At 35.6% G+C, this 72,089-nt stretch overlaps 3 protein-coding genes across 6 annotated transcripts; all 3 read right to left on the bottom strand.

The window, feature by feature from the left end:
* Nucleotides 1-18,153: 18,153 nt before the first annotated feature.
* On the bottom strand, nt 18,154-42,379 carry LOC114285941 (uncharacterized). 3 transcript variants are annotated; one of them, XR_014336374.1, is made up of 10 exons: nt 41,853-42,379; nt 41,298-41,772; nt 41,131-41,206; nt 40,930-41,022; nt 27,069-27,155; nt 25,643-26,946; nt 24,785-24,916; nt 21,139-21,272; nt 20,806-20,990; nt 18,154-18,847 (listed from the first exon to the last, which is right to left on the bottom strand). XR_014336374.1 is itself a non-coding variant. In XM_028229028.2 (9 exons), the coding sequence occupies exons 1-8, from the start codon at nt 42,031-42,033 to the stop codon at nt 21,152-21,154; spliced, it is 2,469 nt and encodes an 822-aa protein (XP_028084829.2). In that variant the 5' UTR covers nt 42,034-42,379; the 3' UTR covers nt 20,530-20,990; nt 21,139-21,151. The 3 variants fall into 3 exon arrangements, 2 of the variants coding, with proteins under 2 accessions (XP_028084829.2, XP_028084826.2); XM_028229028.2 differs by lacking the exon at nt 18,154-18,847 and having other exon boundaries at nt 20,530-20,990; XM_028229025.2 differs by lacking the exon at nt 18,154-18,847 and having other exon boundaries at nt 20,530-20,990; nt 21,176-21,272.
* On the bottom strand, nt 18,500-20,709 carry LOC145796269 (putative glutathione S-transferase parC). The gene is made up of 2 exons (XM_082881338.1): nt 20,674-20,709; nt 18,500-18,847 (listed from the first exon to the last, which is right to left on the bottom strand). Exons 1-2 carry the CDS (start codon nt 20,707-20,709, stop codon nt 18,500-18,502), a joined length of 384 nt encoding a protein of 127 aa, XP_082737464.1.
* A 5,937-nt stretch (nt 42,380-48,316) lies between the features above and the next one.
* LOC114285940 (Nucleotide/sugar transporter family protein) lies at nt 48,317-55,074 on the bottom strand. Of its 2 annotated transcripts, none has more exons than XR_014336368.1 (8): nt 54,762-55,074; nt 51,334-51,441; nt 51,211-51,245; nt 50,799-50,911; nt 50,405-50,666; nt 50,025-50,293; nt 48,765-49,010; nt 48,317-48,683 (listed from the first exon to the last, which is right to left on the bottom strand). XR_014336368.1 is itself a non-coding variant. In XM_028229024.2 (8 exons), exons 1-7 carry the CDS (start codon nt 54,861-54,863, stop codon nt 48,883-48,885), a joined length of 1,017 nt encoding a protein of 338 aa, XP_028084825.2. In that variant the 5' UTR covers nt 54,864-55,074; the 3' UTR covers nt 48,317-48,695; nt 48,853-48,882. The 2 variants fall into 2 exon arrangements, 1 of the variants encoding a protein (XP_028084825.2); XM_028229024.2 differs by having other exon boundaries at nt 48,317-48,695; nt 48,853-49,010.
* Between the last annotated feature and the right edge of the window lie 17,015 nt (nt 55,075-72,089).

The following is a 72,089-nucleotide window of genomic DNA, read 5'->3' as shown; positions in this document are numbered from 1 at the left end:
ACCCAAGGGTATTGGTGGCCCTACATGCAGAAAGATGCAGAAGCCTATGTCAAGAAGTGTGAAAAGTGCCAAAGGTTTGCACCACTGATACACCAACCAACAGCAGACCTGAACCCAATATCCAGTCCTTGGCTATTCGCCCAATGGGGTATGGATCTTGTTGGAAAACTGCCCCAAGCAACTGGGCAAAAGAAGTACCTGCTGGTAGCAACAGATTACTTCACCAAGTGGATAGAAGTTAAACCCCTTGCCAAGATCCGAGACGTAGATGTGAAGAACTTTATATGGAAAAATATCATCACCAGGTTTGGGATCCTAAGAGCACTAGTTGCAGACAATGGAACACAGTTTGACAGTAAGCTAATCAAGAGCTTCTGTGCAAAGTTCAAAATCAAGAATTACTTTTCCATCTCAAGTTTTCCTCAAAGCAATGGACAAGCAGAAACATCCAACAAAGTCATCTTGGATGGGATTAGGAAGAGACTGCAAGCAGCAAAAGGAAAATGGGTGGATGAACTGCCAAGTGCACTCTGGGCATATCGGACTACGCCAAGAAGATCAACTGGGGAATCCCCATTTACCATGGCTTATGGCACAGAAGCAGTCATTCCTCTGGAAGTCGGTATCCTAGGGATCAGAATCTAGGGAGTAGAGAACGAGACTAATGATGTATTTTTAGCCCGAGATCTGGATCTGCTAGAAGAAAGAAGGGAGAGAGTTGCAATTTAGCTAGCAGCATACCAGCAACAGCTTGCCAGGGATTATGATAAGAAGGTCAACCCAAGGGAGTTTCAAATCGGTGACCTCGTCTTGAGAAAAGTCGTCGACAACAAAGAGGATCCTAGAGAAGGCAAGCTTGGTCCAAATTGGGAGGGACCCTATAGAATCATCTTGGTATTGGGCAATGGGGCATATCGACTTGAAGATAATGAGGGCAAAGAGTTGCCAAGGCCCTAGAATACTTCCAATCTTAAATTTTTTTATCATTAAATTTTCTTGCTCTTTGTTATTAGCCAAAGTAATAAATAAAGTTTTGGCTTGATTTTTTACACTTGTGATTGATAAGATAGTTCAAAAACGAAGAACCCAAGTGGAACATGCATAATTAGAACCCAAGTGGAACTTAAGTTCACATTAGGGGGCAGAAAGTTGGAAAATGGTTCATGGCAAGGTAGAATATACAAGCTAAAATCAGTCTAACACTTGTTGAAATTTGTGAAAAATTTATAAGTTGAAGTTAAATCGAGATTATGTTTAACATTTGCTAAAATTTGTGAAAAATTTACAAGTTGAAGTTAGACCGAGATTATGTTTAACACTTGCTGAAATTTGTGAAAAATTTACAAGTTGAAGTTAGACCGAGATCATGTTTAACACTTGTTGAAATTTGTGAAAAATTTACAAGTTGAAGTTAGACCGAAATCATGTTTAACATTTGTTGAAATTTGTAAAAAATTTACAAGTTGAAGTTAAACCGAGATTATATTTAACACTTGTTGAAATTTGTGAAAAATTTACAAGTTAAACCGAGGTTGTAAAATGAAGGAAGTACTTATGTACTTGCCGAGATAAAAGTCTTTATTTTTTACCGAGGTACATCACCCCGAGAAGATTGCACAGACTAAGATGAATGTTGAAGACATGCAAATGATTCTAAGTATAGAGTCATGCAATAAAGACAAACATACAAGCATTCAAAAGTAGAAGTTATATCTACATTCGAAAGAAGGCACATTGGCCAGACAGAAAGCTTACATTGTTTTAAAGAAAGAAAAAAGTACAAGCTACAAAAAGAAGGAGAAAAACATCAAATTAAGACTCTTCGGCACTTCTGGCTGGTTGGGTTTGGAGTTTAGAAGACTGCTGTGAAGACATCTCGGCAGCCTTCTCAGCTGCGAGCTCGGCATCTATTTCTTGGAGGGTTTGGTCAAGGCTCTTGTCGGCAACAAGCGCGTCTGAGATTACCTTCTCAAGAGTAGCATCTTTTGGAACCTCCTCACCCTCCTCATCCTGAGTCAAGTCCAGGAGTTGCTCATTTGCAGAAAGGGACTTGGCCCCAGCAGCTTCCTTTGACTTCCTCCCCAAAGCTTCCTTCTCAGACTCAGAATCGTCGTCGAATTGGCTTGGAGTTAGGGGGGAATGGCAGGGCGAAGATGTTGATATTCCTGAGGGGGGAATCCTCGGGGACGTCAAGCTTTTTTAGAGCAGACATCCAACCAAGGGTAAAACCCTTATTGCATGCCTGCTTCACCTGACGCTTGTATCTGCCGTGACATTGGCCACCCCCTCAGCATATGCATTTTCATCTGCGGCCTTAATCTCAGCTTCCTTAGTGGCCAAGGCATCTTGCAGTTCCTTTTGGGCCTCGGTCATCTTTGTCTCGGCCTCTTTCTTTTCTATCGTGAAGACCTTGGCAATGGCCTCGACAACATCAGCTTTCTCCTCAGCTGTGTCCTGAGCTTTTACAGCCGCCTCGACTTGATCTGCCAAGGTCTTCATCTTGTCCTTAGCCCTGTTGAGAGACTTTTGTAAAGCAGCGACCTCCCTGATTTTGTCAGCCAACTCCTTCCTCATCTCAAAAGCTTGCATTGAGAAGGAGTGGGTGTGCTGGATCGCCTGAAAGAAAATCAACAAAACAAAAGTTAGCAAAATCCTCTGAGTATAAAAGAATGGAAAAAGAGAAATACCAAGTGTGGAAAACTTACTTGAACAGAGTGCTGAAGCATCATAGCGAAGTTTTCATATTCGCTCATCTCGGCATTTCGGTTTAGATCGTTTAAAAGGAGCTAAGCCGTTGAGAGGGCGACACCAACTTCAAGATCAGTCACACTATCGCCGGATTTGAGCGGCTTGTCCTCAACGGTGATCTGGGGGGCCTAGGGGGCATTTGCTTTCATGGTCCCCGAGGTCGTGGCAAATTCTGACCTCGACCTCTTTGACCGAGTTGACTGGGATGGCTCGGCCTCGGCAGGCCTCTTCTCGGGGACAGAGGGGGTCTTTTCACTCGAAGCTAACTTTGAAATTGGCAAGGTGTCCTCAGTATCAATCTGAGTCACCGTTGCCTTTGGCTGAGCCTTCTTTATTCTTTTTGGCTTTGACTTTGGTGGAGGATGGGACTACGCTGGTTGGGCGTCTACGGTGGATGGAATGTTAGCCAAGAGGTCTTTAGCGAATGCTTTCTGACGGCCCATCTCAGCAGCAAAAGCAGTTCGTCGTCGTCGTCGGTGTTGAGATGGTGGGATCAGTTGTGGAGCTGAGATGGACGGCTGCTCTACTGGATCTGAGGTTGACCCTTGATCTGGCTGAGATGAGGAAGCTGTTGGAGGAGTTGTGGCAAAATGGAGAGAATGGCTTTTCTTCCTCTTTGGGACATCGGGGAGTACTAACTTGTAGGTCCGGATAAAGTTGAGTACCAAAGGGGCTCTACGCTTGTGGATTGGCAAATCCAATAGCTTCTTCAAACCCTTGCTAGGGAAAAAAGACTTGCGGAAGCCTTTTTCTGGTTGGGGAAGAGCTACAAGAAAAACAGAGATTAGAAACAAACGAAGTATTGAAGACTTTAAAAACAAGTAAGTATAAACACTGGGCTCTTACCATTACCCTCTACAAAAATAGTTCAAGGAAAAGGGTAGAGGTAGAGGCTCTCATCTGGAGCGAACTTCCAGTTCCCCGAGATAATGAAGTAATCATCTTCGGCTCCCTTGTTGGAGTCTAGGAGGTCGGCAACAATTTTGTACTCTATGGACCTCAGTTTGAGGTAATAAATATAGCCTTTCTCGTTTTTGAGGCCACACATGGTATAGCAGTACTGGATGTCGACTAAGGTAACCCTAGTATTTTCTTGTTTGGCTAAGGATATTATACCATTTATGACTCGGTAGGAGTTGATGGCAAGCTGCATTGGGTTCAATTTATAATAATGGCTTATCTCACGGAAGAGGATGTCGAGTGGGAGCCTAAGTTCGCACTTAACGAAAGCTACAACGGGAAAGGGCATAGAATTAGTTGTGGGCATGATGGAGTCATCCTCCCCAGCCAACCTCAAATGAACGTCGGCCGGGATGTCAAACTCCCACCTAAAGTGCTCTAACTTGGTCAGGGTGTCTGCCCTATGCTTTCACATACCCATAATGTCGGCTTAACTCAGAGGAGTTGGATTTCAGAAAGAAGTTGTTTTGTAGGGGTTATAGTGACCTCGGCAAAAACCTAAAAGTGAGTTGGGGTAAGAATTTTTTGGGGATCATTTCAATTCTTCTTAAAATTTGTGGGTTCTATAGACAAATCCCAAACCTAGATCTATAAAAACGAAGATTAGAGGCAATAATCTGGAAAAAAAACACGGCAAACAGAAACAAGAACAATGATTCAGAATCAAGAATAGGGGTGAATCATCAAGGACACTGTGACAGAGTGTGTGCCAGGGTGCAAGACCAAGAACAGTGGCAGAATGAACAAGTATGTGGGTATTATGAATATATTAAAGAACGGTTTGGGCAAAAAGCAAAATCATGAGGAAAATATGCTTAGAATACATGGTTGGATTCAAAAAGACAAAAATGAACAACATTGCAATTACTGTATGCAGATATAACAGCTTGAGGAAGAATAAAAATCGAAAAGAAGGAACAGTGACTTACAAAGGAAAATTAGAGTCGCCGAGATCAGACGATAGCAGCGACCGGAAAGTGCAGCAAAAATCCTCGCTGGAGGGGAGTGAACGGAAGTAATTGTAGAAAGCTTCACGGGAGCGACAATGGCAGACTTAAGAGAAAAAGTTAGAGAGAGGAAAAGCTTCAGAAACGGTGGTGTAAAGTGAAGAGACGGAAAGAGGAAAGGAAGTTTTGTCTAAACACAAAAACGGCGGCAAAAGGCAATTAATGTGCCTAAAATGACGTATGCGTCAGACGGCGCACGCGAGAAAAATTTGACTTACAGGCGCGTATTGAGTACGATCCAGTGAGGGGAAGACGCGTGGTAGAAACGGTTAGTTTATTTTGCATAACAGCTCATACGCATGATAAAACTCTTGAAGTTCTTGGTTTAATGAAGCAAATGACATCGGCTGGACTTGGTCATGTGATGCCAACGTATTATAACATCGGTAAAATACAGCAAGATAGCCGACATGCTATACGATATAACGATATAGGTTCCATCACCTCAGGATGCCGAGGTAATAGAACCTAGGGGGTAGTTGTGGGGATATATTTTCTAAGTACCAACACGTGGCCAAGGTGACGCCGACGTGTCAGCCGGGGTGCCACGTGTCCTGGTCGTGACGCCGAGGTTATCTCGGCTAGGCCGAAGTTATCTCCGAAGATATCGGAATCCGAGATAAGCGGATAAGGGATAAGAGTCCTAGAATAAGGAAGGACTTCAGCGTGGATAAGGACAAAGCTCTCAAGGAGTTTATCTTTATCTATTGGAGAGTCTAAGCTAAGCACTAAACAGAAGTCCATTGAAGCTAGGCTTCTATTTGGACTAGGATTGTGTTGACTATAAAAGAAAAGCACCCCTATGGGTCAAAGGTACGCAATTTATATTCTGAACAGTGAGTTTAGCACTTGATCTATATTTGAGAGATAACTGACTTGATCATTGGAGTGCCCCCGGGTGGACAAACCACCGCCGGAATCTCTTCTTTCTGTTGCAGATCAATCAGGCGTTATCTATTTTGCCAGTGCTCTCCAGCTGAATACTGAGTTGGCAATGTGGTCAGAAATTCACTCACACAGTTTCAATAGTCATGAATTCTAAATTATAAAACAAAATTATAATTAGAATTTATACTATAAAGAAAATTAATCCAAATTCACAGAATTAAATTCGATAAAAATAAAAGAAACAAGAATGTAACTTTTATTTTTTAATTAATTTGGAAATAAAATAAAATTTTATTTAACTAAATTAATTCCACACAGAAAATTAAATTTTCTGTAACACTTCAATAATTAAAAAAAAAATGAATATATTTTTAATTAATGAACACTCAGAAATTATTTTAAAAAAAACCAAAATTAATTTCTAGCAAACTTCACAAATAAATATTCTGAATTGTTAATGATACTAGTATATTACTACTAGTTGTCAAAGAAAATAGACAGTATATTACTATTATCTGTCAAACAGTATATTACTACAATTTGTTTTCCAACCAGAATATTATTTTGTAAAATCACAGAAAATAATTTCTGTAAGAAGAAGAAAGAAGAAAGGAAATAAACGAAAAATTCTGTAAACAGAATAATTCGAATTTGTCTTAAGATTGTTGGAACAATCTTCTGTGTAAAACAAATAAATTGAAACAAATAAAACAAATAAAATAAATTACATACCGAATTTATTTTTACTGAACCGAATGTATAATTAAAGACCAAGTCGAGTATGTGACACTCTGTCCTTAAGATAGATTCGCCCCGCTACGGTGCTTACGGACTAATGGCATCTATCTCCGAAGATACAATGATCTTCACAAATTTGTAGTAGCACTCCAAACAAATTTGTCCGGCGAACTAAAACCTTGTGTTCTATACTCTCTATAAAAATTCCTAAAAACTAATATGAAGAATATATGCAATAGTGCAGAAAATAGGACAGCAAAAGATGAATTTTTTCAATCAATTTTCAGATCCAAATGATTGCTGGAAATGGCAGTATTTATAGGCAAACAAACAGTCCCGAACAGGTATGAAATAGAAGTGAACAAATGCACTTTCAAACTGTACAGGTATAGTTTGAATTTCAAACAGATCCAGCACTGTTTCGACAGATAACTGCTAGGCTGTTAAATCTGTTGAAACTGCAACAGTTTGAAATACCTGTCTGGCATATTTGAATCTGTCCGGGTTTAAACAGATTTGAAAACTATTTGGACAGTTTAATCTGTTAGGAATAAATGGACTGGAGAAGGTTTGTTTGGAAATAAATTTTGAATTCAAATTTGAATTAATTTCTCACAATAATTTTTGGAAAAATTCAAATGAATTTTGTCCAAAAAATTAATATAATATTTGACACCCACACCCGATCAGACGGTGGTGTGCGTGTGGAGGTTTGGGCTAAGGCTCATTTTGTCCATAACTCCTCCCTTCTACAAACTTGGGGTGCCCCTTGGGGCCCAACCCAAGTATTGTACCCTAGAGATTATATACCTACAAAAGCTATCTTAAAGTTTCAATGTGGGACAACCCATTTCAAGCAATCCATATTTACTTCTTTAAATTTCTCATTCCACAAACCCGAAAACGACGTCAACTTCCCATTCACTCATAAATAGTTTTGACGAACCGTCTTCACCGTGTAACTTGCCATGCAGTAAGGAACACGTCACCTTTTCGGACTCACCCCAAACGACGTTTGGGGCCCACTAAATTATGGGCTCAAAGTTGGCCCAAAATAAGCCTTTAAAACCAAATTTTCCAACACATACATGTCATAGAATAAGTGTCCACAACAAACACTTTCAATAACAAATCATGACTTTGCAAAACATCTCAATCAAGACAATAAATGTACTTTTTTCCTCACAAAAAATAACATTATTAAGAGAAAATAAATTTTGAAATTCATAACAATGCGATATCAACTCAAATTCTTACTCAACAAAATATTTTTATGATGATAAGTTATAATGGTAAGTAAGGAACAAAATAAGAAAATGGTGAAACAAAAATTACAAAAGATCTATTGTAACATTTTCTTCAAACAAAATTAGATGAGTTAAAACAGGAGTTGTCCTATCTATTATGAAGTTCAAGAAAAATTATGTACATTATGTACACATTTTAGTCAAATTATAAGGAAAAAAAATGAAATGATGCTTAAATATTATCGCAGCAACTCAATGGTTCAAAAAGTAAGTACATCAAATAAAAAGCTTTAATCAATTTTTGTCATATGCTGATTACTTATAGATGACATAATAAATTATGTAACTTAACAATTTCATAAAAGTGACCTTGCAAACACTTATAAGTATGTATGTATAAACATCGTAAAAACAATTATGAAATTTCTATATCGATTGAAATATTAAGCTACAATATCATTTTTTTTATTAAAAAAAAAAAAAAAACTATTCCACATTTTCTATATAAATAAAAGGGCAAATTACATATACACCCCTCCAGGTTTGGCAAAATTACAGATACCCCCCTGAGGTTTGAGAAATTACGAATTCCCCCCTGAATACTATATTTGCATAAGAAATTAGGGGGTAATTTGTTATGAAATTGTTATGAAAATACAAACCTCAGGGGGCGGGATGTAATTTCTGAAACCTCAGGGGGGTATCTGTAATTTAACCATACCTGGAGGGGTGTATATGTAATTTGCCCTAAATAAAACTATACTAATGACCAATGCTATATTTTTCATAATGCAAGATACTAGTGGCACAGGAAACGAGACTCAACAACTTTTGATGTACAAAACGTATAGATATTAATGCATTCTTACCCTAACAGTATACAAATAATATGAAACAGTGAGTTTAATGAATTTATATTATGATATGAATTATTAAACAAAATTGTATAATTATGCAATTAATTTCATACCTTCAGTTGTATTACAAGTACGGATTATAACAAATTGAAGTGAAAAGTTGATAGAAAAATATTTGTATAATACTATATATTTAAAGGATATGTTTATTATTTATTATTTAAGAAAACATGGTGAATTTAACAATCTTATTATAAATTAATATTTATATTTATAAAACTTCTCATTTATCATTTAAATTCTTCAGCCGAGTTTGTATTCATTTCTTACTTAGTTGTATTTTAGATACAAATCAATTTATCTATACAAGTCTCTATACTTTGTATACATATCACATACCAATTTAAGAGACACGTATAATTACAATATTAACCGTTGATGAAAAATCGCATATCACGTGTAACGCACATGTCCAATCGCTTGTAATAGAATATATATATATATATATATACATATGTGTGTGTGTGTGTGTGTGAATGTTGAATTTTTGTAGCCTTTGTGCTCTTTTGATTTCTTGATTTTTTTTTTTAAATAATAAGATTACATTATTTACACATTAAATTCGTTAAATTTAGTAATGAATCATGATGATTGGATTGAATATGGGTATAGATAGTGACGAGAGTATTACATTTTTATTTTTTTGTTAGCAGAATTAATTGTGCATTTTAATCCAAAAGCATGTGAAATTTTTTAACAATTTTAATATGAAAAATAAAAGCGATTAAAAGCATACCTCAAAGAATAAACTGAACCTTACACTACCTTAGATATATAGAAAGGCAATAAGATTTTTTCACCATCTTGTTTTTTAAAATTCTAAAATCTTTTACCATAAAAAATTGCATCCGACACACATCCAAGTATCCCCTTCATTACATAAGAGATATGTATGTAGAAAAAAAATTTGGAATTTTATTGTATAATTTAGATTAAACTAATGTATTGTGACATTCACACGTAAATTAAATTTGAAACACACAATAATTTTTTTAAGTATAATTCTGTAAATGAAATTTGTGTACCTAACTGGTTGCGTTCATTGTTAAACATAAAATAAAAAACAATATACCAACTCTGTCACCAACCAAGAACTACGAACACTTCAAAGAGACAAACACGACACAACCACCTCTCAAGCAATGGAAATTCCTATCCAACCCCCCTCCCCTTGTTATATAGATATGCATTCAAGAAACACATTAGTATCCTTAAATATATATATATATATATATTAGTGAAAACTAGTGAAAAAATTAATAAAATATGTTTATATAAAATAATCTAAATAATTAAATTTTTGTATGTAAATTATAAAAATAAAAAAATATGGAAACTTATAATTTAATTTTCGCAATTTACGTATTAATTTTTAATTTGTCACAATTTCAATCATGTAAGTTGCAACCCCTTTGTTAAAATTGTAAATTTGGGTGAGTTAAACCCAAACAACTCAAGTCAAGTCTATATATTTTTAAAAATTGGGCAACATAATTTTTAATTTGGTAAGAACCTATGTAAAATTCAAAAATTCGAATAAATTTGAATGGACTTAGGTAAATACACCAAATAACCTGAGCAATTGAAACAAATTATATATATATATATATATAATTATTTGTGAATTGATTTTTTTAATAATAAATAAGATTAATTAAAAATTTAATATTAATGAACAAAAGCAAATACACTTTTTAAAAAGAGATCATCGAATAAGTTGATATTAAAAAAAAATTACACTTTATAATGGCATAAAATAAGTTAAATATGATTTTTCAAAATTTATTTTTAATTTAAAAATTATAATAAAATTAAATTTCTTACAAAATAAAAGTATCTGAATAAAATAAAAAATAAAAAGGTAAGAAGAAAATTTAAAATGATATTCTCATTTGACCTGAAAATAATTCTAGATAACCAATAGACTATCACCTATAACCCTCATTTTTTTAAATAAAAAAAATATTTCACAAGCCATTACTTTTATTAGAAAAATACTAACATTTATTTCTATTTTTTTTTTATAGCAAAAGTCACATTTTAGCAATTTAAGCCAAAATATTTTCATTTTTTTTTTTTTAGTTTGTTTATTTAACAATTGAGATTAAAAACAAAATAACAGAATCTACCTTATTTCATAAGTGCTAAAAAAGTCTAGATAAACAATAAGAAAAATATTTGAAACCCACAAAAAAATCCCCCAATTATATCCACAATGATGTAGTATCATATTGATTTACTATACACTCAATGACATGGGGTCTAACTCCCTTGCCACATCATTGTGGGTGAAAGTATGAGTCTGTAACATTGCTAGAGTAATAAATTATCATGTGTAACTCCTATTTTCTTTTTCTTTTTATATAAAAAAAATATATAGCGATTCTGGTTTTAGACCCAACCCATTTGATATTCTGGACTAGGGTTTCATGGTTCTGTATTGTTGTTTTTGTCTTATTTCTCTTTTTCCCCCTTGAGTTTGGCATTTGAGTTATATTAGTTACGTTTGGAACAGGTTGGTAGCTTGGTTTTCAAACTTTTGTTGCCCAGAATTTTACTCATCCGCTCGAGTACAACTTCTTGCGCTCAAGCAAACTTTGTGAATTCTCAATACTTTTGCAGGTCTGCAAAAGTACTAGGAGAGTATATTCTATGCTCGAGCGATGCTTCCTGCGCTCGAACGGTCTCAGCTTAAGCGGCCTTTTTTGAGCTTGAGTGTTGGTCTTATGTCTGCAAAACTACTAGAAGTATGTATTCTACGCTCGAGCGTTGCTTATTGCGCTCGAGTGGAACAACTTATTGGGTCTTGATGCTTGAGTGAATTGTGTGTGTATCAGTCTATAAAAATCACTTTTTACATTTCTTTTTCATATATCTCTCTCTCCAAACTTTCAAAAAACCTAAATCGAGACACTCTCTCTGTACAAATACACTAAGATCTACCCATTTCTCCACCCTACTCCCTTTGTTAAAAAAGTAGAGCTCACTTAGAGTTTCATTTTCATCCGAATGGAGTTGGGTTTCAGCTTCATTCGAGTTTCATCCGTGCTTGTCTCATCTTCTAACTTTCAGGTATGGATTCTTTACACTCTTTTCCGATTTTTAACTTAACTATTTGTTTTTCATAAACAATATTATGATTTTGGAAGATTTTGAACAAACCTAGGGTTTTGATTTAAAATCAAAAGAGGGGTTTTCAAACGGTTGTATGAAAAATGGTTGTGGAAATGGAAATGAGGTTGACTTGTGAATAAATCATTGATTTTGACCCTTGGATTGGATTTTGGAAGAAATAAGATTTTGCCCTAAATGTCTCAAATATTTATTTTGTATAAATAAATGGAATTGATGATGAAAATGTGAAATTGGATGGATATTAATATGGATGGTGGAGTTAAATATGTATAATCTCTCACATCTTGAATTTTGGAAAGTTTATCTGTATTAGAGATTTTATATCTGTTTAGAAATATCTATTTTAGGCCATCGGTAGAGGATAACTATGATTATTGTAGAAATTGCATGAAAATTAGGTGAATTGAAACTAATTTCTCATTCACGTACATTGAACTTTTGTTGCTCATTTAATACATTGTAAATGTATATAATTTTGAGAAAAATGGATAAATGTTGGAAAGATGTGTGTATCACCAAATTCAGTTGGCCTGTGTGTCTAAAGTGAAAGTCTCAAAAAACGTACGTATACATGGGTGTCGATTCCCGTTGACGAAATATTTGTAAAATGGTAATAGTAGTGCTTGTATAGACTACATTTACATGGGTGTCGTTTGACGGTTTCCCTCGGATGAAATATCCGTGAAAGGTTGTACCGGTTTGAGAATTCCCCCTTGTTTCAAATGGTAAAGGATATGATCTGAGAATTTTGATATAAATTAAGCATGGCATGATTTTAAGAAAGAAATGTAAACTGTTTTGACATGAGCACTGCATATGCATTTCACCCTTATATCTTTGTTAAGATTCATATATTGTGTTAGATTATTTCTACTGGGTTTTGACTCACACTATATGGGAAAACCATTTTCAAGTGTTGGTAAGATGCCTCCACCAAAGACTTAGTTTGGGAGGATTGTGGAGTTAAAGGCTCAGTTTTTTTATCTTGTATTTAATGTTTGTACAAACCTAAGGCTTTATATGTGTTGAGCGTAAGACTCACTTTATATGTAACCAAGCATTGTCTTGAAAAGTTGTAGCCTTCATGGCATTTCCATTGTCTGTTTAACTTCTACTTCTTATTTTGTTATTGACACATGTTATAAATTCAGGGATAAGACTTATGAATGTATATTTGCATGTGCCACCTCTTTTATACAACTGAATTTATTGAAATAAAAGGATATCGTACTCTAATTTATGTTGTTATTTAATTAACGTTACAGTTGGTTTATTATAATTATTTCAGGGCGTTACAAAGTAAATTTCACCAACTATCACTTTTAATAGATAAAAAAATGTTTTTTTTATTTGATTTTAGTAAAAGTCACTTCTTAACTATCTAAGCCAAAAAAATTTATTTTTTTATTTTAATTTGTTTAGTTGACAATTGAGATAAAAAATAAAAAAATAAAAAAAAGTAGGGTAAATTACAAATACGCCTCTTGAGGTTTGATTAAAATATGAATCGCCCCATGTGGTTTTGAAAATTATATTTCACCCCCTGAGGTTTTTAATTTTATATCAAATCGCCGCTTTTATTAATAAATCATCAAGTCAATTAACAGTTTTTAATAATGTTAAAAATATATTTCAATTAATAATTTAGATAATTTTATTATTGTATATGAGAGCAATTATGAATTTCATTTTTTTAGTTAATTTTCTTAAATAAAAAATTCTAATAAGGGGGTATTTGCAATTTTTCATATTACAAGGGACAATCTTTATTTTAAACAAACCTCAGGGGTGTATTTATAATTTATCCAAAAAATTAATAAAATCCATTATGTTTGGCAATTGTAAAAAAAGTCAATTATTTTCTTAATGTTTTTATCTTCTGTTAAAAAAATATTTGTATTAAAAAAATTTATTATTTAAGTCCTTATAGTTTAGAAGGATATAAAAAAAAATTATAAAATTAAAACAAAAAAATGACAAAAAATAAAAATATGAACTTTTAATAGCTATTAATAATTTGAATGCGTCCATTTAATAATATAGTATGTTTAAACCAATAATATTATGACATATTATTATGATGCATGTAAACATTGATCACATTCTAATTGTAGGAATATAATTTTAAAAAGAATTTAAATTTAAAATTTTATTTTATAATTTAATAAAAGATGCATAAATTAAAGAATGAATATTGATCTTATTCTGATCACATAATTTAAGGAAGAACCTAAATTTAAAATTTTATTTTAAGAATATAAAATTAATTTATAGATCAATCCTATTGTGACACATATTAATAAAAATTAAACAATATACAAAAAAAAAAAGAATTATAACTTTCAGCTTTAATAAGATGACAATGTTTTACAATTATAATAGTATATAGATTTTGTATAAGTTTTAAAACTCTCATAATATCTCTTCTTAATAACATTCTTTTGTAAAATATATAAATAATCTCAACGTTACTCTTATTGCTTCTTAATACAAAAATTATGAGCTAATTATGATAATTTTAAATTTGTATTTAAAACTTTTAAATCATGGGACAGATCATTATAATTTTAAATTTATATTGCGTCAATTTTAAATTTAAATTAATAGATTACTTTCTATATTTACTGACCCTCAAATTTGAATTTTGAAATGAATTAATATATTTTTTATTTTTTTAATTTGATTTACTTTCCATTTGAAAGTCATAAATCAAGAAATATTAATTTTTATTTATTTATTTATTTATTTTTGCTTAAATAAGAGCTAGCCAATAGGGAAAAAAAAATTAATTTTTAAAAATAAAAAATTATGAAATTTACATTGAGAATTTGAAGCTCTTAGAGACCTATGGGTTAGAAATCCTCTTTTATTTATATAATATGTAGATAGATAAATAGATAGATAATAGAGTACATATTACAAATTAACTTTATTAGTTCGAATTCATTTTGAAAAATCTTATTCATCTATACATATTTTATATATAATTCTGTAACTAATTTTTACGTTTTTAAACTTTTTCTTATAAGAAGATAATTCACATAGGACTTAGGCTTATTTTGGGAAGATGGTAAAAAGTAATTTTTTGGCTTTTAACCAAGCTTTTGACTTTTTTAGACAAATGATTTGGGAAGTTGGTAAAAAGTGACTTTTGACTTTTTTGATTAATGTTTGTTTATGATGTCAAATCATAATAAAATGACCAAACTACCCCCATTTATTTAAAATATTTACGACTTCACCTATGTTACACATTTTGACCCATGAAGGTAAAATTGTAATTTCACCGTTGGCTAAAAACCAACTTCCCAAATGAAAAAAAAGACAAAAAAGCCAACTTTTGGCTTTTGCTACAAGCCAAAAAAAGTGGCTTTTAGCCAACTTCCCAAAATAGCCCTTAGACTGCCTCCAGTTGCCTAGTGTAACTGAACGATCTAGTCCAACTCATTGTGGACTCATTTTGGGTGTGTCTCGATAATTTAAATTATTCAATGTATAAAATTTGTTGAGTATTTTATCACATTAATCGAATATTAATAACCACCTAATCAGATCACATTTAAGTGACCAATTTATTTTTAAAATTATAATTACCGTTGACACAAATTGAAACTAATCAAGTGACTATTGATATCCAATTAACGTGATTTTTTACAATGATAAAGTACTCGACGAGTTCTATACATTCAACGGTTTAGATCATCGATATAAGCCCCGTAATGGATCCATAGAAATCAGTGGCGTAGCTAGGAATTTGATGGAGAGGGGGCACAAATTAATGATAACATTGTGTTTGGTTGGAGTTTTTTGAATTAAGTTTTTTAAAAATTGAGTTTTTTTATTTTCGTGTTTTTTTTTTTGTTTTTGGTGAATATTTTTAAAATTTTAAAAATATTTTTTTTACTTTTTTAGATGAATTTTACTTAGATGTATTTAAAAAATTTGTGAAAAAATATTTTAAAAAGTTAATAAATACATAAAAATACAAATCATGTACAGAATTTTCATATTTTTTATTTTTATTTTTGGTATTTAGTGAATTTTTAAAAGGTTTTTTTCACAAATTTTTTATTTTTTAAGTATATTTATGTTAGATATGTCTAAAAATTAAAAAAATTCACTAAAAAAAAAAAACCCCCCGAAAAACAAGAAAGTAGAATTTTCTGAAAAGTATTTTTGGAAAACTCTAACCAAGCAAATTTTTATTTTTTATTTTTATAAAAAACAACAATAAGATATTACTAAACTTAAATATTAAGAGTCCATTTGGATAAATGTGAATTTTAAATTATAGGATTTGAGATTAAATTTTATATAAATATTGGGGAGTAACTATTTATAGGTAGATTGAAAAATAAAAAAAGAAGATAAGTTGAGATAGAAATAATATATTTTAGTAGAGAAATTCTATAAAACACACCATAAAAAAAAGTGTCTATCATATGTCGTAATTATGATTTTCGTGGGCTTTAGTTATGACACATTATAGTGTTAGATATAATTTAGTTATAACCTCTTGTGGTTGTTATTTTGGCTATTACTATATATCAAGTAATAGTTAGTTATTTTGATATTAGTTATGACCTATTGTAATTTTTTTCTTTTTTTTATAATTGAAAATGTGTTACTTGATTATAATTTATATAGTGGTTATTTTAGTTATGAATGGAAAAAAACATATGGAGGACAAACTCTACATGTCAAATGTACGTAACAATTCAATAAATTTCATATATTTTTATTGAGGTTAATTATATTTACATATCAATAATTATAGACATTACCATTATATTGAAATTTTTATAAATAATAATATAACTTATCATAGTCTCTTTACTTTCAATCAAAATAATCATTAGTGTTCTCATAATTTTAAAAATATCATTGATATTTCACTTTAAATAATATTTTTATAATTTTTTTTATTTAAAATATTTTTTTTATGTTAAAAAAAAAAAAATCCAAAATCCAGGGGCACGTGACCCCCCGGCCCAGAGTGCCTCCGCCAATATCCTCTAATTAAATTTTAAACTGGAGAAAAGATACTTTGGTTTTTATGATCAGAAAACTCTCACCACCCAAGAACAAGAAAAACTTCACAAACACAACCTCAATCAAAATGGCAAGAGTCTAGCAATTCCTTCCTACCCACACCAACATCTTTTGCCAAGCGCTCTCTCTGTCTCTCTCTCTCTCTCTCTCTCTGCCCCTCCCTCTCTCCCCCTCTCTCTCTCTCTCTATATATATATATATATTAGTTTTAAAAAGCCCATGCAAAACACATTATTATTACAATGTGTTTAAATTTTGTATTTTGATAATTTTTAAAAAAATAGAATATTATTCTATGAAATTATATAGAATAAATCATTAAATATATGATAAAATTATATGATATGATATGTATCTTTTTTTTTTAATTTGTTATATACCTAATGATGTAGACTCCAATTATATTATCATATCATTTTGGGTGAATTTAGGAATTTTTAACATTTCTTCCGAATTTAAAATATATATATATATATATATGGTGTGTAATTTTTCTCAACAGATAAATATAAAACAAATATTAAGATAATTCTCCAATTTAAAAAAAATTACTAAGATAATTTACTAAACTAATAAATAAGTGGAAGAAAATACATATATATACAAATGACTAATTTTATTAATACATATGTCATACTCGTATAACAAATAATCAATTTTATTAATAAGTAAATCATTAAGTAAATTAACAATTTTTAATGATATGAAAAATATTTTTTAGTCAATCATTTTATTAATAAATAAATCATTAAATCAATTAAATTTTTTTAATAATATGAAAAATATTTTTCAATAAATAATTTTGATAATTTATTATTGCATAAGAGAATAATTTTTTTCTAAGTACTGTGTTAAATTAAAATTTATTCTAATATTATAGAACCAATTCATATTTTAAACAAATGTTATGGGTGTATTTATAATTTTTTAAAAAATAAAAAAATTTATATTTCATTATTGACCTAGAATATTTGTGTAATTACGAAAAATTTAATTTCATAATTGACTTTGCGTAATTAAAAAAAATCTATTACATAATTGACTAAGAAAGTTTACATAATTATAAAAAAACCTTTATTTTGTTATTAAATAAATTATCAAGTCAATTAACAGATTTTAAAGATATGAAAAATATTTTTAAATAAATATTTTTGATAATTTATTATTGCATAAGAGAATAGTTTTTTTCCCTGAGTAATGTGTTAAATTAAAATTTATAACAAACGATAATTGTAATTTTTAATATTATAAGATTCATTCATATTTTTAAACAAATATTATGAATGTATGTATAATTTTAAAAAAAAATTAAAGATTTATGTTTCATAATTAATCATTTGCGTAATTTCGAAAAAAATCTATTTCATAATTGATCAAGAATATTTGTATAATTACAAAAAAAAAAAAAAAAAACCTATTGCTTAATTGACCAATAAAAGTTGCATAGTTACGAAAAAAACATTCACTCAACATATAGGCCACCTTTATTAAATTATTCAAAATAAAAAAACAAAATCAAAAAGAAAAGATGAATCAGATATATCTCCAAGAGACACATCCAAGTAGTCCCTTTATTACACACAGTTTTACTATGAATATAGAAACCAAATTTTGATTCACAGAATACCCATGAATGGATTAAGATTATAAAAAAAATTGTTGACAAAACTCTCTTTTGAAAAATCTTATCCACCCATACACATTCTGCGACCAGTTTATGCATTTCTATTCTTTTTCTTTATTCACAAACACCCTCCTCTCAACAGTACCACTTGCTATCTATCCACATCCACTACTTCTTCTTCTTCTACTCCACTCCATGCCTCTTCTTGGGCTCCAAAACAAAGCCATGAACCCTATGAGGGTCAGGAAGAGTCTTGGCCACACTCTCTCTCTCCATGCACCTCTTGGCCCATGAAATCAGCTTGGGACACTCTGCCTCTATGCTGAAGTTTCCACATGCCTCATAGGCATAAAACCAGCTGTAAAAAGGGATGAGTACCACGTCGACAAACCCGAACTTGTCTCCCCCAAAGTATGGCTTGTCTCCAAGACCTCTTTCTTCCAACACCTTGAGGGTATCTATGAATTCTTTCTTAGCTGCTTCCTGTTCTTCTCCTTTTGTAGACCATATCTTCCTCCCAGCATCATAAACCTGCAATTCAAATCCTCAAAAGGTTTAATAATGTGATGAATGAAATGCTTGACAAATTATGTGACAATTTCAAGTAAAAACTTGGTTACATAGGGTTAGTGTACATGCACACCTAATTAAATTACCAAATATCAGCGTGATTCTGAATTTATATTCAATTTTTGAAATATGTAAATTTATTATTAATTAATAATATTACGTCATTGATATATAATATTATCGTGACATTAAATTTATACCCAATTCTTGAAAGTTTTGAATGATTCTAGAATGAATTTATGTAGATTACAATACTATGTCATCAATATCAGGTATCGCTACTAACGTTATTTTTGGTTGAGAGATTTGGCAGAGATTTAGAAATAAAAAATGAAAAAATATGTGAAATTAAATGAAATGTAAGTATATTTTATTTATAGTTCACTTACTTTTTTCATTTCTCTTTTCAAATTCATCCTCAAATTTCTCAACCAAACACAGTATGAATGTGTACTCGATTCTTGAAAGTTTGGGATGATTATGGAAAGACCCTATTCAAAATTCCCAAGTGTTCCAGGTGCTTCTTTAGAGACTATTATTAAATCAACTTAAATTTTAAATTCATTTAGACTATCAAAATGAGAGTACATCGGTCTCATGAACCTGCACAATTCTTTCAAATTCAAATCTCACTTCTGCTTGACAATAATAGAGAAATATAAGTGCACACAAAGGAAGACAATGGATACTAAGGGTTGGTTTGGAATGTTTTAAAAAAATATACTTTTTGACTTATTAACTTATATGGATTGGGTTTAATGTGATTTGTTAGAGAGGTAATGTGATTTAAATAAAATGATGTAATTTAACTAAGATATTAACTTTTTAACTTTTTGTATTATTTAGTATATCCCAAACCAAGCCTAAGGTATGGATATTAAATCTATATATATATATATATATATTTTGCGTGTTCTCAAAAGAGATATGTAAATATGTACTATATTGTATATATATTTAAATGATAAAAGTAGCAATAATATGTTTTAAAATTTTGAAAATAATAGTAAAGTTGCTTCCACACGTTGACAGTTCAAAAACCCGAAAAATGTTTTCCGCAGCTAAAATGACCTATAAATATCCAGAGAATAAGGCTCAATTGCAAGTAGATAAATTTGAACAATTGACTATACAAAAATTTTAGCTAAATGTAACCCGGTCAGTTGACACATGAATGGATAATAATAATAATAATAATAATAATAATTTAAAATGGCAATATCTAGACACATTTTATGTCCAGTTAATTTTTGCGGCGTCTACACCTCAATGAGCTAACATGCATCACAATTGTTAATTTTAACATCCAACTTGAACAAAAACATTAAATTAAAACTAAATTTAAAGTGCAAGGACTAAATGTTCAATTTGAAATAATAGGAATCAAAATAAAATTTAGATCAAACAACAATGGTTAAAACTGTAATTTACCCAACAACCCACCAATCCTACCTAAATGAAAAAGGGGCTTTTGAGTATAGTAATTGCAGATGATCAAAGGAGTACTTTGTTTCTTCAATACATTACCAAACAAACACTATCAGCAAATCTTAAGGCATTACCCTATCAACAATCACAGTTCCAATGCAGAGGAATCTGACAAAGTGTTTGGCAAGAGAGAAATATTGTGCACATTAAAAAAATATAAATAAGTAGCAATGCTGTATTTAATAGAAAAACTCAGGATAGCATAGGTTAAAATAGTACAAATCCGACGGTATTTTTATTGGAAAATTGTGAAAATGAGGATTGAATGCTAACAAAAATGCCGAGAACGGATATCATACAAAATTAATAGAATTCTGAGCTTTGTTAACTGTCATAACCCAACCGCACATGTGCAAAATTAGTAGACAAAATTTTTGGCAATTACTGAAACTCAGCCCTTCAATCTCAAGATTGATCAGTGACGCACGCACCTATATTCCGCCGACTAATAAAGGTATTAAATGCCGTGACCATGGAACCTCCTCTCAACGTCATCATGTGTAAAATACAAAAATATGACATGCCCCCAGATATTGCTCATGGACGATGTCACCGCTAAATGAAACAAATCAGTATTACAGATTGTACAACAAGCTCTACCACCTACATCAGGATACTGCAAAAATTACCAACAAAATCAATCAACCGCATTTTTTTTTTCTTCTTTTAAATGTAAGGAAACTAATACTAAAAGCTACATTCTACTTTATTGAGTTCTGAGTTTAAAATTTTTGGAAAAATGTTGCTTCGACACATTGACATACCATGCTAAGTTGCTCAAGGACTTGAAAAATGTTTTACCCAGGTAAATGATCTGAGATGATTAATAAGGTTCTCTTTCAATGACTCGGGAATTTGTGAGATATAAATTTGTTTGGCTTCTGTCATCAACATCTTCCTGCATTACAAAAATAGCGAAAGATGAATTAGAGTTTCCACTAAACATAACCATCAAAATTTTAAATATAAATAAAAATATGCACATAAATTCAGGGAATTATTTTTGGTAGCTTTGGGAGAATAATGAATACAGTTACATTTAATTAATCTACAGAGAATTCTTTTTCTGGATCATTTTACTTCATTGGTGATCCGAGGACAGATAACTGGCACATAATTGTACCTTTCTGGATGAGAATCCAGATAAACCCCCAAAACAACTGTTTTCTAAAGACAAAAGGAAAATAGCATGGTGAATTACACCGTTGGTCCTCTAGTTTGAGCAAAGTTTCATTTTGGTTCTCATAGTTTCAATTTGAACAATTTGAACCTTACACTTCTAGTTTTGTTGCAATATGGTCCCTCCATCACTTGCAGTTAGAATTTTGAACAAAAAAAGACCACGTGCAAAACTAAAGGGACAAAAGTGGACTTCAAAAGAAATTATAGGGACCACCGGTGTAATAAATAAATTATATTGATGGTCATTATAGTTTCTTTTGAGTTTCACTTTAGTCCTAATTTTGCACGTGTTCTTTCTTCATTTAAAATGTTAACAGCGCATAACGGAGAAACCACATTGCGACAAAACTGAAAAGTATAATGTTCAAATTGAAACTACAAAAACTAAAGTAACGCTTCTCTTAAACTACAAGGACTAATGGAGTAATTTACCCAAAATAGTGCATAACATTTTTTGATAGGCGAATGTCACACAACCCTTAAAGGACAAAGGTAATGGCAAAAAATTCAAGAACCATCTAATTGTTCATCATGAAGTTGTGCATGCTACACATTCTTGCCTTCAGAGCTTGACACAGTTTGGGATTCTCCATCTGAGATTCCTACAATCCAAATCAAGGTTTGTGCATTCGGACTTCTGTCCAGAATTTTTTCAATGCATGAATACTCCAATGTTGCATGAGCTCAAGTACATGCATCATGTGCAATATTTATCTATTCTCCCTTTTTCATTTTTTTAATAAATAAAGAAGATTATATTAAAGAGGCAACAAGATGGAGCATCCCATATACAAAAGGAAACATATCAACTATACATCAAAAACATATTCAAAGCCCTCTACAAAGTCCAATAATTGGTTCAAGGATGAATTGACCACACTGAAAGGCAACACTATACATAAAACACAAAAGTCACGCTACCCATGACTCGACTCAACATACTAACAGGTTATCAAATATGATCAGCTAAGATTATGCATAACCAACCAACATGTCTGAATTCTATGGGTTTAAACTTAAGAATGGTCGTGTAGAAAAAAACCAAGAACCAATTAGAGACAGCCAAGCGTCAAGACTAGATGATATCACAATGTCCACTATCATGGCTTCGCTTTAGTTGGGGAAACCAATAAACACCTTAGGGATTCCTTCAACTAATCTCCACCATCTCCTTCTAAGAATCTCTTTTTTCATGACTTATATTTTTTATTGTTTGTGTATTGAAACAATATGAAGCTTTGAATCATGACAACTCCACAAAAATTCAACAGGGCTTTTATAAATTCCAAGTTCAATTCATATGCTATTTTTGTCTTTAATAGATACATCAAGGTAAGTTCTCTCTCCTCTATATATCACACTTAATACTATTACATCCCTCCCTCTATCAAAGCCCACATTACTTCGTTTGAATCAAAAGGAATCCTTTCATTAATTGTTGGTGACCTACGTTACACGGACTCGGGTGCGGGAATCGGGTGCGGGTGCGTATCTAAGGGTCAGACACCTCAAAACTAAAAATGAAGGATACGTGGATACGGATCCAAATTTGGATACGGATATGGGAGTACGTCAAATAATTATTTCTTAAATATATATTTTTTTATAAACATGAGTTAAAAAGTTGACTCAATAATTTTTTTATATATAATTTATAGACCAAACATATAAATTTGCTACATAACAGCCCATGAAATTAAAAGATTTGTTGACCAAAATTTTAATAGGCCCAAAGTTTAGTAGGCCCAAAATTTCATTTATCTGGTTCAGCCCAAATTTTTTTTAAAAATTTTTTTTATAAAAAGAGTGAATAGAGAGATGAAATATAATAAGCAAAGAATAAAAGAGAGAGAGAGAGAGGCAGATCAAAAGCAGATCTGGAATAGAAGAGAAAGAGAGCGAGAAAAGGGCTTACAGTCGTGCTCGTCGAAGACGAAGTCGAAGATGAAGACGAAGTCGAAGATGAAGACGAAGTCGAAGATGAATACAAAGACGAAGTCGAAGTCGAAGGGTGCTAGACGAAGTTGAAGTCCACAAAGGCAAGGTCGAAGGACGCAAGCAAGGGGATCAAAGTCGGCGAAAGAGGGATCGATGTCTTGCCTTTTCGAAGTCAACGACAGGTTCTCTCCTTACTCTCTTCTCTTTCGTTTCTTCTCCCGTATCCATTTGTACAAAGCCGTATCCCGGCCGTATCCCGCACCCGTACCCATGTCGTGTCATGTCGTGTCGACATGGGTACCTCCCAAAAAACGAAGAGTCCGTGTAACGTAGTTGGTGACAACCGCAAATACTAAGGGATTGAAGCGTAACCAAGCCGAGATGAGGTTGAACTAGTTTGAAACCTGACTAGTTCAGCTCAAATAAGGTTGATCAAACTCAAACATCCCTAAATGGACCAAGCCAAGCTCAAACAGAGGACTACTTGGCTCAGATCAGTTTGTTTACAGCCCAACAAACACCTATTTAAAAGGTGAGCAACTCCACCACACAAGTTCCTAAAGCCCTGTAGCTTAGAATGACGTCACAAGGTCCAAGTTGGATCAGTTTCTGGACTGGACAACACTAGAACTGAACTAATCCAATTTAGTTCCCAGTTTTCCAAATGAGAACCAGGCCTAGGCATTAAAAGAACAAACTAAACCAAAACCAAGAAAGCCCAGTGTAAATTGGTCCTGTATTGGTTTTCTGCATTACTTGGTTGTGTTTTCGTTTCTTTTTCATTTAACATGGTTTCAGAAAAAAAAAAAAAAAATTATCTGTTCATTATTTACATCAAACTATCACAACTTCAAGGTTCAAGGTTCAAAAATACATTGGTCCTGTCTTGGTTTTCTTTTTCACTTTCAAATTCAAGGTTCAAAAGATTCAATATGTTCTACAACTTATCATGAGGTTCAGTAGTTTTAAAGAGTTCAATAAATTTCAATCCAATGTATGAAGTTCCAAAATTACTGTATTTTGTTTCTGAATAACAAAAAATACAAATTAAAAGTATTTCAACTAACAATTCCTAGTGAATCCTCAAGCACACAAATTCAACATTAGAAAAAGACAAAAAAAAAAAAAAGTATTTTCTACGTTTAGAAACTCTTTCAAGGGTTATACACAAATTTGAACTTCAAAAACATATTAAAAATAAGATTATTAGTCTTTTTTTCTTTTCTTTTTTTCCAACAGACATACCCAAATGGCTCTTGCATAAAAATTAGAAAGTTTATGAATGCTTACTTTAATTCAGCGCCATTTGTTGCCATATCGCTTGCTTCTCGAGAACACACCTTCTTCCTAGACCACATCCAACGATGAACTTCTTCCGTCCAACCACATGATCGCAGACCTGAAGAAGCTTCTTTCAATAGACTGAGACATACCAAAAGAGACTCATGTTAAAACCTACGAGGGAAGTAATCATGTCAACAGAACAAATATAAGTAACCCCTCTTAAAAAATTATTAAACCAAGAAGAAGAAGAGATAAAGGAACATCAAAGAAGTGCATTGATCACTAACAAATACAAATCACCAAAGAAAAAGAATCCAGGAACCCAATTGAGAGAAAGATAAGGGCACATGGAGAGTTTAAATTAAAACCAGTTAAAAGAAAGAAGAAAGAGTTCAGGAAAAAACACTAGATGATATGGCTGACATTTTCCAGACATATTAGGACTGCATAATCATTTTTAACAGATAAAACAATGTTAACATTCAATCACATATTACATTTTGTCACGATTAAACTAAAAAGATAAAAAAACCAAAACCAAAACCCAAACCAATACTTGGGATTACAACCAAACACAAAAGCTTAAGTTCAAGAGTAAAATATCCAAGAATAACACACATTAAAACAAAAAATAAAATGATGTAGCATTTCCAAGAGGTCATATTTGATGTCTCTCAGCCAGGTTTAACAAAACAGGAGTATTGGATACACATATACAACAGAATCGATATTAGCAAGTATAAACATATACCATCTAAATTAAATTCAAGAACATAGCAAGGATAAATTCATGTCCAATCCTTAACCAGATCTCATTATGCAGAAAAGAAAATTTTAAAACATTAGAGATAACGTGTAACATACACTTCTTTGAAATCTTCAAGTTTTGCCTGCGAATGAGCATCTTTAGTCAACAAAGTGCATGAATCCTCATCCTGAAATTTTCTCTTCAACCCTGAGATATCAGAGGGGCAGTTAACACCACCATTCTTCAATTCTTGCTTGTTGGCCACTGTACCTGTGGTTACCCCATTTCTTCCATGATTATCCTCAGGTATACCTGCTTCTACAGAATCAGCAGGCAGACTCTTGGTTTTCCCATTCCCATTCCCATTCCCATTTTCTAAAGCAAATGATTGGATGTTCCCGTTATCAATTGCTTCAACTGTTTTACTTTTGGTAACACCATTTCCATTAGATGATGACATATTCTTCTCACCCGTCTCCGCTGAAATTGACGCTTTCACATCCCCATTATTTCCATTGAAATTGACTTTTGATGATGACATATTCTTCTCCCCCTTCTCCCCATTATTTCCATTATTTCCACTTGCAGGAAACCTTTTGGCACCAGATTTTCCAAAGCTACTTAAGTTGGCCTCTCCACTAAAAGGCACCTTATTGTCCTCAGATCTGGTCAAATTATCGTTTTCAAAAAAATGATTGACAGATTGTTTTGTATGCACTTCCTTCCCTGAATGAGATACCTTTTGACCTTTAGAAGCATCACTGCCATTGCACTCGGACTTCACTCCATCGGAAGGCAATGCAGTGTTGGCAGGCCCGGGGCATCTGGTCAAATTATTGTTTTCAAAAGAATGATCGACAGATTGTTTTGCATACACTGCTTTCTCTGAATGAGCAACCTTTTGGCCTTTAGAAACATCACTGCCATTGCACTCTTGAAACTTCACTCTGTTGGAAGCCAATGCAGTGTTGGCAGGCCCTGGGCATCTGCTTAACTTATCGTTTTCAAAAGAATGATCGACAGATTGCTTTGCACACACTGCTTTCCCTGAATGAGCTATCTTTTGGCCTTTTGCAGCATCACTGCCATTGCACTCTTGAGACTTCACTCCATTGGAAATCAATGCAGTGTTGCCAGGCCCTCGGCATCTGGTCAAATTATCGCTTTCAAAAGAATGATCAACAGATTGTTTTGTATACACTGCTTTCCCTGAATGACCTACCTTTTGGCTTTTAGAAGTATCACTGCCATTGCACTCTTGAGACTTCACTCCATTGCAAGCCAATGCAGTGTTGGCAGGCCCTGTCCTTTGTTTAGTACAAGAAAAGAAAAGGATATAAACCTTCTCTGACAAAACTTCCTGCAGATTTGAAAGTTTAACATACGAATCATTGCAGCAATACCAACGGCCCATTGCATCCTGTAGATGTGGAAAATCAAAATCAGCAACCAAACAACATAGCTGCCTTTCAAATTTTATATAAAGAACACCTAATATTAAACATAGTAGGATATTTCCAAAGGCAAAACATTGAAAGGGACCTTGATGTATGCATAATAGTGCCCAGAATCTGGTGAGAAGCCTGAATGAACAATGGTACCAAAAAGTTTATACTCTACATGTGTATCCTGCAGTTCAGCCAATAAATAAAACAAATTATGTTAAATAACAATGCCAAAGAGACACAGTGAATCACATATAACAGGGCATAGTAGTAAACCAATATAGATTTAGAACAAATTAAAAGCAACAGCATCAAATGAGATGTTTTCCATTGTAAAAATACAGGATTGCCCCACATGAAACATGAAAGTACATATAATCTTTGGATACACATGAAAAAAAAAAAAAAAAAAAAGAAGTAACCCACGTCATTAAAATATTTGCGAGCAAGAAACCATTCCCGGAAACAGTCATGTCCATATACAAACTTGCCTAACCTGATATAGAATGTTGACAACACCAAGATCATGCTGGAAGAAGGTGGTAGACATATTGTATGGCCCTGGAGCCTTATCCTCATTCAGGGTTTTCACAGCAACAATAACCTCCTCCCCTAACAACACACACCAGCCAAATTTGGCTAAGCTCCAAGTCACCAAATTTGGGTCCCCAAATGGATTTAAAATAAAGATTCTCATGGAACCCCACAATGCCAATCGTGACCTCATTCTCTGAAAATAACAAGCTGTCCCCAATCTGAATTTTGCCAATGAAATTACACTGTTAATAAGTGTTAGCCATCCAATGGAAGAAAAGAGTCCTCCAGTCACCCCACTTAAGACACAACTGCCTTGATGTTTTTCTCCAGCTAATTTCCTCCATCTCAGCTATTCTCCCAAAATCATCATTCAAGTAGTAAGTTTTTCCCCCTCCATCAAGCCCCATATCCCTCTATTTTAATTTTTTTTTTTTTTTGATACATAAATAAATAAAATTTTATTGAAAAAGTATAAAGATGATGCAAAGAATACAAAAACCCCAAAAAATGGGAAGCTAAAACCCCCTAACGAATAACCTTATCCAAAAAATCTATGAAAACAAATAAATCCGGATCCACCCTTTTCTCCAACCACTACACAAAGTAACCAACAAATGATTCTCAAGCCATGACACCAAGTGGTTAATCTCTTGAAACGTGTGCCGATTCCTCTCCAACCAAACCAACCACATCAAACAAAAAGGCACAACCAACCAAATTCGCCTTCGCCGACACCCAACCCAAGCACCCCGCCAACTCCACAACAACTCCAACACCCCCCTTGGTTGCACCCAAACAGAGACCAAACCAGCCCCCAAAGCCGTGACACTACAGTACAATGAATAAACAAATGATCCACCAACTCTACATCAGCACAACACATACAACATCGATTCACTAAGGCCTCATTTAGGAACAGACTATTTCAGTAACTTTTTGACTTTTTCTAAAATTTGAGGTAAAAAAAACTTGTATGTTTGGAATGACTTTTAAGTTTTTTACGAAAAAATGTACAAAAAGTAGAAAGAAGAAAATCTTTGACTTTTTGGTATAGGTTATAGGTTTTTTGATTTTTTTAGTAACTTCTTGGCTTTTAGGCTAAAACTATTATTTTCCAAACGAGACCTAAGACATGTCCTTGACGAGCCAAGTTGTCCATGGTCAGATTCTGTCCCAAGGCAGCCCATCCACGAAAAAAATACCACCTTAGACGGAACACCCGGCACCCAAATACTCCTCCAAGAAAATACTCCTGTCACCTCCTCCACCAAGCTCCGATAAAATGATGAAAATAAAATTGTCCTTTAGTACCCGAAACATCCCACACAACCACATCCTCCGACTACAGTACAATGAATAAACAAATGATCCACCGACTCTATATCAGCACAACACATACAACATCGATTCACTAAGGCCTCATTTAGGAACAGACTATTTCAGTAACTTTTTGACTTTTTCTAAAATTTGAGGTAAAAAAAACTTGTATGTTTGGAATGACTTTTAAGTTTTTTACGAAAAGATGTACAAAAAGTAGAAAGAAGAAAATCTTTGACTTTTTGGTATAGGTTATAGGTTTTTTGATTTTTTTAGTAACTTTTTGGCTTTTAGGTTAAAACTATTATTTTCCAAACGAGACCTAAGACATGTCCTTGACGAGCCAAGTTGTCCATGGTCAGATTCTGTCCCAAGGCAGCCCATCCACGAAAAAAATACCACCTTAGACGGAACACCCGGCACCCAAATACTCCTCCAAGAAAATACTCCTGTCACCTCTTCCACCAAGCTCCGATAAAATGATGAAAATAAAATTGTCCTTTAGTACCCAAAACATCCCACACAACCACATCCTTCCCCCACCCACTGGGCCCAACCCATATAAGAACCCCAACATATCCTCCAATTGACCAACCTCCTAATCCTAAACTAGCCACCGTAACTGAATATCCCAAACCACCACCTCTCCATTCCCCAAACAATCCGCAACAGTCACCTCCTGATCCACAGCAATCCTGAAAAGCAATTGATTAAGGCCAAATTGTGCAACACTGAGGCCGTTAATTAGGATCTCTTAACTTTACTTGCTTGTCAAACTATATATTTTATGTTTATTTAATGTCAATCAGGTTGTACATAGTCGGAGCATAAAATGAGCAAAAATGCAAGACTTGTGGAGAAAAGTGCTTCCCGCACGTGCGTTGACTTTTCCCGCACGTGCGGCAGAACCTCGAAAATTGTGCCGCTGTTTTAAACCTATTTGAAAGACAGCAGAGATATAAAAAGGCAAAAAAGAGGCTGGAATAGGGTTTGGAAATTTTGAAGGAGAAAGAGGAGGCTAGGGTTCGAAAAAAGGTGATTCTCAATCTTCAAAGCAAATTCCCATGGAGGGTTCCATCTCTTCCACGTCTTCCCACTCCTCCATGAGTGGCTAGGCTCTTCTTTTCTAGGATTTTGATAAAACCCTAGCTATGTAATTAGGCTTTCTTTTTGGTTTTTGATTATGTAAATGTTTGAACAATTATATGGTGTTTTAGAAGTTTCATATACATATTTTTCACTATTTCTTCAAGTATTCGGCTTTCTATGATTGTTGAATACTTGTCATACAATAGTTTTCTATTCTTTTATATTTAAGGTATGAGACGAACCATACTACGAGGAACGAGTCGTGTCGCTACCCTAGTTTAGAGCGAACAATTCGTACTACTTGAGATGGTTCGTGCCCGTACATTGAACGTGATGATTTTCTTGATAATGCTTCGAACTTGTAGTTGCAAAATATTATTCCGTTCGAACCATAGCATAATTAATTTCAAATTGAAACTTTATTTACGTAACTAGTGGTGAACTCATTGCCCTAGGTAGAGATGGCAATTTAAACCCGGCCCGACGGGGACCCGATCCCCCGACCCCGATTAGAACGGGTTTTCCCCGAAAATTATCCCCATAGGGTCGGGGATGGTATTAAAAATTTAATCCCCGGTAATTTTCGGGCCGGGGACGGTAATAGCCTCCCAGACCCCGCCTCGGCCCGGCCCGGCCCGGCCCCGAACAATCCCATATATTTATGTTAGGCTGCTTTATATTATATATTATATATATATACATCTTTAGGCTTTATAATATATTATATATATATATATATTAGGCTACAGATTCTCAAGACTTGGTCAAAAAGCATTTTGATTTCATTTCTCAACTCTCTCTCTCTCTCTCTCTCTCTCTCTCTCTTCTCCTTTTACTCTCTGTGACTTTGTGAGAGACATGAACGAACTGCTTCCAGATTCAAGCCACGGAGAAGTCTAGAGATAGATCGGCGACGGAGATAACGGCCTACTCGCCGTCGCGGACAACACAGAACGATAAGAGACCTCTCTCTTTCTCTCTCTCTCTCTCTCTCTCTCTCTCTCTCTCTTTGGTTTTCGATTTTGTTCTTCAAATCTGGATGTTTTGGTCACCACCGATGCCAAGATCTTAGTTGAGCTCAGATCTGTTGTGGATGAAGATAAAGAAAATGATGATTTGTTGAGCTCAGATCTGTTTTTGATTTTTGATTTTTTATGTTTTACATTTGAGCTCAGATCTGTTATTGAATGTATATGTTAAATCTGGTGTATGGTTGTGCTGTTGATGATGATGATATTGAATCTGATTGTTGATGAATTCTTGTAGATCTGGAGCTCAGATTTGAAATTTTTTTTTTTTTTGGCCGGGAAATTTCGGGGTCGGGGCGGCTATAGGTTCCCCGTCGGGGATCGGGGCAGGGGATGGGGAAATTTTCACCATCGGGGATCGGGGACGGGGAGTGTGATCCCCGGCCCCGCCCCGCCCCGTTGCCATTCCTAGCCCTAGGTTTTTCCCTAAATCAGTAAATTCATCTTTATTTATAATTACTAATTTATTCGCTTATTTAGGCCCCGTTTGGGAACAGGCTAATTTAGTAACTTTTTGGCTATTTGGCTAAAAAGGTAGGTAAAAAAAACTTATATGTTTGGGATGATTTTTTGGCTAATTACGAAAAGATGTGCAGAAAGTAGAGAGAAAAGAGAATCTTTGACTTTTTGGTATGAGTTGTTGGCTTTTTGGCTAAAAAGGTAACTTTTTGGCTTTTTGGCTAAAACAGTAAGTCCCCAAACGGGGCCTTAATTTAATTATTATTAGGTTATGAATAATCATTCTTTTTATCAAAATTAATTTAGGAATTTAAAAATTAAATTGGTTTAATTTTCCAATTGTCCCTGTGGAATGACCGTTTTATTATTTTTTTTATTTTCGTTTGTGAAAAAAATCAAAAAATCAGATTTCTTTGTTCACTTTTTATTTATATATTTATTTTTTTATTTTATCTTATTTTCGTATTTGAAAAAAATAATAATAATTTTGATTTCAACAAAAACCTAACTCACTCCCATCACTCTCACAGATACACTCTCTCTCTACCTCTCATATTCTCTCTCTCTCTCTCTCTCTCTCTACCTTATCATCTTCTCCCTCTCCTTTCTCTTTCACTCAAACCCCACCACCACCAACTTTCTTCATTTTTTTTTCCCACCCTCACCAACCTTTACTCAAACTCTTCTCCCACCACTATACCACTAGAGCCTCACCGCCGGTGCCCTATTTCCTCTCCGTCCATCGAATCTCCGGCAACCACCATTTTTTCTGGTAAATCTCCCATATCTCTCTTTCTTCACTATTTAGAGGTAAATCCTTCCTTTTTGTTTAAACTTTATATTTCTTCTTTCAATCTTCCCTTGTAGTAAGATTTAGGGATAGTTTTATAATGATCTATAATTCATCCTTAAAAAATAAAAAATAAAATAAAATAAAAAAAATTTCTGGGCAACCAAGAAGACGACCACCGCACGTGCGGCCCAAATCATATAAATAAATAAATAAATAAAAATTCTCATGCTTAGCTTTTCTAATTCATTTTATTTCCTAGGTTATCTATTTATTTATTTAGTTGTTTAGTTGTTTATTTTTTATTTTTATTCTTTGTTAATTTAATTCATTACTTGTTAATGTAGTTCATTTTTATTTGTTTAATCATTCCATATTTACATAAAATGTTACTGTGTTTAATTTATTTTATTTTATTTTAGGTTTCATTTATTACATACACACAAAAAAAAAAAAAAGTTAGAAAAATTAAAAAATATATATATATTATTATTATTTATTTAGTTGTTTATTATTATTTTTTTATTATTTTATTTTGATTATTATTTATTCTATTTATTTCATTATCTCATTATTACTTGTTAGTTTAATTCATTTTTATTTGTTTAGTCATTAATTTTTAAATAACATTTTAATGTATCTAGTTTATTTTATCTAATTTTATTTTAAGTTTCATTTATTATAAAAAAAAAAATGATGAGAATTGCATGTGTACATCAATGGGCAGACTTGTACTTTAATATCTTATTCTTATTCTCATGTTGGTTCCACGAATATGTGTATTTGCTTTTAGTGTGTGCAGGATATGAGTAAATGGCTATCCACCCGGACCTCCAAAAAGGCCAGAAGTTCATTCTCCTCGGCACCACCGCCACCGTCACCACCATCCTCACCACCACCACTGGTTGAGTTGCCACGACTGGAGTGGGCTTCACGCCCGCATAACAAGCTCACACAGTTCAAGCTCAACTATTTTCAAAATGACCCAGTCACCTCTTGGGCCGTTGAGCAGCTCCGCCTCCGACAACAGTTGGGCCTGTGCACTGTTACAGCGCCCACTTATCCTCGTCTGGTACGACTCTTCTATCAGAACATGTACGAGTCACTTACTGAGGTAGGACTGCCCTCCACTAATGATGGCCACCTTGTCAGCATCACAGAATCTATGATTGCCCAAGTGTAAGGGTTCTTTTCCAAGACAGACCACCAACCCTTCCCGGAAGTTGAAGGCCGACAACCCATACACAGCCTTATCCAAGAGTACTTCTCGGGGGCCCACGGTGACGCAAGTTACACATGCTTGTGCCGGAGCAAGCTGCCTGGCCGCTTGTTATTCATTGACTCCGTGATACATAAAAATGCCCTTCCACTTGGGCATAAAGCTGAGCTCCGCTTAGAGTTTGTTCGGGTCTTACATGGTTATCAGCATGGCTATCAAGTCCCGCTTGCGCACGTCATCTGGATACATATGCGCAAATTTCTACAGGAGGTCGTTCAGCCTCAACCTATATAGAACTTGACTTGGTCCCTGCCATTTGCCAACTTGCTCACACTTGTCTTCGAGCTGAACAGCCTCCCAATTGATCCGACTGAGGAGATTGACACAGCTTATCCGACTTTTGGGCAGCGAGAATGGCAGCATAGCATATCCCGCATCCCGCAACAAGTTGGTGCCCCAGTAGATGAGGCCCAAGACCTTGTCCACGACCAACCACCTCCTCTTGCCTCCCCTGTACCACCCCAAGGGGACCCACTAAATGACTCGCGAGTACTTACAACTTCAGCACTGTGTGGATCAGGTCCACAGTACTTTTCACGATCACCACCAGATCCTCATAGGGTTGCGCACGGATTTTCAGGCGCATCTGAACTATTCTCAAGCGGCTTTCGACCAGCTCAACGCTCGCTAGCTCGACATTCAGCAGCCAGTTACATCATTGCAAACTGACTTTTATACATATCGAGAGTCGAGCCAGCAGCGTTTTGACCAGCTCGGCGCCTGGGTTCAAGACGAAGCATTCGAGACGCGGTCATTGATGAACGCCTTGTTTGCCTAGCATTTCCCCCCACCGTCACCATCGGTTTCTCCATAGTACCCGATTATCTTTTTCTTTGTATCTTTTATTCTGTATTTTCCTTTCAGTTGTTTCTCTTTTTTAAAAAATAAATAAAAAATAAATAAATAAAAAGGTGTGTGTGTGTGTCCGTGTTACTATTTGCCTACCTGAATGTGCACCTACAATCTCTGATAATATTCTCTTTCCTATTTACTTAGCATTTGCTTCCATTGATGACAATGTCATATTCAAGTTAGGGGATGAGGGTATTTTCTTTCGTGCATTTCTATTTGGCTCATAATTCATGCTTATACCTGTTTCACTTGATTGTACTACTTCACTTGATGTCGACTTGTTACTAATAGAGTGATGATATTTCATATATTAATTGAGGAGTATAGTAGACTTGTATGAAAAAGGTTTATTGGGTAAACACTCGAATGTGATATTTGCACTAAAATAGTTGTTTGTGGATGTGATATTAGTACACTTATCATGAGTATGCCTTGACTCACATGAACACACTATCATAGCGGTGACCTCTCTATTATAATCCCTGGTGTATATCATTAATAATTGCTAGTGTTGCAGGAAAGAATAAATGACTAGCCTTGATTATCAAAATAAATAAATAAATAAATAACGTTTGACTCATTTGGATTCGTAGCCTCTTTAACTTGAGTTATTAAGCCCGTAGGGGTGTCTTCACACCTAGTGCCCTAAAACCATCTGGTTTGGGAATCATTAGCCCAATACTTGCTACATGGGTTAATTAGAAAGCTTAAGGGACCTACACATTGCACAGTTAAGGAAAATAAATAAAAAAACTTGTTCGGATTCGTAACCTTTTCAACTCGAGTTATTAAGCCCGTAAGGGTGTCTTCACACCTAATGCCCTAAAACCGTCTGGTTTAGGAGTTATTGGCCCAATGCTTGCTACAAGGGTTAATTAGAAAGCTTAATGGATCAGGACATTGCACAGTTTTTTAAAAAAATAAATAAATATTTTGAGAATCCTGGTTACAAAAGTTTAATCTTGTCTGTATATATTGGGGGTTATTATAAGTTACATTGGGCTATTATAATGGTCAGTTAACTAGTTATGGAGATTGTACGTTACACCGAGGTTACTGATGATATGTTCTACTAACATTCACAAGTACATAGAACTTAATTTGTGTAATACTGAATTGCGGTCTTTACTTAATAGATTCCTTCATACTTGTCTACTGTGTCTTCAATGACTCATCATGTCTTAATATTGCATTGTAGTGGCACGAGTTAATTCTTGAGTGGTGTAGTGTGATTGATGTTGCTGGATAGATGTGAATATGATAACATTTGTGGGTATCATTTCTGGAAACCCTCACAAGACATTACTCGTCCACTTGGGGTAACTTTGTGGTTTAACGGCTTGTTGCATATTTTAAATGCAACCGTTCTTCTCACAACAGAAGAGATAGTTAAATTTTGTTTAATTTTTTTTTCTTTTCTTCTTTATTCCTTACTTGAGGACTGGCAAGTTGTAAATTGGGGGATGTTATTAAAGCCGAATTGTGCAACACTGAGGCCGTTAATTAGAATCTCTTAACTTTACATGCTTGTCAAACTATATATTTTATTTCTGTTTAATGTCAATTAGGTTGTACATAGTGGGAGCATAAAATAAGCAAAAATGCAAGACTTGTGGAGAGAAGTTCTTTCCGCACGTGTTGACTTTTTTCTGCACGTGCAGTAGAACCTCAGAAATCGTGCTACTGTTTTAAACCTGTTTGAAAGACAACAAAGGTATGAAAAGGCAAAAAAGAGGCTGGAATAGGGTTCGGAAATTTTGAAGGAGAAAGAGGAGGCTAGGGTTTGGAAAAAGGTGATTCTCAATCTTCAAAGCAAATTCCCATAGAGGGTTCCATCTCTTCCACGCCTTCCCACTCCTCCATGAGTGGTTAGGCTCTTCTTTTCTAGGGTTTTGATGAAACCCTAGCTACGTAATTGGGTTTTCTTTTTGGTTTTTGATTATGTAAAGGTTTGAACAATTATATGATATTTTAGAAGTTTCATATACATATTTTTCACTATTTCTTCAAGTATTCGACTTTCTGTGATTGTTGAATGCTTTTTATACAATAGTTTTCTATTATTTCATATTCCTGGTATGAGACGAACCATACTAGGAAGGACGAGTCGTGTCGCTACCCTAGTTTAGAGCGAACAATTCGTACTACTTGAAATGGTTCGTGCCCGTACATTGAACATGATGATCTTCTTGATAATGCTTCGAACTTGTAGTTGCGAAGTATTATTCCGTTCGAACCGTAGCATAATTGATTTCAAATTGAAACCTTATTTACGTAACTATTGGTGAAATCATTGCCCTAAGTTTTTTCCTAAATCAGTAAATTCATCTTTATTTATAATTGCTAGTTTATTCGCTTATTTAATTTAATTATTATTAGGTTATGAACAATCAATCTTTTTATCAAAATTAATTTAGGAATTTAACAATTAAATTAGTTTAATTTTCAAATTATCCCTGTAGATCGATACCTAGACTTACCATTATTCTAAGGAATTCGATATAGTTTAGTGTTTAATTTTGGTGTGTGAAACGACCCATCAGCAATGGGAAACGCACCTCCAGCACAACATCCCCTCACCACCTATCCTTCCAAAACCGAATTCTCTTCCCATTCCCCACCCAAAAATCCACCCTCTTCCAAAACTGACCCCTCCATAACCAAATCCCTTTCCACAAACCCCTCCCATGAGATCCCATCACATTAACCGTCCGCCAATACCCTCATTCACACCAAACTTAGTAGCAATCACCTTCCGCCAAAGTCGGTTTTGTTTCCACACGAACAGCCAAAACCACTTGCCTAATAAAGCCCTATTGAAAGTCACCAAACTCCGCACCCCAAAATCACCCCCCTCCTTTGAACAACCAATCCAATCCCATGCAACCAAATGATAGCGAAATTCCTACCCTCCACTCCCTCACAAGAAATCCCTCTGAAGCTTACTTGAAGTGATTCTTTCGAGCATTCATCGAAAAGAGGTACTTGTTTCGAATTTAACCAATTGAGATATCTGGAAATAATATATTTTTATTGTTATTTCTTCATTCGAATTCGAAGTGGATTTTCATTCTATTTATGTATTCTTTCTAGATTCAAGTACTAACCACAAAATCACAAATAAAAAACAATAAATATATTTGATGCCTTGTAATAGAACTTATGCTTGATAGAAATATTAAATTGCATAGAGTCGGAGAATGAGATGGGTTCATTAACAATTCATAAATAAAAAATGGCAAAAAAGAAATATTTCACTCCTCTTCTCTATCTTGCATCTCTAGTATTTTTGCCCTGGTGGATTTCTCTCTCATTAAATAAAAGTGTGGAATCTTGGGTTATTAATTGGTGGAATACTAAGCAATCAAAACTTATTTGAATGATATTCAAGAAAAGAATATTCTAGAAAAATTCATAGAATTAGAGGAAATCCTCCTCTTGGACCAAAATAACATGCACCGACATGAAGTAGGTCGAAATACTACTCAACACACTCTTAATCAAGGTCAACCTCCCACCCTTTGACAAATATTGCCTCTTCCAACCTGCACCTGCTCAACAACACCATCCCACACCCTTGTAGCCTTGAACGTAGCACCCAACAACAAACCCAAATAAGATACCAGCAAAGCCAACACCTTGCAACCGAAAATAGCTGCCAGCATCGGTACTCTGTCAACCTCACCTGCTGGGGTCAACTCAAACTTACTCAAATTCACCCACAAGCTCGAGACCACGTCAAAGCACAGCAAAACACAATGCAAATAACCCAGTTGCTCCACTTTGGCCTCACAAAAGACTAAAGCATCATCTGTATACAATAAATGTGACACACCAACCATGCCCCTAGCCAAGAAGCCCATCGAAAATCCGTCCAACGTTCGTTAACCGCCCTCCACAATAATCTACTAAAGGTCTCCATAACCAAAATGAACAACAAGGTGACATTAGATCTTCCTGTCTAAGGCCATGAAACATGGGAAAGAAACCCGCCGGAGTACCATTAATCAACACAAACATCCACACTGTATAGATACAAAACTTCATCCACTGGCACCACTTCTCCCCGAAACCTATCCGACCCATAACATAAAAAAGAAACTTTCAGTTTACATTGTCATAGGCCTTCTCAATATCCAATTTACAAATCACACCAGGACACCCTTGTCGAATCCGAGAATCAACATATTCATTAGCTACCAATACTGCATCCAAAATTTGTCAACCCCTTACAAATGCATTCTAAGATTCAGAATGCATATCCCTCTTTCCCATCCAGCATTTGAATTTCTCGCACAACCTCCCTGTTCCACTTCTTCAAATCCTTTTTCAGTATTTTAAGTTTCTTAGCTAACACCATCTGAGAGTACCATCCACTATGTATCCATACCACTAACTCTGCACTCTGTTACGAAATCTGTAAGTTTGGTTCCACATGTTTTCAAATTTGAAAGGCCTCCTCCCCTCCCCTTACTAATACCCTGCAAACCAACATGATGGGACAAAGATCTGACACTAGTTGTAGAAAAACTAATTGCACTACCTCATAAAAGTGCTCCTGCCAATCAGCTGACGCCAAAAATTTGTCAATACAAGACATGAAAATCTCCTAGTTAGTAGACCAAGTGAAGGACCACTAAAAGTGGGAAGTCCATAAAGCCCAATTCATCAATAACATCAAAGAACTCACGCATGAGTCTAGTGATGCGCATGCAACCCAACCATTCATAACAAAAACGTACAATGTTAAAATCATCCCAATTTCCACACACACCAAGGACTATGCCATCTCAAGGCAATATCAGCAAACTCTGTCCACATATCCCTCCTCTTTGCACCATCCACCAGTCCATAAAATGCCATGTGAAGTATCCTCCAGAAACCTTAAAAAACTAGAGATAGAGAATCCACACTTTTCACAATCTTCCTGATCCAAGAACCAGTCCCACAACAAAAGAAAATACCATTGGCATTGCCTACTGCACCTAAAAAATCCCATTTCACGAATCTGCCATCCCAAATACTTCTTACAACCTTTAACCCTACTTCTTCCATCTTTGTCTACTTCTCACAACCTCTAACCCTACTTCTTCCATCTTTGTCTCTTGAATACAAATCAAATCCACTTTCCTATCCTTCAATAAAGCTTTCACTGCCAATTGTTTCTCCAATGCATTTAGCCTCCTCACATTCCAACTAATAATTTTAAGCTCCACGAAAACATGAATCTTAGCACCTCATATATTGCATAACCAAAATAGTGATTTCCATGTAATTTATTCTGCCTTCTTCGATTCCACTATTAACTTGCTGTCCTAAGCCACTAGAAAGCCTCCTAAAAAGGGCCATCAGAAGTTGGGCATGCCAAAACCCATCACTTCTTAAGTTGGAGCCTTCGAACAAGCACCCTCCTAGCACCAGCCCCCTTTGAAAGAGGCCATTCATTTAGCCACCCATTACTTGCTACCACCTTGACTATAATTTTGACACTAGCCTTGCTTGCTAGCTTCGGGCACCTATCCACTCCATCTCACACCTGTGCCTTCATTTGTCAACAGGTTTTCTTTTATTATAATAACTCACGAACAGGAATTTAGTCAGTTCTTGTACAAGAAGAAGAGAGAAAGAATCTTAAAATCCCACCAAGTGTTCCTAAAGAATCAATTCCTAAGGTAAGAACACTTCAAGCATCATTATAAACTTCAATAGCTTCTAATAAGTTCTCATAATTCAATTCGATTGAATAAAAGGAGTACATGCACATTTTGTAGGTTGACAACATCTTGTAGGTAGATAGGTTTCCCAACACTATAAGCTTCTCCCGGTACAAGAAACACAACTTTGGGAGAAAAATAAAGTTTTTATGCAGAGCATTTAAATACAAAGGAGGAAATCAAAGACTTAATACTGCAGTGGACACTAAAAAGGACCAATAAAAATGCTGAGGTTTAACAGAATCACTAGAGAGAAATTTAAAACATACAACAAATGTTCTATATATATTCTAGAACTTGGCAAAAGCAAGAGAATGTTACGAGTCTAGAAAAAGGTTTAAAAAATCAGAATTTAGCAAACAACATTTCCAAAATCATGATTACACATTGTTCAGGAATTCTGAAAACATCCCTAAAATGAAAGAAAACAGAATAGGGAAAAAATTTCCAGCATACTTCCTACAGAAAATACTATGGGTAGTTTTTTAAAGGAGCAATGCTTTTTGAACTTATTGAATCCATCGTTTGGGCTTATAATAAATTAGAAGTTGCTCCCATGGGCCAAAACCAATTTACACGGTCAGCCATAATTGATCCCTCGTGTAGAGCTTGCATTATTGAGAGACTAACCATATTCAACCACATATGCCAACTTCAATATATATTTCAGCTTGCACATCATTTTAGTGTTTCAAGTGTTACACTGCCCGTCATCATCCACATGATCTTCTTACTTATCTCAGTCTCAAATATGATTCTTATTAGGCACTACCCATTTTCAACATTTTTTGGAAGCTGATAATGAGGTTAGTTACGAAATAACCATGTAATGTTCAAGAAGAAATTAAGCTGAACAAAGTTCAACCCACAATTGCATGAACAACTCTACACACCTGGCTTGCTTTGCACATGTAGCTTGAAAGCACCAGAACTTCCTCAAATGCAATTGCTTTGTCAATCTTCCCGCCAAATACGCCCTCAAATCTCTATGCAACGAAAACAAAGGAATGCCATAACCATTATTATCCTCCACAAATTATGATACTATTAACAACAATCATGAGAATACACAACAAAAAGAAATAGTAACCCACCTTTAGTTGGATTACAAGGACATTAGGTGCTTGAAGTAAAGACATCTGCTTTCTTGCTGTCACCAATTTCTTACAACTAAACAAACATAAAATCCATAATTATAGAAACCTCCGCTTCAAAAAATTTCAAGACTGTTACAGAGAGAGAGAGAGAGAGAGAGAGTTACTTCTCACACTTGTATTTATTGTTCCCATCCAAAACCTCAGCTTGAAAAAACTTCTGCATAGACTCTTTCAAAGAAGTGCTATGCAACACATCAAGGCTTATATCCATGATCTCATCAACCTTATTCGACTCCGCACCGCAATTTAAACACTTGACCTGACTCTGCAAAGCACCCCCAAAAATCTCCTTAACCACAGTACCACCGCCGAAACCCTCATCCTCGCCGCCGCCGCCCTTCCGCCGCTGCTGCAACTTCTTGAGGCGGAGACAGGTGTTGTGGCAAGCATCAATAACATATCTGAGGAATTCATGAGCGTCCTCTTGTCTTCCGAATCGAAAATGCTCAGCGAAAATTCTCAAACAACTGTTCATCTTGGCAGGGGTGTCTAGGGTTAGATCAACACTCAAAGATCTGGCAATTCGCTTCTCTAGTATACAAAACGGACACTCCCGTATCTCGGCCAAAGCCGAATCACCTGCAGAGAGATGGAATGGAAACCATTAAAAAAAAATTTAAAAACAAAATTGAATTTAGAGAAAGGAAATTGGAACATACAGGAGGAGGAGTGGAGGGAATTGAGGCAGAAAGAGGCGAGGGGAGGGGTGTAGGTGAGGCACTGGAGGACGGAGTTGAGGTAGCAGGAGTTGCCCAGGTTTTTTAAACCTAGGGGAGGACCAGACTTGCGCTTGTGATGGAGGAGGTTCGGTTGCCACTGCCAACTCATTTGAAAGGCCATTAACGACCTTCTTCCCAAGATAAAGATGAAGATGGTGATGATTCCGACGAGGCATCAGCAACATTGGATCGCATCCTCTCTCTCTCTCTCTCTCTATCTCTCTTTGTTCTTCCTCTTTTCTCTCTCAAGAATGAAGAATGGTGTTGGGAAAGGGGGGAGGTTTGGGGAGGAGGTGCTGGCGGCGGCGGCGGCGGCGGCGTAGTGGTGGTTCGTTGGAGTTGGGAGGACTAGAAGAAGTCGTCGGGTTGGGGGTACGGGGATTTGGTGTTCAAATCAAATCACAACACTACTGTAGATTTGGGTTTTTTTATTACGATGATCAAAATGTCAAAACGGGGAAAATGGGGGCGATCCAGTGTCATTTTATAATAGTATTTGTGTAAACTTTTTTTATTGGAAATAAGTTTTTATAAAATTATCATTAAAAATATTTTTTTATAATTATTTTTTTATATATTTTGTTAAAAATTAATAATTAATAATTTTTTTGGTCACGATTTTTATAAATTATTATCAAAAGTCACAATTAATGACGTTTTTCTATGATTAATTTTTTAAACTGTCACTGAAAATTAAAAATTAATATTTTTTGTGATATTTTTTTAAATGATCGCTAAAATTTATAATCAGTGATTTTTTATAATAAAATTTATAAATTGTCACTAAAAATTAACAATTACTGATATCTTAATATTATTTAATGAAAAACGCTACTAATTATTATAAAACTTATTAGACAGTAATTCACTGACGTATACGTAAGTTACTCGGTATATTTCTCTAATTTTTAAATAATTTATCGTCGAGTTTAATTTTTTTTTAAATAACATAATTCTACATACAAAGAAAAATACACGCGACAAATTATTTTTAAAATTTTATATTAACCAATAAATCACACATGACTATTAAAAAATCTACATACCCAAAAAAATACACACAACAAATTATTCAAAAAAAAAATATATCTCATTGAACAATGAATCCCACATGACTATTTGAAAAAAAAAAGAAAAAGAAAAAAAAGACAAACAAATAAATGTATGATCTACGGTTTCACGTACATTTTTCTAGAATTGTTCTTCTAGCAAAAGGAGTCATGCCAATTTAGAAAAGGAAAAAAAAAAAAACATTTAATTTGTTTAGTTTCAATTTTCTAGAAATTGAATTTTTTATTTTTTCGTATTTTTTTTTATTTTTAGTGAATATTTTAAAATTTTTGAGCAATTTTTTTACTTTTTTAGATATACCTTATTTAGATGTATCTAAATAATAAAATATTTATGCAAAAATATTTTTAAAAAATAATAAAAACACAAAAATACAGAAAAAAAAAATACTGAATTTTCATTTTTAAAAAATATTTTTGGTATTTATTAAATTTTTTAATGATTTTTTCACGAATATTATACTTTTTAAGTGTAATTGTGTTAGGTGTATCTAAAAATTTAAAAATTACTTAAAATATTAAAAAAAATCAGTGAAAATTAAAAAATATAGAAAACGAAAAAATAAAATTTTTGAAAAGTGAATTCTGAAAATAGAAACCAAATAAAGTGATTATATTTCATTTGTATAAATTTGGATTTGCAATTTTCCTATTAAACTTTTACCAAAATTTCATTTCTACTTCTTACTTTTGAAACAATATTGTTTCAAATGTTGTCATTCCATGAGCAATCCTGGTCGCTAAATTGAACAAAAGCTATGTACATGAAAATCAATGTCTTGAATAACAATTTCAACCTCTAAATTTTATTTTAAATTTCTAAAGGCATGTTTGATTGGATGGATTAGAGTATGGGATTGGAATTGTTAATTCGTGGGTCCAATTATCCTATGTTTGTTTTAACATTTTGGTTTAGTGTTATTAATCCAATGGATAATTAATCCAACAAATTTGTAGGATTATTAGTAATGGGGTAGGGATGGGATTATTAATCTAATGGATAATTTATCTTATTAATCTAATTAGATAGTGAATACCACACTAATTTGATCAGATTATTAGAGGAGTGATGGAGACCCCTCCAATCACCACCCTCATCACCCCACACACATGTGGCATGTGGTGATTGAAAAAAAAAAAAAAAATCTAACCAATGAGAGAGAGAGAGGAGGTCAAAGAGGGTGGAAAAAAAAAAAGAGTCTTAGACATTTTTTGGGATTATTAATACATCACTAAGTGTTGTGAATCAAACATTGCCTAAAATTACAATCGAATCAACTATACCTCTAAACTTTCAATCAAATTGTAATGTTAACTTCTATCCAACTGGATTTCAATTTAAAGAGAAAGTAATCCAAAGTAATATATTTGGCGGTCAATTTTAATATTAAAAAAATGAAAGGTTAATAGTATATACGACAAGTTTCATTAAATCAAGATTTAATTCATCAAAGCAAAGTGCTATTAATTATGTCTATATATATATATATATATATTCCTGTCTTTTTTGGCAAGCTGATATGATATATACTAATAAAATTTTGAAATTTAAAATGGTACATAATAAAATAATGGATAAATTACAAATACATTTCGTGAGATTTGTTTAAAATACGAATTGTCTCCTATAATTTGAAAAATCACAAATACATTCCTGTTAAAAAATTTTATTTAACAGAATTAATTGAAAAAGTAAAATTTCTAACTGTTCACCTATACAATAATAAAATTATCTGAATTATTAATTGAAATAAAATTTTAATATTATTAAAAACTATTAATTAACCTAATAATTTATTAATAAAAAAACTTGTTTGTTATAAAATTAGAATCCTTAAAAGGTATAAGATAATTTCTAGAACCATAAAGAATAATTTATAATTTAAATAAACCTCAAAAAGTGAGTTTGTAATTTATTCTAAAATAATATAACACAAGCGTGTCCTCAATTTGTAAATTTTATTTAACTTACTTTGGTCAAATTAAATGTTAGTAGCTTTGGTAGATATTATTGTTATCCAATTGTCAAGATTCTATTGAAGTCATCATGCGACTTCCATGTCTTCCACTTCGTCCTCGTGCCTATGAAATGTCTTTATCACATCTTACTCTGGCCGAGTTCAAAAAACATATATATATCTTACTGCGGCCTATTGTTTTAAAAATAATGATACAGACATTCATTATCTTCACACACACAGAACGGTTAGTAATTTGAGAGAAAAAAATAATAATTTTAGCCAATAACTGCCCACTAGAGGTTCTGAGGGTCTCCCCAGTGGGAGTCCCAAGCATTATGCAATTTTTAAATAAAAACGTAACAGTACAACTATAGGGTGCCTCCAACTTTTCCCAAGCTAACTCAGCTTAACTTGTTAAGGGCTTGACTTGCTTACTAAACAAACTATGATCAAGCTCGAATATTAGACTCGTTTAATAAATAAATCGAATTCAAGCTCGAATAAACTCGACTCCATTATTTTTATTTAAATTATATAATAAATAATATATAGCAATATATAAATAATAACATGAATATATTATTTATGTATTAAATAATATAAATAATAAAAAATATATTATCGATCCAAGCTAAACTCCGTTTTATAAATATTATCAAGATAAGTCGAGTTCAATCCCAGTTAATTATTGAGTTGAGCTCTAATTAAATAAACGAGCTAGATAGGCAAACGAGTCAAACTTAAGCTCAGGAAAGCTCAAATCAAGTTAACTCGTTTGCAATCCTACTTTTGATTTAAAAAAAAAAAAAAGGTCTACAATACACACCCCATAAAAAGTACTACATGTCCTTAAAGCTTTACTTGAATTTGAGTCATTAGGCCTGTTTGGTAGAGTTTATGCAAAAAGTAATTATAGATTATAACTTATAGCTGTGAAAATAAGTTGTTAACCTGTTTGGTGCAGCTGTGGAATTATGGATTTAAGCAACAGAGTAGTGTTTAGTTGATAAGCTGTAAAATAACTTTTTGCTGTGTAATTGTCTTTTTTGCTCTTGTATGATATAAAAATGATTATTTTGTCATTTTTTCAGTTTTAATTTTAAAAAAGTTATTTCATTAATAAAAGTTAAAATAATTAGTATTACAAAAATTATAATTTTCATTATAAATTAATTAGTGTCAATTAGTGGCCTAATTAGCATCATTACTTTTTTTATTTAATTTATTAATTCATTACAATTAATATAAATTAATATCCATGTATTTATATTAATGTTGTGATGTCATTACTTATTATTTTTCTTTATGTTAATTTCAATTAGTTATTTAATAGAAGTTATAATATTTTTCTTTGTATTCCATTTTTTTCATTAATTTTGTTTTTATTAATTTTGTAATATAATATCCATTTTTAATAGAAGTTAATAGAAGTTATAATTCAGTTTTTATTTAATAGAAGTTATAATATTTTTTTTTTGTAATATCCATTTTTATAAATGTCCAGTTTTTTTTCATTATCCATTTTTTATAATATCCATTTTTTTTTTTAAATGTCCAGTTTTTTTTTCATTATCCAGTTTTTTTATTTTTTTATAATATCCGTTTTTATAAATATCCATTTTTTTCCTTATCCAGTTTTTTTTTTCCTTACATTTTTTTTCATTAATTTTTTTTTTATTAATTTTGTAATATAATATCCATTTTTAATAGACGTTAATAAAAGTTAAATTTGTTTTTATTTAATAGAAGTTATAATAGTTTTTTTATAATATTAATTCTGTTTTTATTAAATTTTTTTCATTACAATTAATAATATAACAATTGATATTTTTTATTTTTTATTTTTTTCATAACAATTAGTAATATAACAATTGTGCAATTTATTTCTTTATTTAAATTGTGCAATTATGCAATTTTTATCAATAATTGTGAAATAAATTAAATGGAAGTTAATAAAAGTTATTTTTTTTTTTTTTTTTCTTCTTTTTTTTCATTACAATTTTGCAAAATCCTAGATCTGATTTTGCCTTTGCCTTTGCCTTTGCCGGAGCCAGAGTCAAAGCTGGGCTTCATCCACTAAGTGTGTTTGACTGAGAGTGTGTTGGACTGATCTGGGAAGAATCCAAATGGGTTGAAAGGTTTTGAAGGGGTCGGGAAACGATTGGGTGGTAGAGAGACCACTAGAGAGCTTGTCGCCGTTAACTAATATGGGAAGAACCCAAATTCGTCATCGTTGTAGTCAACGGTCGATTTTCGGCCGTGGATCTTATCAGAATGGAGAGCATGACTGGCAAAGGACACGAACATGAAGTCGCCGAAGCCCTCATCGCCGTCTTCCTCTGCTTTGGTATCCACCATAGCCGACAACTCTGTCTCTCTCTCTGTGGGTTTTTTTGGTGATCGTGTGTGGTTTCGAAGCTCGCATCTGACCGCCGAAGCCCTCATCGTGGTCTTCCTCTACTTTGGTGATCGTTGTCTTCACCGAAAATCGCATCTAATCGCTGGAAATCGCCTTCTCTCTTTCTCAGAATGAACATTGTTAGTCTGAACTCAGAACTGTGTTTATATACTGGCATTTTCGTAATTTCTTAAGTTTTGAGGGACATTTAAGTCATTTTGCCCCTCCATGATCAACTACACGCATAAGCTAAATTGATAAGCACCCTTAGAGCAACTTTGAGTTTTAAGCCGAAAATGGCTTAAATTAAGCTATACTCTGCGTCTTATAAGTTGTACCAAACACACTAACATAACTTAATTTAAGCCAAAAGCTAATTTAAGTTGGAAAAAAATTTTACCAAACAAGCACATTAAGGAATGATTTGAAATGATCTAAATAAGTGTACTTTTTGACTTTTTATAAAATATGAGTTTAGTATAAATGAAATTTGAAGTGATGTAATAAAAAGATAATGTGACTTAAATAGGATAATAACTTTTTAGCTTTTTGACTTTTTTAAATTATAATAAATAACACCTAAATGTAACTATATTGAATTGTAACTAACACAACTTCAGGCAAAACCAATGACCACTTTGATTGTAACCAAAGCTACCACAATACGACATGGGCCATAACCACTAACATTTGGGAAGATTTTTAGCCAAAAAGTCAGTACAAGTCATCAAATTATTTTATTTACTTTTTTGCACATCTTTTCTTAAAAAAATTAAAAAAATCAATTCCTAAACGAGCCCTAAATACCACAATATTTCGTAACCAACTTTGATTGACCATTTGCCAACCTGAACACCAGTGGTCCGTAACCAAGCACCACAATAGTTCGTGATCTATACTAATTTGAATCAAGATGTATACTGTAGCATGACCCATTGCAATAAGAAAGCAAACATCTACCAAAAAGCACTTGAGTTTCAATCCCTTTTCTTGGATTGAAATGGGAGCTTTAACTGATTATGCATTAGATTAGACTTACCAAAAAAATTAAGCCTGTAGGTCTAGCATTTGGCAAGCCAACATTTCAGATCTCAAACAGCTACAAATTTCTGTAAGTAATAATTGTCAGCACCATCAAATATACTTTGAGTTTCAATGCCAAATTTTTTCTTCCTATGGTGTAAGATATCAAGTTTCACTATCAATTAAACTGAGAAATTACTTTTACATACAAAAAAATTCCTTCTTGTTCAGGGGTTCCCTAAAAACGAACAAACTTCAATAACTGCCCAACCTTCTCAACCTTTACACATCACTTACGACTGCCTATGTTGTTTTTGACCTGTCGAAGTAGCTGCAACAATCAACATAAAGGAGAAAAGAACATACAAAATGAGCCTTATCAAATCAAAATTCTGCATACCAGGGTCAAACAGTGTGTGCCGCAGATCTTACTTCAAACTCCTTACACTTTGAGGGAAGAGTCAAATTGAACAATTAAAGTTGCATACCTCAGACTAAACTGTGAGACCGTTCTCTATTTATCTACTTTCAGTAGTTGAGGATGAAGTTAATGGCGTAGATTCAGCATGTTGAGACTCATCAGAGGAGCCTCGAGAAGCTTCCTTTTTCAACTTGTGGTTGTTATATGCAGCTACACCTGCAATGGCTGCATAAAAAACCATATTTCTTCCCTAGGTCAATAGGTATCTAAGAAACACAGATGTAGAAACAAGATGCAGACGCAACATAATACGGACATACTGAAACTACAATTTTCAAAAAATGGAGACAAAAAAATTGAAAATATAACGGAGAACACCCTAAAGTCTATTTTAAGAAGGCATAAGGATTCACAAACAAAATGGAAATTATTAGTCTTTATGGTTTGAAAAATTAAAAAGCCTGAAGAAGTAATTAGTTGGGTATAAAGTAGAACTTCTTTTCACAATTGGACACATGTCAGACATAGACATGCCGACCTAGGAGGCATGTCCATGCTTCCTAGATAGGTAATCTCTATTTCATGATATCACATGCCTAATCAAAAACAAAATTAAATCACATATCCTTTTGTCCTGCACAAATAGTATTAAAGACAGCAGAAACATTATTGCAGTACATTAAAATTGAAATTTCTTTTCTGAGTGATCAACAGGGTTCTCATCCAGATCCTAAGCAAGGTCACTATCTGAAATGCAGATGAAATAAACAATAGTATTTTTATCAAAGAATGGAAGGAAAAAAAAAATTAGAAAGCAGAGGAAAAAGAGAAACACACAATATGCTAAGCATTGCCCCAGTGGAAATATGAAAAAAAGGCATATCTCAATGGTCAGATAAGCAACAGTGCCCACATGAAGAAAATGTGAATTCCATAACATTGAAAACGCAAATTTTTATAGAGCTCGAGAAAAATAAATTTTTATGGATAATGCAAAAGATAACCACCTATACAATGCCGTTTTTAAAGTATGACAGACTGCAATTTCTTGTTCTATTTTCCTGGAATTGATTTCCAATGTGAACAATCTATAATACTAGAATATAAACAGTACAACACTGAGAATATACAAAGGACATACTGAATACACAAATAAATATCATAATACTAATGTCAAATTTTGAGACAATAAACTATAGTGAAATCCCAAAACAAAAGTACTTGTTATCAAAAAATTACCAATGCCATAACCAAACAGATTTATCATTGTCAGCTTTGTATCGGCAAACAGAAGGGCTGATAGTAAGACAACCACCCAATCCTTGACAACTCCAGCAACACGAATTGTCAAAGCACTTGTATGCGAGATCACAAGAAAAACTGATAGATTGAGTGCAAAAGTACAGAGAGAGTTGAGTGTTAGGATAACAGGTTGAAAGCTCCATGTCCCTTGGGCATCCATCTTTGGCTTCTCTAGAAAAATCCACGGAATGAACAAGCAAAGAGCACTGCACAAGAACTATGATTCCATTCACATGGCAGAAAGGTTCTGTGTATAAACATCAAATGGTGAAAGAAACAATGATAACAATTAAACTTTGGCAGATGAAAATACATGCCTGCAGGGACTAACGTAGTACATGACAGAAATAGGGTTTAGTTTGAGACCCTTCCTTTTAACAAAAATCTCCATGAATATAAGCCTCAAAGCTTCCCCAATAACACCTCCCATTTGGTAAACCACACCAATCCAGTTAATATCAATCTCCCCATATGAAGCCACTAGAACACCAAAACTTATCACTGACATTATTAAAAGCATTCTGCAGCTCATCATTTCAAGTCCAGCTGCAACTCCAAGAATGAAAACAGCTACTGGCACTGCAGATCTCAGTCAGAAATCAAACGTGCTATCACTAACAGAGGTAACAACAATAGTTATATGAATACTCGAGTCAACAATCATTCCTAAGGAGAATGATTAATTAAATTAGAGGGATAGTCAATACTTACTAATTGCTTTCAACATTTGAGCAAAGGCAACAGATATATAGAGATAAGCAGTATTTCCCAGCCAAAGAGTCATTGCAAACATTGCACCAATTGGGATGACTGATGTAACATATCTGAATGTTAAAACTTAATTAGATTTATTTTATTGTATATTGAAGGGGGAGAGGGGGTTGAAGAATTAGGCACCCAAAAGACTCTCCCTTCTAAACATTCGGAGAGGTTCCAGATAAAATGCCAAGAATACAAAATTCATTTTATTGATGATTGATTAGTAATAGTTCGATCATTCATGTTTCTAAAGCAACATAAAAGTTCACTGTCTCTAGTTAGCAAAAGAGATAAAAAATGACAAGAACTGAACTACAATGAAAGTTAAGAACATCAAATGGGGAGTTGTTCATTGAGTACTTACATTTCGGGGGTCATCCCTTCCTCAACTTTCATAATCTGTTAAGAAATAAATATCAATAGAATTCTCTCAAATGAAACAGATATCTGGATGACAGTCACCGTAACAAATTTAGCAAACTAATACCTTGAAAACTTTAGTGAGCACAAGACACAGTACAGAGGAAAAGACCATGTGAAGTAGAGTTAATCCGAGAGGATATGGGAAATTTATTTCCTTTGATGACAAAACCCACTGTATTTGAAATAAGATAAAAATAAAATGATGTTAGATGTACGAAGCTTGTCAGCACCAAACCAGTAATATTATTAGATTTATGCACTTAAAAAACATCAAACTTAACATATTGAAGAAAAGCATCCATAAAACTAAGATAAACAGCTTGTGCTCTATATTTTAAAAAGCCCGAATGCTAGATATGCCCAAATCCTACATCATCAAATGTCAAAAGTATCCTAAGAAGTTAAAAAATAAATAAATAAAAAGAAGCTCTAGAGAAGGATGTACACTTTATGCAAAATATTAAAAAAATTTACTCTTCAATTTAAAAATAGGCTCCTCATTCCCCACAAAATTCATCCTATTCTGCTCCCCCCAAATGATCCACATCAAACATAATGGTGCCAAAATCCATGCCTTCCTTCTTTGCCTACTGACCCTTCCCCATCTCCAACCATGTAAAAGGTCCACCACACTATAGGAAAGACCCACCTCATCCCAAACAAATATAAAAGCAGCACCAACAGCTCACTAGCTTCCAAACAATGAATAAGAAGATGTAGCTCCCACTACTTCCATATTAGTTATAGAGTACATAGTGAAAATCACACAAGAATATCTGGCAGAGACATTTAAGTATAAGGTAACAAATGATTTAGTACAGCTGATAAAATTAACTGTTTATTCTCTAAAATAAAGTGGCATGGTTGGATGATTGTTTTGAGCCAAAAAACATTGAGAAAGATTATATTGGATAAGATTTCCTCAACTTACTAAATCATAAAGTAAAAGACATGGATTCTAATAAGTGGAAGTTTGGAAAATTTTAAGGCCTTGTTTGGTTTGTTTTTCAGAAAAATTTTTGAAAAAAATTCTCTACAAACAAAATTTTCAAGAGTAATCAAAGCAAACAAATTTTCCCAAAAAAAATCTCAAAATTTTGTTTGGATACCTATTTTCCAAAATCACTCTCTCTCTTATACACATCAAATCAATCACTTTTTTTAAAACTCTCTCCCCAAAACAATTTTTCAAAACCATTTCTAAAAAAAGACAAACCAAACAAGTTTTCGTACTTTTTATCTCAAAAACTACTCTCCAAACACAAACCAAACACACCGTAAATCTTGGTGTTACAGTCATTCTGGAGATGTAATACATGGTCTGTTAGGTTGAAGAAAACATTAAGAAGATTAATTTTTGAAAATGATGAAAGTTGACAACAATTAAACCTCAACTTTTTATAAAAACCTTAAATGAATTGGGTCATTTGGAAACTCTTTAAGTCACGAAGAATGTGCTTCATGAGATACCATCTAACTCCTTTCAACGTTCTTGTATATCAACTAACCAACTCTCAACAGCTTAAAAGCTTCTCTTACTTTTACTATCAGCACATGTTTCAGGTCCTTTCTCCCTTTAGCTTCTATAACTCTCCTAGTCACAATTATACATCTAACCTATCAAAATATCAATATTATTTCTCTTCAATTATTCAATATGGTATAAGAAAAATCACAAACAACAATCAGTTTTTCTGTTTTTGAAGAAAATGACCTTGTCCGTCAAAAGAAAAAAAATGAACCTAGGCATTTTGCAATAGTTGATTCATTTTTTAAATTTTTAGTTAGTAAAAAAGTGAAGGCATAACTCACAGGAGGATGCTACAGATCTTATACAATCTTCATCTTAACGATAAACTGGAAAAATAATAATAATAATAATATATAAATAAATAAATAACAAACAAACAAATAACCCTATGAAGTAGCATGAAGAGATCCACGGCCTACACTTGAGCAAAAGCTTTCCTTTATATATATATATATATATATATTTTTTTTTTCTTGGTGAGAAAATAAGTCTGTTTTCGATCCAATGACATTTAAACCAGTGAACCTTTCTATCTGCTCTGGGGAAAGAAGAAAAAAAAAGAGGGAAAGAAAGAAAGAAAGAAAGCTTCCACTTCTTTTGTCCCTTAACCCTCCAAGTTTCAGCTACCTTTGAACAAGACTATAAGTCATGACCTAAAGCCAAGAAAACCTTTAGGTTAAGAAACCCTTAATGGTTGAACAGGTAATCCACCATTCCATGTCCCTTTGACACATGATGTGCCGACTCACAATTGCATCCAATGCTAAGAAGCACACAAATACAGTTGTTGAATAGAAAACAGCTTTTTGTTAGGAATGACCAGCCATCATAAATGGCAAAATATTTGGGAAAATAGCTGCCAATATAACTTGAGCTCATCCCTTCTCCCAATCCACTTACAAAAAGTTCTTCATTATTTGTGTTCAATGTAGCATAGCCCCAATACATCTGTGGGGTATGACCCTGTCAGCACTCTGCACTTGATTAAATAAAATATAGTTCATCTTATTTATAACTAACTGATTGTGCACTCACCAATTTACTGTAAATGCAACTCTGTAATTAAAGTGAAGGAGCATGCTTTCAATGTGTCGCAACTGTTACCACCAGTCAATAAGAGATAGAACTCGGGGTAACCAAAAAACAAATATTATTTGAAGAAAAATCTCTTTGTGCTACTACAATTCATTTTGATCATATAACAGTACCTATTTATTACATATAAATTATAATACATATACATTTCCCACCTTTGCAATTGTGTTTGATGTGATTCCCTTGAGAACACATACAACGTCTATTTCTATGGCTCCTTGCCCACAACGGCATGGTTATCTTATCTATACCATTACCGTGCATCACAAATTCACAATGTCTTCTAATGACTCCGTATATCACGATTTACACATGTATTTTGCCTCTTCCACTAATTTCAAGATCCAATTGACAAATTCCTTACAAACTAGTAGTCAGCAGATAAAATCTTCCTCAACTCAAATCTTAAATACCCGCAACATATCATTTTTTAATACCTCATGACAATAGCACTTGATGGTCTGTGTAGCATCTTAAGAATATAATATGCAAATCTCTAAAATCACTAACCCCCTAACAAATCAATGTTTCCAAATTACCAGTCTGGTTCCCAAAACATGTAAGAGACTCACTCCTTCAAATTTTCAATAAGCCCAATAGTTTTAAGCTATGCTGTCAGGTTCAGATGAATTCTATTGTAACCGAAAATTCTCCGCATTTTATTTTCTCAGCTTCTTTTGTTCACTGCTTTGTCGAACGCGAATTGGGGAGCGAAATTCAAACAAAATTGGCAGATCAAACACGAATACAGATCAATCGAGCATACGATTCACATTTCAGACATATTATAAATGTATATATATATATATATATATCTAAGTAAAAAAAAAAAATCAATAATGAATAAGAAGAAGAGGGTGATAGACCTTGTTGAAGAAGATCTGACCGCTGGAGAGGGCGATGTAGAGGAGAATGTAGGCGTAGGTTACGAATTCTTCTTTCATCAATTTTCTCATCCGATCCGCCATTGCCGAACGAAAGGACTCTCTCTCTCTCTCTCTCTTCGGAGAGTTCCCAAATCAAGGACAAGGGTTTAGGGGTCGGAGCGTAGAGTGAGAGACATGAATGGAATGGAATGGAATGGAATGGAATTGAATTGAATTGATGTGTGTGCGCGTGATGGAAATTAGGCCTTGGTTGATTTATTAGATACTAAGGACTCGTTTGAAACTTCCATTTTAGTCAAAAAAGTAAAAAAATTATTAAATTAATCAAAAAATTAATAATTCATACAAAAAAGTCAAAAAAATTATTTTCTCTCTATTTTTAATACATCTTTTCGTAAAAAGTCAAAAAATCATTCCAAATATATTAATTTTTTTCGTTCATATTTTAATCAAATAATCAAAAAATTACTAAATTAACCTATTTTCAAACGAGGCCTAGTAAAAGCAGAGCACAATATATTGGCATTAATAAGGCCTCGTTTGGAAACAGACTAATTTAGTAATTTTTTGGCTATTTGGCTAAAATGTGAATTAAAAAAAATTAGTATATTTGGGATGATTTTTTGACTTTTTACGAAAAGATGTGTAAAAAGTAGAGAGAAAAGAAAATTTTTGACTTCTTTGTATGAATTGTTGACTTTTTAACTAATTTAATAAATTTTTTACTTTTTAACTAAAAGTGATGGTTCCTAAACGGACCTAAGTACCCAAAAAAAAAAAAAAACTGAAGAGTGCACTTCATATTGAATTTGGTAGCTTCGATGGTCAGCGTCTTCGTCCGTTTGCTTTACGCCGGACCAACAAATACAAATTTTTAAAACGAAAATATAGTATATATATTTGGAAAATGTGGTGCACACATGTGTACCTTTAATTTCTTAAGTCATAATTAAATAAATATATATTATAATTAAACACAATAAATATATATTATAATTAAACACAATACAATATATAACTAAAATAGTATTATAATTAAATAATAAAATTAGTTATAACTAAAGAAAAAAATAACACAATTAGGGATGCATATGGTACATTTTTTTTAAGTATATATATATTATGATTTTCTTTTTTTTTTCTTAACATTATAGTATCCGTAGGCCTTGACCCGGGTAACTAGTTGACCGTTAGATTTAACCAAACTCATAAAAAGGAACTCATTATTGAGATAACAATGGATCTCACCCACACCCCATAACATGAGATAGAGTCTAGCGACAACTCTGAAAAATGCATCCTCGATGATTTTTAAGGAAAATATTTGAGACCCTTAATAAAACTTTCACAATTTCACCCGTAATGATGTGTAATGATTGGTGTCACTTTTTGACTTGTCACAAATTTAATCATGTGGGGCTCGCCATATCATTAAAGGTGTATGTGGAGATATCAAATTTGAGTCTCTACTATTCCTCAATTTTATTGCTACAAAAAAAAAAATCATTACTCTCTCCGTCTTAAATATTGGTTTCTTATTCTATTTTTCATAGTCTTAAAATATTAATCACTTTTCAAAAATCAAGGGCTAGAATAACATGAATTTCTTATTTTGTTCTTTTTTTAAAATTCATACATAAAAAATATATTTATGACAATTGATGTTTAAAAAAAAAAAGGTCAAAGGCTAGTTTTGGAAAGTTAGTATTTAAAGTGTAATAATTATACTACCAAACAAAATTAGATTCTCCAAATGAAACTAATATTTTGGGATAAAAAGAATACTAAATTTTTAAAGAGCACTAGGGCAAAAAATTAAATTTGAAAATTTTGGGTAATTGTAATTTTTTATTTTTTGTAATTTTTTTTAGTGTGGACAAAGACAACAATAGTATGAAATATTACATTATCTTTACATATCTGATTATTTATTTATCTATCTATGTGTCTATCTAGAAAAATGATTCATCCCTTAATTTAGTCCGCAAATTCCATTTTAGGGGGCCTAAAAATGAGAGAGAGGGGCGGGGGGATTGCTTCATGTGGGTCTTAGTCACATTATTGGAGGTGAAATTGGGAAGCTTCAATTAAAGGATGTAGCACGATTGGTTTATCTAGCTATTCACTTGTCAACTTATCTACGTCTCACAAAAAAAAAAAAATCATAGGCAAATTGTCACGACTCAAACCCGCCCCTATGGGTTTAGCACCATAACCGGCCAGTAATCCGAGATTACCGAAGGTCTGCTTAACAGTAAGACAGTAATACAGAGTACAGGGGCTGGCGAAAGCCAAAACAGTAATTAAAAGATGTTCAATGAGCTGTGATAGTCTGTATGCAAAAAGATCCTTTTTAAAAAAAAAAACATATTCACATTCAGAACAAAACAGTACTATGCATATATATACAAACATTCAGGTTATGGACTAAGTCCCCACCATAACAGTACAGTACAGGTCTATACAATCTATACAAAACAAATACAGAAATGGGGAAATCTAAAACACCCTGAAGCAGCCTCAGCTTGGCAGTACTTGGAACCTCGCAGTGAGGCACAGTGGTTGGCTTGACAAAAAGAGAGCTTAACCCGATGCTCCTAACTCCGGTCCGATGCCTGAACACCTACATATATATATAAACAGTAAGTTAAAGCCCAATGAATAACATATGCGTAAAGAGGTTAAGAATGAATGTCCTTTCAGTATTGAAAACAGTCATTTGCCAGTATATCAGTCATTCAGTTTGTGGCTCATAATTCATGCCATAACAGTCATTCAGAAACTATAATAGTCATATATAGTACATCCAATAGCAAAACAGTACAGTAGGTCTTAACAAACCGAGCAGTCAATGATGGCCATCATATCAGTAGACAGTAGTGGTTCCAAACATGGGAACCGACAGAGATCTCTGTAACAGTAGCAGTAACAGTTCAGTAACAGTAAATTGCTATGGATGCCACGAATACAGTTCACAAATAGGACAAACATTCATTTAGTAAACAGTGTCATTTCATAAAGCAGTACAGTCACTTGTTCAGAAAATAATCTCAATTGAACATATCTTTACAACATAGTTACTCACAGAGCACTGGGCTATAAACAGCTAGAGCGTCCTCGGATGCCAACCCTACACAGTTACAGAACAAACACACACTAAGCTACACAGTTGGGAAATAATAACTTAATCCCTAATTTGCCTCGGTGTGGTTCTACATCAATATCTTCATTAAGATGTCTTAAACTAGGCCTAAGAATGCCTAGGATGGAATGATGATACAAAGATGCACTTTAAAACACTTTTCAGCATTTTCAGAAAACAAGGGTCTCGCTCGAGCGTGGCTTTCTACGCTTGAGCGGACATGCAGACAAATGAGCTCCGCTCGAGCGTGAATTCCGTCGCTCTAGCGGACTGTAAGCTACAGTAAAAGTACTGGATGCACAAAAATCACGCTCGACGGGCGCTCGATCCTCGCTCGAGCGTGAGACACGAGTCCTCACTCGAGCGTGAACTCTCTCGCTCGAGCGGACTGTAAACACATGCAAAGTACTGGATACACGAATTTCACGCTCAAGCGCCACTTTTCTCGCTCGAGCGGACTTCATGTATTCAAAGTGTATGCTTGAGCATGGAGTTCCTCGCTCGAGCGTGGGTCCAAAATCTGGAAATTCCAGATTCAAACCTCAAGCTCAAAACTCAATTTTAATGCATCAAAACTCAACCTCTTGGGCCCATTTTCTGAAAAAACACTTTAAACCCATAATATAACATGTTTTGAAGATCAATTTGTAAAATCAAAGCCCAATGGTGAGTCAATTAAACCCATTTTCAAGCAAAACTTCAAGAGCATGATCAAACATAACATGCAAGAATTTAAACATCTTTAAAGCTTTAAATACTTGATCAAAAGAGTCAATTTCCTCAAGAACAAGATGATTTCATGATCTAAAATCAAGATATGGACATGCATGTAACAAATTCCATGAAAATAACTTCAAAACCTCAATATAAGAGCATGCATGCATGATCTAGCTCTCAATTCAACATTGTAAACCAATTCTAGATTTAGATGACTAAATTACCATGAGCCATGCATGAATTAACTTAAATTCAAAAACAAGAAGGTAAATGTCCTACCTTAGGTCTCCAATTCCAAGTCTAGAAGTTCAATTTGGCAATTCTCTCTTCAATTCTTCTAAATTCAAGCAAGGTTTCTAGTTGAACTCAAAGTCTCCAACACTCTAGTTCTCTCACACGTTTTTGGTCTCAGATAATGGAGAACAAGTGATGCATCAATATGTAAAAGGCTTCAAATATGAATTGATAAGTGGCCCACTATCATGGCAATTTGGTGAATAAGTCAAACTCTTGTAAATTAACCTTATTTAATCTAATTTAGTCATACCAAATCAAATTTCAATTAAATATACCATAAAATCACATAAATTCCAATTAGTATAAAACATTAATCAATTTCAGATTCGGCCGCCGATAAGACCTTCAATTTATAGTTTAAAACATAAAACACGAACAGATTATTTAACAGTCAAACAGATAGAAATGCATTTAACTAACACACTCAATCAATCAGTTCAGATTTTCAGTCAAGTCAATTACTTATCATGATCAGTCTCAGTTTAGCAGTAATCAGTGGTGTTATCAATAAACAGTAGTGAGGGTTGTCACACAAATTACCCATTAGGGCTCGTTTGGAAATTAGTTATTTGAGTTGGCTTTTTAACTTATTAAAAGAAATGCAGAAAGCTAAAGAGAGTTATACAACAATTTATAGTGGTTTTTTGAATTTTTAGTTAAAATCTATGGTTCCAAACAAGGCTTAAGTCCTGTTTCAAGCACGCGTGTTCTATTTAGTCCCACAACTTTTTGTGTAAACCTAAAAAATCTTAAAGCGCTTTATTTCTTCTCTTTCTCTTTCTTATATACACTCACCGGTGATTGGCGACCAATATCGATTGGGGTTCACGGCAACCACCGACTATCGAGTCTTTATTTTTTCCTCACCAACACTAAAGGAGATGCATTTTTAACAATATTCTTGACATAAATCTATTCAGATTTGGCCAAGATTACAAGACAAGACTCATCGGAATGTTTAGATTTAGAATAGATCTATATCAAATCCGGCCAGATCTGAACCAAAAATAGTTGTCGGAATATAAACATTTCTCTATGATTGTCTCTCACCTTCGATATATCAAATTTTCTTTTCTTTTTTCTCTGCTACACACTTCTCTTTTCCTATTTTAATAAAGAAAAATTTCAAATTGTAAATAATTTTTTTTCACATTTTAGTTATAGGTCATGAAAACTGTAAAATTTTAGGATTTTGAAGATACGTTTATACTTTTCTCTATAACTCTAGCCATATTTCCCCCATTCTCTTTATTAAAATAACAAATAAATAAATAGCAAATATTGACAAATTGAAAAGCTACAAACCTTTAAAAATTTCTGATCTACAATCTCTGCCATCGTCGTGGCATGAAATTGTGTTTTGATAAATTACAAACGAGAAAATTGATAATTTTTATAGTTTTGAAGCTACAAAATGATAATTTTTGCACTTTTGAAAATACAAATTTATGCAATTTGATGAGCAATTAATTCAAACTCTAAATTTTTACAATTTTGTGAACTAAAAATTATGTACTCTGTATGATAAAGAGTTTTTTTTTTTTTTTCCCTCTTCCTCTTCTTTTTCTTCTTGTGTTTTATGGTGTTGGAGATGATGTGATTAAATTTTACTATGTTTTCACTCTAATTTCTTCCTTTATTCATTTTATTTTTCTTCTTCTTCTTCTTCTTCCTCTTTTTTTTTTTTTTCTTTTTCGCGTTGTTCTGGACATTCCGATGAATTTTGACGATATTCTTGACGACTAATGACGTTTTGGACATTCTGGCGAATTTTGGTGACGTTCAAAATACACTGGTAATACTTTGAGGACTTTCTGGTGATATTGAACATTTCGACGAGTCTTTGATGATTGTCAATCAAAAGTCCAGCGATGGTCTAATGGTGATGGAAAGTGACAGTGTTTTTAAAATTTAAAAAATAAGATTTTTTTGTAACTATTATAAATGTGTAAATACAAGTATCTTATTTTGAGACTAGATAGGTTTTAAATTTTGTACCTCGAACCTACGGATCAGTGTCCCAAACATCATAACCCATGGTGGCCTTGAGCTCGATCCTGCCCATCCGGCAACTTAGACTAGATAATGGGTCGAGTTGGTTCGATCCTAAAATATATGGACTGACATTGGGCCGAGGGGTAATGCTTGTGGGCCTGTTCATGGCTCGACCTGATAGGCTTTAAGCCCATGACATAGGCCCATATTAAACCCTTTCATCATTTTTTTCTTCTTTTTTTTTTGTATGTGTGTGTACAAATACCTTTTAATAAAACACTTAAGTCTCGTTTGGGAACATACTATTTTAGTAACTTTTTAGATTTTTGGCTAAAATATGAGGTAAAAAAAAATAGTATGTTTGGGATGATTTTTTGATTTTTTATTAAAAGATATGCAAAAAGTAGAGAGAAAAATGAATTTTTGATTTTTTGGTATAGATTATAGGCTTTTTGACTTTTTTAGTAACTTTTTAGCTTTTAGACTAAAACAACTACTTGCCAAACGAGGTCTTAATATTAAAATTAGTAAACTAAATTGATTAGCACATGAAACTAGTAACTATATTTTCACAAGATTAAAGATACATACCATTTAATAATATAATTATAATGAATTTAATTATGTATTTCAATAAAGTAAAGTCAAGTTTATTTATTTATTTATTCTTTTTTATTATTCAATATTGGAGAAATTATCGTTCAATGATAATTATTAATATTTACAATGTTTATCACTTTTTCTCACAACCACCGTTATGTTATTTTCCCTTCAATGTTCAATTATATTATTGTAATGTCTTTCAATTATATTATAATTTTAAAATTTTTCTAATTATTTGACTTTTAGAGAGTGTTTGGCATGTGTTAAAATAACATAGGCTATTTTAACACATTATTCTATTTGTGTTACAATCATATTATTTAGATCATATCATATCTCTACCACATTATTTCAAATCTAATTCATATTTTACGTTTTTTCATAGAAAGTCAAAAAATATATTTATTTCAATCAAATGCATATATTAGGTCTATGGGCTAGGCTAAATCCGAAGCCCAGAAGCCCATATTTTTAAGAGTAAACTATGTTTTAATAGTTCAATTTAATTCTCATCAAATATTATTAAAAATAATTATAGTAAAATCGTCGCTATAAATAATTGTTTATGATAATTTTTTGTAAGTCTCTAAAAATTGACAATTAGTAATTTTTTTCTGTTACGATTTTTATAAATTGTCGATAAAACTTACAATTAGTGACTCTTTTCCGTGACAACTTTTTCAAACTATTGTTCAAAGTTGAAAATTGAAAATTAGTGATTTTTTTTTATGATAATTTTTTTAAACCACCGCTAAAACTTATAATTATTGACTTTTTTTGTGACAATTTTCGAATTGTCGCTGAAAATTAATAACTAATGATATTTTTTAATAATATTTAATGAAAAAATAATTAATTATCATAGAATTTATTAGGCAATAAATACATCTATTTTTTTAAATCTATGGGTTGGTGAGAGGGAGATTAATGATATGGAGTTATGCCGGACAGATTTGGACCGGACAGAGTTGTGCCGGACAGATTTGGACCGGACAAAGTTGTGCCGGACAGGCGCTGGGCCAAGTTGTATGGCCCGGCCGTGAAGGAAGCTGCTCGGTTAAGGCAGCGTGTGAATTGAACAAGCTGCGAGGATCCGTGGTTATGACGCCGGGGTACCTGTTTGCTCGGCAGATAGGTTGACCGCAGACAAGCGTGAGTTGTCCCGAGCTCGGCTTTGCCGAGATGCCGCTGAGTCCGGTCCCCATCTGAGATTAGCTGTTGGAGTACTTGGGCAAGAAGCGCAGCATGGCAGACGATGGCCGAGATGGTACTGACCGGCTGCCGAGCTCCCAGGAGAATGGGAGGGCAGTTGGGTTAGGTGGTGTCCAGCAAGATTTGTGCTGACAGATGGGATAGTAGTACCACGTGTCGAGAGACGAATGAGAGTAGATTTGGGGCGCAGAAGGTATATAAGCGAATCTGCGCCCCCCATGCTGAGACAAATGAACATTTGGTGAGACATACACTAAACACTCAACACTCAACACTCTCTCTTCTCTCTATCTATCCCCTGTGTGTGTGTTCTAACTTGATCGTCGGAGGGGTTTTCCGGCCACACACCGCCGGGTAGCTTACCGCCATTGTGTATGCAGGTAATCGGACAGAGACGGAGCTCGGAAGAAAGGAGTACGGGCTTGCCGGAATATTTGCTCCCCGTACAATTGGCGCCGTCTGTGGGAAGCTTGACAGACAAAACCTTCTCTTCCAGGCTCGTCTGATCGCCGTCCATGGCTAACAACGATGAGTTTCCGTTGTCTGCCATAGACGGAGCCACCCCGGAGTTCACCCGAAGGAGAGAAGGACCTCCCGCCATCCATCCAACGGCGGACTTGGAGACACCCACCAGAGGACAATCAGGAGACGCGCGGGATAAACGCGGAAGAAGTTATGGTCATTCACGAAGACCGGACGGTCATCGGCGGCGGAGAGAATCATATGCCCGACGTCTGGAACACAAGTTAAGGGACCAAGACGCTGTCATCCGCCGAATGGCGGCGGAGATGGAGGAGCTCAAGCGGCATGTCAAAGGGAAGGTTGTAGCTGGAGTGGGTGACCACAGTGAGCGCACCTCATCCCGCCGTTCAGGCGGTCAGAGTCAGCGACGCACTCCATCCATCTCTATTACCAGAAGTTACCAGGTTGGTGATTCCGACGTGCATGCAGAGAAGTCTAGCGCGCAAGATAGCACTTACCGGCCCTCACGTCCGGTGACGACATCGAAGTACTCTTACTCCACTCATTTAGAGGATTTGCGGGCGGTCTTAAAAGAGCGGGCTCGCCGACGTGAAGCTCAGTGGATACCGGCGTTCCAGCGGCTATCCTACGGGGTTCGCGCCAGCGAGGAGGTCGGAATGCCTCCACCTCGCCAGGCAGTGCCACTCCTAGTAGATTCAGATTTGGCCAGGTTAAGTGCCACCCCTTTTTCCCTGGAAATAGAAACAACACCGCTTCCGGCAGGCTTCCACCAGCCTAAGTTCACACTCTACGACGGAAAAACCGATCCTTACATGCATGTGAGCCACTTCCGACAGGTTATGGCCGGACATAGGCGAAATGACGGACTTATGTGCCTGATCTTCCCGTCAAGTTTAGGTGAGCTGGGCTTGAAGTGGTTCGAGAGGTTGCCGGAAGGGAGCATATAACAGTGGCATCAGTTGGCTGAAGCCTTTGTGACGCGCTTCAAAACCAACACAAAAACACCAAAGGAAGTCGATCATTTACTTGGTGTCAAGATGGAACCGAGCGACACATTGAAAGCATACAACTCAAGGTATTGGGAAACCTTCAACGAGATCTTGGATTGCCCGGTCAACCTTGCAATCACGCAATACAAGCGTGGTCTCCCGGTCGGACATAGACAGCGGGACTCGCTTACCATGCACCAGCCGACATCCATGGGCCAACTCATGCAACGCATCAATGAGCATATTCGAGTTGAGGATGACGCGTCGGCGTCTACCGCGAAGTCAGTTCCGGCAGCGACAGACAAGAAGGCTGGAAAAGTGCATACAGTCGAACAGGAGTCCGGCCGATCTACTGACCGCGCTGAGGAATCGGACCATGGATCGAATCGGAAAAATCGGGGTAGAGGACGTCAGAATGACCGGGATTACTACCCACGGGATGACGCAGCCGATGCAAACAGGAGATTGAAGGCAAGGACCGGCATCACCACGGTCTTTAAGATTCCAATTTATCGCATACTTAGCGAAATCCGTGACGAGGAGTATGTCCGGTTTCCCGCTAAGTTGGGCGATGGTCAGAAGGGCTTTAATCCGAGATACCGTTGTACATTTCACCGGAAGCGTGGCCACCGAACAGAGGACTGTTTGCCTTTGAGGCAACACTTGGAAGAGCTAGTCGCAGCCGGGCACCTGGATCTTTACATTGATGGGGGCGTTAAGGCAAATCAGGTGCCCGTTGATCCGCGAGGACCGGATGACCGAGACACACCTCCTCAAGGGGTTGTGAATGTCATCCACGGCATAGTAGAACCGGCGCGCGTTTGCGAGCTCCGTGGTATGATCAAGAAGGCAGAGCACATGAGGGAAGTTTTGTCAGTTCAGCCTGCGCTCAAGAGAGGGAAGACGGAAGTGACAGATGTGATCAGTTTCTCCTCAAGGGACCTGGAGCGCATTCAGACACCGCACAATGACGCCTTAGTAGTTACACTCCGCGTCAAAGATTTTGAAGTCAAACGGATCTTGATCGATCAGGGAAGCTCGGTCGAGATCATGTACTACGACGCTTTCAAACAGCTCAAGCTCCGAGATACGGATTTGGCCCCGGCGACTTCGCCATTGGTTGGTTTCAACTCACAACCGGAGTGGCCTTTAGGAAAGATTATCCTGCCGGTCAAAGCGGGATCCGTGGTCAAACAAGTGGAGTTCTGGGTGTTACAGGTGCCATCTACTTACAATTTGATCCTTGGAAGGGGGTGGCTTCACGCCATGCAAGCCGTGGCATCGACTTTTCACCAAGTAATGAGGTTCCCCTCGGCTATAGGGGCAATCGAGGAGATTTGGGGCGATCAGGTCATGTCAAAACAGTGCTTCATGGTAGTCAACGGGAGCCGGGCTGCCAAAGGATTTGTTCAAATGATTGAGGGACTGGAGGACTAGGGTGTCTTGGAGGATGTGGGCACCAAGGCTGAGGACAAAGCTGTCGAGGAATTGGTGGAGGTGCGAATTGATACAGAGCAGCCGGACAAATTCTTCTTGCTCGGCTCAAGCCTTACAGCCACAGAACGGACCGAGATGGTTGAGTTTTTGATGGCCAACATCGAAGTTTTTGCATGGTCGCCTTACGACATGCCCGGCCTCGATCCAAGTTTTATTTGCCATCATCTCAATGTCTTCCCCGGAGCCAAGCCAGTCATTCAGCGAACAAGGAGATCGGCGCTGCATCACGCCGAGGTAGTTGCGGAAGAAGTTAAGAATTTGCTGGAGGCACGAGCAATTCAAGAAGTACACTATCCTCAGTGGATCTCAAATACAGTGGTGGTACCGAAGAAGAATGGGAAGTGGCGGGTTTGCGTTGATTACAAGACCGTCAACCGAGCTTGTCCAAAAAATAGCTTTCCTTTGCCTAGAATTGACCAGCTTGTGGATTTGATGGCTGGACATAACAGGCTAAGTTTCTTAGATGCCTACCGCGGCTATCATCAGATTTCCATGCATGGCCCCGACCGAGAAATCACCTCGTTTACTACACCAAGGGGACTCTTTTGCTACCGAGTCATGCCTTTTGGTTTAAAGAACGCCGGGGTAACTTTTCAGAGGATGGTGACCAAGATGTTTGCTCCTTTGCTGGGCCGGACAATGGAAGCCTACATTGATAATATGGTGGTTAAAAGCCGATATCAGGCAGATCATTTGTCCGATTTGGCCGAGATGTTCGCCATTCTCAAAAAGCACAAGCTACGCCTGAATGCGTCTAAGTGTGCCTTCGGCGTGAGATCTGGAAATTTTTTGGGATTCCTAGTCACGAACCGAGGTAGAAGCAGACCCTACACAAATCCAAGCCGTGCAAAAGTTAAAACAACCTAGCTCGGCAAAAGACGTGTAGCATCTGGCCGGAATGGCCGCCACGCTTAATCGATTTATAAGCCGGTCATCAGATCGCTGCCGCCCTTTCTTTCAGTCCTTAAAATCAAAGTTCTCTTGGGATGAAAAGTGTGACCGAGCCTTGGCCAAGCTCAAGGAGTATCTGTCTTCAGCGCCACTGTTGGTCACACCAGAGCCTGGAGAAGAGCTCTATCTTTATTTGGCCGTATCACAGCATGCAGTCAGTGCGGTGCTTGTCCGGGCTGAAGGAATCAAGCACCTCCCCATCTTCTATGTCAGCAAAACTTTGCTACCGGCAGAGTCGAGATACTTGCCATTGGAGAAGCTTGTTTTGGCATTAATGATGGCTTCAAGAAAGTTGGCGCACTATTTCCATGCACATACCGTCATCGTCTTGACCGAATTCTCCCTCAAAGCTTTATTCGAGCAGGCAGACTTCTCCGGTTGGATTCTTAAGTGGGCGGTCGAGTTGGGACAGTTTGATGTGAAGTTCCAGCCGCGCACTGCCATCAAAGCCCAAACTTTGGCCGACTTCGTCGTCGAATTCTCACCTGGAACTCATCTGGTATGCCCGGTCGATATTACCGCGACAGATGATGAGGTGCATGCAAGACCATCCGAGATACAACCAGTTGGTGGAGGAAGCGACGCGGAGTTTGCGCGCACCACTGCAGCACCCTCAGTTTGTACGGTTTTACCACCCGGTAATGCGATGACGGAGTTGAATATCACCGACCAACCAGCTCTGTCCGGTCCCGCATCACCATAGGGGAAGAAATGGAACCACACAGCTCAGAACCTGCGGCCGGCATAATACCGCAACCTGGTGATTCGCCTATGGACTTGAGCATTGCAGATCAACTTGCTGAGTCCGGTGCCGAATCATCAAGGGTGACTGAATTGGAACCGATCAACACAGAACTTGAAACCGCACTGCCGAGCAGTCGTGACCCCATTAACCTTCAAGCCTCTTAGGACCCCTCAGAATGCTGGAAGCTCTTTGTGGGGGAGATGTGGAAACTTTTTGTTGATGGAGCCTCGAACCGTCACGGCGCCGGGCTAGGTATAGTTTTGATATCACCAGACGGGTTGACAATTGAACACTCTATCACCCTTGGCTTTCTAGCATCCAACAACGAAGCTGAGTACGAGGCGCTTTTGGCCGGTTTCAAAAGCGCGCTTCAGATGCAAGCTTCCGAGCTAATGGTGTACAGTGATTCCCAGCTTGTGGTTAACCAAGTCGTTGGGATTTATGAAGCAAAGGATGACAGAATGGCAAAGTACCAAGCTTTGGTCAGGGAACACATCAAGCAATTTCAGGCAATCAGAGTTCAACAGATTGGCCGAGACGAGAACAACCGAGCTGATGAGCTGGCTGGCCTCGCCTCAATGGTTGATTGCGCATCTCCTAACCCACTGTTAATTGAATTTCTTCCACGGCCGAGCATAGAGGAAGCCCGACAGACGGATGTATTCTGCGCCGCGCTAGGTCCTTCCTGGATGGACCCTGTAGCCCTGTTTTTCAGAGATCGGATTCTGCCAGCCGAGAAGAAAGAAGCGCACAAAGTCCGGGTGAAATCAGAGCGGTTTTGGCTCTCTCCATCTGGAGCGTTGTATAAAAAGTCCTTCACCGGTCCTTATCTGAAGTGCGTGCACCCGAGTAGCGTAGAGGCCTTCTTGTACGAAATTCACGAAGGCATCTGTGACAGTCACATAGGGGGCAGGTCCTTGGCCTACCGCGCTATTTCGCAAGGCTATTGGTGGCCGTGCATGCAAGCCGACGCCCATAAATATGTTCGCAAGTGCGAGAAGTGCCAGAAGTTTGCGTACCAGATTCATCAGCCGGCCAGAGAACTTCTTCCGCTAACCAGCCCTTGGCCTTTTGCGATGTGGGGATTAGACATAGTGGGGCCGCTCCCAACAACACCAGGCAACCGCAAGTTCTTCATCGCGGTAACAGACTACTTCACCAAGTGGGTTGAAGCCGAGCCTTTGGCAACAATCAAGGAGAAAGACGTGAAGCGGTTTGTCTGGCAGAATGTGGTAACACGGTTCGGCGTCCCTAAAATTTTGATCTCTGACAACGGCACCCAGTTTGACGGTCGCCTATTTAGAGGGTTTTGTGAAGATTTGAAGATTGAATTCTACAACTCCACTTCGGCTTACCCACAGTCCAACGGTCAAGCCAAGGCGTCAAACAAGACTATTCTTGATGGACTGAAGAAGAGACTTGAGAAGGCCAAAGGAAAGTGGGCCGAGGAACTTCCCAGTGTCCTTTGGGCATACCGAACTACCCCTCGGCGTTCTACCGGGGAAACCCCATTTGCTTTGGCTTATGGCATGGAGGCGGTCATACCTTTGGAAGTAGGTATGCCCACTCTCAGAAGTGAAAGTTTTGAACCCGAGCTAAACGCCGAAGCCATTGCTCTGGAAATGGATTTGGTGGAAGAGCGCCGGGAAAAGGCTCTCATCCACATCACTGCCTACCAACAAGAGCTCTCAAGGAAGTACAATAAAACGGTGCACCCCAGACCGTTCAAAGTAGGTAATTGGGTTTTGAGGAAAGTTATGGGCAACACCCTGGTGCCAGGTGAAGGCAAACTAAGGGCAAATTGGGAAGGACCCTACAAGATAACCGGTCTGGTGGGCAAGGGGGCATACCACTTGGAGGATCTCGATGGTAGAGGAATACTCCGGCCATGGAATGCGGCCAACCTCAAACTGTACTATTACTAGCTTTTGTTTTCTTTTTGTGCAAATGAATTTTTTGCCTTACACTCCAGAATGTAATTCTTTTTGTCAATATATAGAGGTGTCTTCTTTGCCTTAGCATTTTGATTGATTGCTTTGAATACTTGAGATGCTCAATCGAGATGATTTACTCCGGTTGAAAGAGTTGATGTTTTGTTCAACTTGAGATTCCAACCGAGATGAGTTACTCCGGTTGAAGGAGTTGATGGTTTGTTCGACCCAGGGATTCCAACCGAGATGAGTTACTCCGGTTGAAGGAGTTGATGGTTTGTTCGACTCATGGATTCCAACAGAGATGAGTTATTCCGGTTGAAGGAGTTGGTGGTTTGTTCAACTCAGAGATTCCAACCGAGATGAGTTACGCCGGTTGAAGGAGTTGATGATTTGTTCAACTCAAAGATTCCAACCGAGATGAGTCACTCCAGTTGAAGGAGTTGATGGTTTGTTCGACTCATGGATTCCAACCGAGATGAGTTATTTCGGTTGAAGGAGTTGGTGGTTTGTTCAACTCAGAGATTCCAACCGAGATGAGTTACGTCGGTTGAAGGAGTTGATGATTTGTTCAACTCAAAGATTCCAACCGAGATGACCTACTCCGGTTGAAGGAGTTGATGGTTTGTTCAATTCTATCAGAATTAAAATCGAGATGGTGTATTTCGGTCATACAAGATGTTTGGTTCAGTTCAGGCACGCTCAACCATGATGGTTTAGTCCGGTTGAAAGAATTAGTGATTTGTTCAACTTTGTTGTTCCGACCGAGATGTTTATTCCGGTTGAAGAAGTTTCTCAATTTTACTAAATTTACCGAGATGTTAACTCCGGTCAAGCTAGTTGGTGATTTGTGCAACTTCGTGATTTAAACCGAGATGTTTTGCTGAAGATAGAGTTTGAGAAAACCGTGCAAACACTCGATGCAATTAAAGCTTTTCATTGATTGAAAGTTAATACAAAAGGAGGGGCAGAGAGCCCGGTTACATGTGCAAAGCAAAAAAAAAAAAAAAAGGGCAATAGAAAAAAGAAAAAACTAAGCTAAGGAGGAGAGATTGGTGAATTCATCATCTAGAGTTGTCTCCAAGTTCACTACTGGAGAACGGTCTTCAACACCAGGCTCAGTTCGGCCGGGCTGCTCCTGTTCTGGTTGCTCCTCTCCGTCAGTATCTTCCCTGGCCTCTTCCTCTTCAAGCCCTTCCTCGGCCTCAGCTTGCAATGCACTGAAGACGTCATTGGCATATGGCACGAGGTAGGCCGGCAGGGAAGCAAGCGGCGGGGTGGCAAAGACGTCAGTATCAGGTCCCTGACTGAGATGCTTGCAGGCAGACTTCCAACCCGCTTTGAAGTAGATGTCTTGGGTAGCGAAGACCTGCTTCTTGTAGCTTCCCTCGGCTTCTAGGAAGCCGCCGTTGTTTGCATCTTGGCAGTCCTTCTTCCTTGACTTTTTCAGAGCATCCAGCTCGGCCTGGAGCTCATCGCGCTTCTTCTCGGCCTCGTCAAGCTGACCGTGCAACCTGTTGTTGTCAGCATTGGCGATTTGGAGAGATGCTTTTGCCCGACCAAGCTCGGCTTGGAGGCTTTGGACTTGGCTGTCAGTGTCGGCTGCCTTCTGCCGAAGTTGGTGGATGCGCTCCATGACTAAGTGTTGTTTTTGGATGGCCTGCAAAAAGGAAACCTGATTAGAGAAGAAGAAACCGTGCAAACACTAAGAAAATTGGAGTAGAAGGTTGAGACTTTTACCCTGCTCATAGACTTCACGGCTGATTTCACCAGCCGGGTGTCAGGAACGTGGTCGCGGCCAACCACGTCGCTCGGTAGGAGAAGGGTTTTGGAGAGATCAAAGGCAAGAAGATGTTCTTTGTCTCCCTTGATGGAAGCCGTTGCCGAGATTTCCTTTCCCCGGTGCTTGAGCTGCGGTCTCCATGCCGGCGTTGGGTCAGCTGTGACGGTAGGTTGCTCGGTGGATAATTCGGTAATCAGCTCGGCAGACGGGTCCGCGCGAGCTCTTTTGCCAGCCCGGCGTGTTGCTTGGCTTGACTCCCCGGCAGCTTGAGAAGCAAGGGCGACCACGGCGCCCCTTGACTGACCGGCGGCTGGAGAGCGGGTGACGACGCTCGATATCTCGGTAGACGTTGCGGTGAGCAGGTTTTTGATTCGGCTTCGTTTGGCCATCTCTTGCTCTTCTGTCAACCGGATTAGTGGAACGTCTGGCAAAATTGGATCTGGAGGAGGTGATGGAGCACGAAGGAAGTCTGTAACTTTACTCCGGCGGGGAGCGGAGTATCTGTAGGTTGGAGTGTAGCTGAGCAGCTCGTTGCAATCTCGGTGGCGATGGCGGAGCACGGTCCGAATTGCCTCTACGTTGGGAAATTGGTAGTTGGCTTGCAAGGCTTGGATTGCTGCAAAAGAAACAAGAAAACTGGTTAATTACAGAATAAAGAAGGCTGGCTGACCGAGCAAGTTTGAGCGGCTTACATGAGGAACCGAAGTTCTTGCTTATAAACCAGCCCGGTACCTCGGCTGTTTCGTAATTGCCCGACACCCAGAAAAAATCGTCGTCGTGCAAGTCTTTATCCGGGGTGCCGGTTACAATTTTCTCCTTGCCCGGTCTGATTTTCAAGTAATAGGCTAGGTCGTCACCGGTGTGACCCATCATGTATTGCCTTAATATCTCGGCTAGACCTAAGTTGGTGCCTAGCCAATTGTTCAGTTCATGGACGCCGTTGATAATTCGGTAAGTGTTGG

The sequence above is a fragment of the Camellia sinensis genome, chromosome 7 (genome assembly GCF_055761805.1).
Source record: "Camellia sinensis isolate YWXY chromosome 7, ASM5576180v1, whole genome shotgun sequence".
NCBI lineage: Eukaryota > Viridiplantae > Streptophyta > Magnoliopsida > Ericales > Theaceae > Camellia > Camellia sinensis.
The sequence above is the reverse complement of the archived record's forward strand: the minus strand, read 5'-3'. Positions and strand labels throughout refer to the sequence as shown.

Coding starts and splice junctions, on each gene's coding strand:
- LOC145796269 (XM_082881338.1), bottom strand. CDS start 20,709: ATGACAGTTAACAAAGCTCAGAATTCTATTAATTTT. Junction 18,848..20,673: donor CTCAGAATTCTATTAATTTT/GTATGATATCCG, acceptor TTTGAATTGCAG/GTTTATGATGCTGGGAGGAA.
- LOC114285941 (XM_028229025.2), bottom strand. CDS start 42,033: ATGGCCTTTCAAATGAGTTGGCAGTGGCAACCGAACCTCCTCCATCAC. Junction 41,207..41,297: donor AATAAATACAAGTGTGAGAA/GTAACTCTCTCT, acceptor ATGTTTGTTTAG/TTGTAAGAAATTGGTGACAG. Junction 20,991..21,175: donor ATCTCAGATCATTTACCTGG/GTAAAACATTTT, acceptor TAATTTTTGCAG/TATCCTGATGTAGGTGGTAG.
- LOC114285940 (XM_028229024.2), bottom strand. CDS start 54,863: ATGGCGGATCGGATGAGAAAATTGATGAAAGAAGAATTCGTAACCTAC. Junction 51,246..51,333: donor TGCTCACTAAAGTTTTCAAG/GTATTAGTTTGC, acceptor ATTTCTTAACAG/ATTATGAAAGTTGAGGAAGG. Junction 49,011..50,024: donor TCTGTTTGGTTATGGCATTG/GTAATTTTTTGA, acceptor TTTTTTATGCAG/CCATTGCAGGTGTAGCTGCA.